The sequence below is a fragment of the Berghia stephanieae genome, chromosome 1 (assembly GCF_034508935.2).
Source record: "Berghia stephanieae isolate SIO BIC M18660-M18661 chromosome 1, UCSD_Bste_1.3, whole genome shotgun sequence".
NCBI classification, from domain to species: Eukaryota; Metazoa; Mollusca; class Gastropoda; order Nudibranchia; family Aeolidiidae; genus Berghia; species Berghia stephanieae.
The window spans coordinates 26,737,798-26,809,886 of record NC_088360.1 but is presented as its reverse complement, the minus strand read 5'-3'; the positions used below and the strand labels follow the sequence as shown (position 1 = coordinate 26,809,886).

General features: G+C 36.6%; 4 protein-coding genes across 7 annotated transcripts in view; 1 reads left to right on the top strand and 3 right to left on the bottom strand.

Annotated features, from left to right (window-relative positions):
• Window positions 1–18,679: 18,679 nt before the first annotated feature.
• On the bottom strand, window positions 18,680–39,986 carry LOC144971089 (cilia- and flagella-associated protein 36-like). The gene is made up of 8 exons (XM_078911460.1): window positions 39,833–39,986; window positions 38,869–38,933; window positions 37,485–37,592; window positions 31,164–31,387; window positions 29,257–29,398; window positions 26,389–26,499; window positions 24,775–24,930; window positions 18,680–20,582 (listed from the first exon to the last, which is right to left on the bottom strand). The coding sequence occupies exons 1-8, from the start codon at window positions 39,942–39,944 to the stop codon at window positions 20,298–20,300; spliced, it is 1,203 nt and encodes a 400-aa protein (XP_078767586.1). The 5' UTR covers window positions 39,945–39,986; the 3' UTR covers window positions 18,680–20,297.
• Window positions 39,987–43,458: 3,472 nt separating this feature from the next.
• Window positions 43,459–53,285, top strand: LOC144971087 (uncharacterized). The gene is made up of 5 exons (XM_078911444.1): window positions 43,459–44,034; window positions 44,460–44,546; window positions 45,709–45,770; window positions 46,588–46,804; window positions 48,726–53,285. Exons 1-5 carry the CDS (start codon window positions 43,971–43,973, stop codon window positions 50,738–50,740), a joined length of 2,445 nt encoding a protein of 814 aa, XP_078767570.1. The 5' UTR covers window positions 43,459–43,970; the 3' UTR covers window positions 50,741–53,285.
• A 183-nt stretch (window positions 53,286–53,468) lies between these two features.
• Window positions 53,469–60,127, bottom strand: LOC144965518 (zinc transporter ZIP6-like). Its single transcript, XM_078900960.1, has 5 exons — window positions 59,277–60,127; window positions 57,244–57,442; window positions 56,114–56,283; window positions 54,887–55,126; window positions 53,469–53,789 (listed from the first exon to the last, which is right to left on the bottom strand). The coding sequence occupies exons 1-5, from the start codon at window positions 59,751–59,753 to the stop codon at window positions 53,469–53,471; spliced, it is 1,407 nt and encodes a 468-aa protein (XP_078757086.1). The 5' UTR covers window positions 59,754–60,127.
• A 9,708-nt stretch (window positions 60,128–69,835) lies between these two features.
• LOC144971065 (uncharacterized) overlaps window positions 69,836–72,089 on the bottom strand; it is a 21,827-nt gene continuing 19,573 nt past the window's right edge. For all 4 annotated transcript variants that reach the window (XM_078911431.1, XM_078911414.1, XM_078911410.1 and 1 more), the window contains one exon: window positions 69,836–70,149. In XM_078911431.1, the coding sequence (XP_078767557.1) occupies window positions 69,982–70,149 (168 nt within the window). In that variant the 3' untranslated portion in view covers window positions 69,836–69,981. The remainder of the gene's footprint in view (window positions 70,150–72,089) is intronic.

The following is a 72,089-nucleotide window of genomic DNA, read 5'->3' as shown; positions in this document are numbered from 1 at the left end:
TATGTCTCTCTTCCTCGCTTCCGCGAGGACGAGAGACGCATGCGCACAAATCAACATGACGTTCTCTCTCTAATAACTTTTCCGCCGGTGACGTCACAGACTATGGGTGACGTCCAATCAAGGGACGCTACTCTTCCGCTAATCTCATTCCCTATATTTAGGATATATATTATAATATATACACACACACACACACACACACATATATATATATATATATATATATATATATATATATATATATATAAATTATAAAAACAAAAACCATGAAATAATAGTGCTCAACTTTAGTATAAAAGGAGCTATTTATAAATATTTGAAAGATAATTAAGATAGTTTGACTTCTACAACGTTGTTGTCGAGCGTTGCTCTCATCAGGAAGTGAACCTATCTATAGATAGTATGCGCTTGGCTAAGAAGCTCATAACATTGCCATCCGGAAGTATAAATGACCAACACACAAAACTGTGTGTATCCATGAACGTTTAAAGTCGGGTTAATACAGTTCAGTGAGCTTTACTCATAAACGCGGATGGTAAAAAACAATAGCAAAGACCTGGGTGACGTCATATTCGAACTATCTATACATAAAACCGTTTTGAGGCGTTGGGTCGTAGATATTTTATTTTATTTATGGATGCAAACATCATCATACTTGTGTTTATTTATAGATTGGCACGTTTGTTTATCACTGAGTTTCCCTGTCATATAATCCGTCTGAGAACAACCTATTTATTTATACAACAGGAATAAAACATACTATCACATCTATTCATCTCACTTCTTACTTACTTACTTATCCGAACCAGCGACCACCTGAGCTCTAGCCCTTCGGTCTTGTGCCATGACATTGAAGTAAGACGGCTTTTGTAGTTGTTCCAGGTGACTATAAAGTGTGTTGGTACTGATGCTTGGATTTGGTGGGAGGAATGTGCATCTCAGGTCTTCAAGAGGTTGACATTCAAGCAAGTGGTGTGTTACTGTTTCATTGGGGTGTTATTCATCTCACTTCAAAAATCTATTTATTTATACTTAATATTCACCTGTGTCTTCATCACTCCAAAATAATACCATTTTGGGATGATGGTCACAAATTTGTAACTAACCGCGTCAAACTGGTAAAAACCAGCAGCCAAATGTGAAATAATTTTACATGAGGCCTTTTACTTTCTAATCAGGTGCGGTTGGTCACATTGTATCTAAGGCGGCACAAATCCGAAATACAGATTCAAATTTTATTGGTCTAGTTAATTTAACTTAATTTGACCTACTTTGTATGTGTGTGTGTGTGTGTGTATGTGTGTGTGTGTGTGGAGGGCGGTATTGCAATTGTTTGCATATGTGCGTGTATTTGTGTGTGCGTGTGTGTGTGTGTGTGTGTGTTAGAATATTAACGAGACGTACTCACAAAAGAGCATCAATTATCTTGGACAAAACTGGTCTGTTAACTTTCACCTGCTCATTATAACGACTCACAGACGCAGCATGTCCTGTTTCCAACTGATTTCTTATATCTACAACGTTGAAAAGTTTATATTTAACAGCATCTGTGACATGGCTATTTGATTCAGAATGTTTCTTCAGTGCCTGAGAGATGTGCGCAATATCACTGAATCCTCCTGTTGTCCGTTATAGCATACATCACCAAAAATCAAGCAATAAAAACAATGAAGCGTTTTACGGCTTTCACTGGCAGTAAGCCATTCAACATTTTAAAAATAATCATTATTAAATCGGCGCTGTCTCCTCGGAGTGTTAGAAACTAAGTTAAAATTCACTGGTTTGTTTTGACCTAAATCTTTCACCACTATTTTCTCTTGAGGGGATAAGTGTCGGAATTGATTATCAATTAAAAAATCAACATGATTCATGATTGGTTACAAATTACAGAAATAACTTTTTAAAATAAAATGATTCAAGATAAAAACAGGTAGGTTTCATAAACAATGACAACAGCGATAATACATTTTCTCTGAATACTAACGGTATGACACACAACTTTAGAATAATAGAATTTAAAAATCCACATTTAATTCCAAACGCAAAGCAATTGTTAACTTCACACACAATCAGCGACATCTTTATAATTATACCTATTATTAGACAATGCACACAATATAAGTTGAGTCGGGATCGTTGGGAGTGTGCGGGGATGAAGGACTCCGTGGGGTCAGGGATTTTTATTTATAGTACCATAGGGCTCTTCTCGGTGCATACTTTGTTTACTGTTCTTTTTGATATTTAATATATATTTAAGCAAAACCAATAATGATAAAATATATATTTATTGCCATTCCCTTCATCCGTATATCTAAGTGAAGCAAAGCCTCTTCTTTCAGTGATAAAACTGATATGGTTTTAATTTATCCCAAATAGGACCTCAGGGCGTGCATCGCTAGATTGGCCGTCTTGGCCTAATTATTTTAGCAGTGAAAGACAATAGTTAGTTGGGGAGGGAGGGTGGAGGGAGATTGGGGAGTGGTAACTGAACTGGTAACTAACTTTCTTTAAGGTACAACGGAGTATAGGATAAGGACAGGACGGCCAAACGAAGATTGGCTCATATAAACAAAAAAAAAAAAAACTTCCCCACCACACCACACCCTCCGCTTATTGTCACCCCGCGCAGGCAACGGGGGAAAGATGAAACGTGCCGATTTGACGCCACCTTCGCGGAGCGACGCACGAGTCATCAAATATTAAATTCAAAACAAAAAGCCGTATGTGCTAAATCTTTAATTTTATCAAAATCTTAAAATTGAAGTTTTTTGTTTGGTTGACATGCTAATCTACGGAAAATATAGGGCGGCACAAAACAACTTCGCTCTATTGACCGACCGCCAGTGTTTCTAATCATCCGACAGGGACGCATCGGCTGCCTCTTTTTAACTAAAAACGGTAGGGGCTGCCTGAAGCCGGTGATCGTAAAATAATAACGAAAGAGTGAAAATGGAAAAGTTTCGTACGGGAACAAAACAGACATTGGACGTTTCGGGTACAAACCCTTCGTCTGCACAACAATACACAAATTAACGTAGAAAACAAATAAAATAAAATGCAAAATAACTTGTATCGTCTGTACTCAACGGTGGTTGTAGTACATTTAGTAAGAAATTAAGGAGCAGGCACCGGTGTAAGATAAAGAACTGAACAAGTGTGTATGAAAGGTGCCAGACAAAGCAAAACAGGAAAATACAAGAAAAAAAATCATCCAATATAATATTCATTGCAAGTTCTCGAGGGATTTACAAACTAATAGCAACATTGAACATACAGGACGAGAAATGAAGTCCCTCCCCCCCCCCCCCCCCCCCCACCTCCTCTCACAGAGACAAAACTGTTAGACTAGGTGTGGCTATGTAGTCTTAAGTCTTGTGGTATGTCACTCGCTTTCGGATCGGAAGGACCTGGGTTCGATCTTCGCTCGGTGCATTGTGGGTCCCTTGAAAAGACTCTTTACCCACAATCTCTCACCGTACATGAGAACCTGGTCGGTGGCTGTAGGTCAGGAAAACTTAGTAAAGAGCTTTGAGCATATTTAGTTGATATTGCGCTATATAAAAACTCAAGTTTTTTCTTAAATTAATGTTTCCAATGGTGTGTAGATTATAAATATAAAAAGTTGAATATGAAATAGTTCCAGACAACTTACTTACTTACTTAGGCCGCACCTTGGGGCGCCCAACATGAGCCACAAGTCTTTGCCATTCTGTCCTGTCTTCCATAAGCGTACACAGCTCCCGGGTGTTGTCCATTCCTGTGCCATCTAGCAGACAGTCAATGTATGTTTTATTCTGCCTGCCTCTGTTTCTGGTTCTCTCAGGTGGTTCCCATAGCACAAAGTAGAATGGAAAAGTAAAGAAAGAATCATCCCTAAAAAATCAACTTAACTCGACTATAGGGAATGGGATTAGCGGAAGAGTAGCGTCCCTTGATTGGACGTCACCCATAGTCTGTGACGTCATCGGCGGAAAAGTTATTTGACAGAGAACTTCATGTTGGTTGTGCGCATGCGTCTCTTGTCCTCGCTGCATGCGCACAACCAACATGACGCTCTCTCTCTAATAACTTTTCCGCCGGTGACGTCACAGACTATGGGTGACGTCCAATCAAGGGACGCTACTCTTCCGCGAATCTCATTCCCTATCGGATCTATCGACTATGCGGTGTAATGGTGGCACGTCTGACATGTAACCGGAAGTTTCAGGCTCAATCCCCGTCGAGGCAGGCTGATTTTTGGTGTGTTATTTTTCATGTAATTTTCTTTCTATGTTGCCGGCATCCATTATACCTTTTCATATTTTATTTTTATCTTGCTAACTTTTTCAGAGCGATAAAGCCCATGAAGCCGAAGTTCATCCCGGTTTCTATAGCGTGAAAAAGACAATAGTAATTAATTGCTTACTACCCTTTACATAGCACGCTAGTAATAGCAGAGTACTTTCCGCCATATCTAACAGATCCAGCTACCCAATCACTACTATGTAGACAGGGAGGCCAGAAAATATATTATCGACTTTACTTAGGATCGAACTCGGGCCCCTTTTGCAAATGAATCGAGCGCTTTACCATCTGGGCCATTGGGATTTCTGTCTCTTAGGTCAATGACTACTCCCTGATTTGTCAAATGACGTCAAAGGTAAATAGTCTTCAAAAGTCGTGACGTCATCCCGCGCAGCAACGCATGGTAACGAACCGGCTGGCTCTAAACAATCGAGAAAAATGACGACACTAACTTTATTTCCATCTCCGCCCTTATGAAATACTCCTCCAATGAGCATAAAAGTGTCTCGCGAGGTGAAAATCATCATCAGTCAGGTCATGTTTTGACTTTCACTTACTCAGAGGGCATGATGTTCGGCAAAGTTCAAGCCAGCACGAAGAATAAAGAGTATTCTGTGAAGGTAAGTCATTTCGTCTTCTGACTCTCACTCTCAAAATCTCACATCCCCGTAAAACTACTGTTGGACAATAATCAGTTTACTTTGAGTTTAAGTTGATTTAGTATATCCAATGGAAAGATTTTACTGTTTACGTTCGATTTTAGTTAGAGAGAGAGAGTCATTGAACCATTGTGTTTTTATCTTATGGACCACGGACTTTGTTGAGTCTTTGACTTTGAGGTCTTGCTTCGCTAATTTTCGTTGCTATCGACTATAGTCTACTACATACTATTTAGTATCGTATTGTAACCTTTATTATAATACTCATATGACATCACAATCACCAATCACGCTAGACATTTTATTATACTTCATGTGGTAGGCATAGGGGCAGCGTGGATCAGCGGTACGGTCTTTGCTTCGTACCCGAAAGGTACCGAGTTCGTTCATCCGCCGCTGCGCTGTGTGGTCTTGAGCAAGTCACCTCGCCCTAGCTCAATTTGCGGCGCTGCACCGCGGTTATTCCCTGGGAATAGACCCTAGAGACAAATTTCCTCTATGGGATGAATAAAGGGAATTTTATTTATTTATTTAGACCAGTGTTAGTCACGGTAAACTAAACTTCCTATTGGGTTAAGATGTTGCTGCTTGAAACTCGAAGAGATCAATAACATTGTGGAATTGAATGTGAACTTCAATTTAATATACGAAAACAGATAAAATGGACGTTTCGGATTTCCCCTTTATCAACAAAGCAAGATGAATGAAAGAGCCACTTAATTTTTCTTTTAATTGAGTTTTTATATAGCGTAATATCCACTAAATGTGCTCAAAGTGCTTTACAAGGGGTCCCTGGCCAACAGCAACATTTAACATGTAAGACGGGACATGATGCCTGTTAGGCGATATTACATTTTTTTTTCGAACAGAGACAACGCTGTTAATGACCAGGTACTCATTTGACACCTGAGTACGGTGAGAGATTGTGAGTAAAGAGCCTTCTCCAAGGACTCAACTATGCGCCGAGCGAGGCCCAAACCCAGGACTTTCTGATATAAAAGCGAGTGTCATACCACAAGACCACAACAGACGTTTTATTAGTTTGTTTGTTTTTTGCCTATTGAGCATGGTCGCAGCTCTAAATTTGAATCTTTTATTCTTTTACTTCCACAGATCTATCTTGATGATGCCTTGGGTTGATTCAGTCCAAAACTAATTTGTCATATTTTATTTAACAATGTTAATGACATTGAACATACATTGATACAACAATGCCATAATTTGTCATGTTTATCATGTAAAATCATGTATGGGTGACCTACAAACCATTATTTTGAATGGTGATTTGATGATCATGAACAAAATATGTGTGTTGTACAAAATAAATGGCAAAGCTAAAAATGCAGTCTCCTTAATAAAGGAGACTGGAGATTGACAAGTGCTGCAACTAATTGAAAAATATCAGATGTTTCTTAACATGGTTGAATAATGAGAGGATGTTAACATTTTCGTCTTCTATAGCCTCTCAAATGAATTCTACATGAAGCAATTTCTTGTTATAAAATCTCATTTTCATAAATTTATATGTAAAAAGGGAGGGATATTTACAGTTACTCCTTGAGGTAAAATATCTTGAATCAGGAAACCTTTATCTGCTAAAATTAAATCTCCAGGGCTTAAAATTAAAAGTTTTAGTAATCCACAATTTTGTACAATGACCTTATCGATGACGACCCTGGATAAAGTTTAGAAACAAAATTTATCACACCATTTGGACTCACACCAACAAGAGCTTTAACAGAATTCATGGACCTAAAAGAGGAATATAACCGTTGTTTATCCATTTCTTTAGGAATAGCAATTTGGTCATCTGTACAATCAATGATCATTCTGCAATAAAGAAATCTTAAAAATGATGATGGAGCTGATAGTTTATTTTTATGTCTAGAAGGGCATGTAACCTTCATAACATTTTCAAAGAGAAGCTTATGCCTTATGTAAAACATGAATAAAAGTTTGTATAATATTTGTTATAGTACTTTCACTAACGCTAAACAATTGTGAAATATGAAGGTTAGTGTAGTTCTGTCTAAGTCTAAGTTTCATAAGTGTAAGGAACATTTTGTCTTTTAATGCAACTGTCTCTTCCTGAACTTCCCATCCACTATAATAAATAATGTTACCTCTAAAACACTCAACTTATTGAACAATAATATTAAATATTTTAAAAGAATGTACACCTGTCTCCATTCGAAGAACTTTTTCTGTAAGGCTTGAAACAGTGTAAGTGCATTGAATCTAACTAAGTTGTTTTTTTAAAGCTAGCTATTCCCTTATGTTTGTCTGTAATTTCTTGTTCTTGAATTAAATTTATTGTTCTATTTAAAATATCCTCACTTGTTCTACAATCTGTTTTTTTTAAAAGATGGAATCCTGTGATCATGGTGACGAGAGTTGAGATGATGATGAGGGAGAAGATAATGATGATGAGGAATCTGGTTTTTTTAAAGGTGGGACTTTGTGATGATGATGAAGAGAGTTGAGCTGATGATGATGATGATGATGATGATGATGATGATGATGATGATGATGATGATAATGATGATGATGATGATGATGATGATGATGGTGATGATGATGATGATCATGATGATGATGATGATGATGGTGGTGGTTGTGGTGGTGGTGGTGGTGGTGGTGGTGGTCTTCTTGATGTTGGTGCCAATTGAGATGGGGTGGGAATTCCTTGTGTCACTTTTCTTTTCTTTCTTTCTGGCTCTGATGGAAATAATTTATTTTTATTTCTGTCTCCTGAAAAGAAAAGATAAAAAAAAAAAACAATAATTCTGTTGGGCATATTGATATTATTTAATTTGATAAGTACTTTGTTTTAGACTATCTTGTTTGACCCCAGCTCAATGCATGATAAATCAAAGGTGTGCAAGAGACTAGGTTACTGGTGGGTCTCTCGCCTGTCTTTTATGAAATCGCACATTCAGCAAAATGTCGCCCTCCTCATTACTTCTTTTGATGATTTTGATTAGGAATATAAAAATATGAATTCTTAAATTTACACATTTAAAGTTGATCTTGGGGTTGAGTGGGGCAAGACTGGCGTTTTCTATTTATTTCAGTCAGTACTGTACTGGCCAGTGCGGTGATGAAAACGTTGGAGTGTCAACAATCGGGCACTGGTAAAGGAGAGAGATCCCTGCCGCCATCTTGCTTTGTTCATACAGAGTAGCCACCTCGGCTGTCGGGGAGGGGAGGCATGGCAGAGAATCAGAGAAACTTTCCAAAAAAGAGGAAAGTGTGTGTGTGTGTGTGTGTGTGTGTGTGTGTGTGAGAGAGAGAGAGAGAGAGAGAGAGAGAGAGAGAGAGAGAGAGAGAGAGAGATATCTGCGTGAGGGGGGGGGGGGGGGTTCCGTTATTTTATTTATTTATTTTCATTTTGCCATAAAGGTATCGAGTTTAAAGTAAGATTTTAACAAATATTTTCTTCTCTTTCTTCTATTTTTCTCCTTTTAAAAAAATTATCACTTATCAGTAGAACTGAACTCTCATTCAGTTTATAGTTTATCTATCAGCCTCATCATCAAAACATGTAGATTGAGATATCATTTTTGCCTCAACTTCAATAAAAACCTAGTTTGGAATGTATTTTTATTTATAATTTCGTGCAATTGTACACTTGATTCATAAAATATAGGTCTACGTAAGCTAGAACTTGACCTAGATCTAGACTACGAACTCTATCAAAATGTTCGACGAGGCGTGCGTGCTTACCTGACTAAAGTGATCCACTTTTTCCTCAATTTTTTTGTCTGCCTCTCCATTTGGAAATCTGTAAAACTTGCAGGAGTGACTCTCTGACTGGTGCAGACAATCTGGTAAAAACGCTGGACCATATTTAAGATAAAAATTGTTTTTTGAGCGATTTTCCAATTATTCCTTTCCCGGACCAAGCACGGATTTTTTTGTTTAGAGCCAGCCGGTTCGTTGCTAGGCGGACGTGACGTCAGACTGTGGACTGGAAATCTCATTGTGTATATTATGCTATTTCCGTCTCTCAGCGTTTGTCCAATTTCAACCCATGAATGAAACGCCGCATTGCGTAGATATTTACTTGTATACTTTACCGTAGCCTACAATTTGTGACCCTTCGTCTCAAAACGGTATTAAGTCTGGTTGGTTAAGATGTTGAAAATTGAATTTATAGCTAGAAATATCAGACTTGTGTTGAGTTTGTATGTTTTATTGAGGAGAATGGATACCATATTTTAGGGTGCTAATGCCAACGATCTATATTTCTGACCAGTTTAACATTTAATTCGGCTTTGAAGCATCTGGTTCGTTCCGACATAATATCGTTTTGAGGCGATGGGTCACATTTAAGAACGTCTCCCGCCCACCGTGTCAGTTTGTAAAAGAAAATGAGTTTAGAGTGAAGATGATCCGAATTAAAAAACAAACAAACTATTTTTCAAAAAGTTAACAAACATGACTCAAATACTAACGAAAGAGTGAAAATGGAGAGGCTTCGTCTGGGAACAAAACAGACAATGGACGTTTCGGGTACAAACCCTTCGTCAGCTCAACAATACACAAATTAACGTGGAAAACAAATAAAATATAATGCAAAACATGACTTACTATCTTAAAATGTCCTTCAGAGCCATTAGGCCCATGGAGCCGGAGGTTACCCCGGTTTCTATGGCGCGAAGCGAACAATAGCGATTGCTTACTATCCTTTGGATAGGACGCAGTGTATAGAAAAGTCCGCCAGATATAACAGACCCAGCTAACCAATCACTGACAGGGGGGGGGGGTGTCAGAAAAATAATAATCTCGAAAGCACCTGGGATTGATCTCGGTCACTTTGATAGTGAAGCGAGTGCTCTACAACTGAACTACCGAGACCCCCCTCCCCATATCTTAAATTGTAATTTTTTTAAAACTCAAATTTTATCAGTTTAGTTTAAATTTAATATGAAATATAACTCTAAATTCAATATCAAAATTAGCTCAAAATTTTCAATTTTTATATAGCTTCAAATTCTATTTTAAATTTGGCTTAAAAGTTGACTTTAAGCATCGTATTAATTCCGACACTTTGCCGTTATTAGACGACTAGTCACATAACATAGTTCTAAATAAAGTCTTTCCTGTGACCATCTAACAATGTCACTGATCTTCTCAAAATATATTGTGGTGGACATGACATTCAAAATTGAATTTCGTATAAGTATAAGTTTAATTCATTCCATCCTCTCCATGAATTAAAATAAATCTGACTTGCATCAGTGGCAGTCAATAAAATTGTCTGAAAAGTTTTTACGAATTATTTTTTAAAGTGACGAAAAGAGTTAAAAGAACGTAGCGATAATGTCGGAAGTCCGACAATTGTCGGATCTTTTACGGGTCTGTTACATGTTTTTCAGGGTTTGATGACACTTGCAGCACATTTAGAGCATATCAGCGTCAGTAAAATGGAAGAGAATAAGAAATATTTAAATTTGCAATTAGAAACGCCCAAGAAAATGTAAGACAAAGGGAACTGGTTTATTCTTTACGACTTCCAAAAACCTCCTCTTTCGTTATTCTGGACATTTTAACTTTAAATCCTTTTTTTTTCAATGAGTTGGAGGTGTGGATTCAGGAGAAGGAAAAACCTTGTCTGGACGCCGGTTTGGATCATTATTGGTCTGGCTACTCATCTTCAGCTGTTCCAGCAGGATTGGATCTAGGCTGGTATCACCTTCAGGGTCATGGCAGCGCACATGCTCCTGTACGAAGGCAACGTGATGATCCTTCGCAGGATCGTCCCTTAACAGGACATGGCAGAACTGCATCAAATATGTGCAGATGGAAACTTGAGAACAGTGATGCCTGCCAGAAATGCCAGGCAGCTCCAGAGACCAGCGATCACATCGTCCTCCACTGTCCAGTCACTAAACTTGAAGGTAGCTACGAACCCATCGTTAGGGCGGAGAGGACTTTCGAAGCTGGGTTGACGAAATAAATTTGGAGGTGTAGCCATAAGCTACTACTACCAGTACTACTACTAGCACTACTACTACTACTACTACTACTACTACTACTACCACTACTCCTACTACTACTACTACTACTACTACTACTACTACTACTACTATTATTACTACTACTACCACTACTCCTACTATTACTACTACTACTACTACTACTACTACTACTACTACTACTACTACTACTACTACTACTACTACTACTACTACTACTACTACTACTACTACTACTACTACTACAACAACTACTACTACTACTACTACTACTACTACTACTACTACTACTACTACTACTACTACTACTTTAAATCAAATTTCTTTAATCTGCTCATTCCGGTTGATCAGGCGGGCTACATGGCTACTTTAAATAGCCTCATCTACAGTACACAATCACAGGCTACAGCTGTGTTATTTCATTCAGAAAAACCACATTATTGAAAAAATGACGACGAAAACTCTACGTAAGAAATGGGTTTTGTTTTTTTATTGCGTATTCAATATGAATATTCATGAATAATGATAAAGACAGAAACATAATATTCAAGCATCAAACAGCACTGGTGCATTGATAAAACTTTTATCAGTTCCATACAGACATGCATAACATGAATAATTATCACAACAAATTGAAATATGGGAAATATGATTTTTATTTGTTAAAAATAAATATATTGAAGTGACTAAATTGAAATCGCTTTGTAGCAATATCGATATCAATAATCAAACTCTGCCTTGTCTAAACATGTCCAGTGGTAGCCAAAGTAATTAACTATCAATAATCAAGTTCTATCTTGTCTAGACCTAAATCACTTTGTAGCCAAATTACCTCACATTCAATAATCAAGTTCTATTTTGTCTAGACCTAAATCATTTTGTAGCCAAATTACCTCACATTCAATAATCAAATTCTATCCTGTCTAGACCTAAATCACTTTGTAGCCAAATTACCTCACATTCAATAATCAAGTTTTATCTTGTCTTAACTTAAATAGCTATGAAGACAAATTAACTCACTAAAAGTTGTCAATTTATATCTTGCTCAAATTGTTTTATAGCCAAATCACTATCAACAATCCAGTGCTATCTCACGAATAAGGAGAAGCAAAGATACAACTATATTTAAGTTTTGATCAGAAACTTTTAATAATAAAATGATTAAGATGACTTCTCTCCCATCTCCTCAAATTTGTTGAAAATACTATAACCCAAAGAAGTCTGTGGATGGGTTCGTTAATAAAGTTTATATTGAAAATATTAACGATAATAATAATAATAATAATAATAATAATAATAATAATAATAATAATAATAATAATAATAATAATAATAATAATAATAATAATAATAATAATAATAAAACAACGACAAGATAAATAACAATAATAAAAGTGCTAACAACGATAATAATAAAGTCTACAAAAACATATAAATATCAAAATACAATTGCACGAAATAGAATTAAAGTGCAACACATCTATTACTATTAACCATTTCAACTAAGTGTGTTATTTACAAAGTATACTTTAACAAAATACACGAAGAACACAGTAAAAGAAAATTCATTTGAATGCTGTGATGGAATGTTTTATAGTTAACTTAAACATGAAATAGAATAAACTTACACTATAGGGAATGAGATTAGCGGAAGAGTAGCGTCCCGTGATTGGACGTCACCCATCGTCTGTGACGTCACCGGCGGAAAAGTTATTAGAGAGAGAACGTCATGTTGGTTGTGCGCATGCGTCTCTCGTCCTCGGACGTCCGAGGACTAGAGACGCATGCGCACAACCAACATGACGTTCTCTCTCTAATAACTTTTCCGCCGGTGACGTCACAATGGGTGACGTCCAATCAAGGGACGCTCCTCTTCCGCTAATCTCATTCCCTATAGTTAGAATGCGCTTGGCCAAGGAGTTCACAACATTGCCATCCGGAAGTATAACGGACCAACACACAAACTCTGTGTAACCATGAACTTTTATAGTCTGGTTAATACAGTTTAGTGAGAACAACTCACAAACGCGGATGGCAAAAACAATAACAAAGGCCTGAGTGACGTCATCTTCGAACTATCTATATATAATTTAACTTACATCACTTACAAAGTCAATAACGTTAAATTACAGACCAAAACAATTTATAAATATCCTAATTAATTATCCTATTCTTAATCATGTCACTTAAATTAAAATTCAAAAGGTGCCGGGATGTGGGACCTCTACAATATGTAATTCGAGACCTCAAACTGTTAAAATTATGTTAGAATAAAAATAAAAGCCCGAAATATTCATTTAAAATTATCATTATCAAAAATATGTAATTTATTAGCTCTCTGCTTAGTTTTTAGCTTAATATTTATAAAATTTAAGTCAAAGCAAATGCTTCCATTGAGAGAATTACATTTTTTCTTAAACTTAAAATGAGCGCTTAAATGACTTAAATAGTGTTGGAAGCGCCTTTAAACACCTAGAGACTTTGAAAAAAAAATGTAATTTCCCAATTCTGATCATTTTCACTTTACAGTCAATTTGTCAATTTTCTTCAACGCGTCCACTCCAACATAACACCAGTTTGATGCAACAGTTACATATGGTCAATATATATATATATATATATATATATATATATATATATATATATATATATATATATATGTGTGTGTGTGTGTGTGTGTGTGTGTGTGTGTGTAATTGGATGCGTGTGAGCTTCTGTTCGTATGCCCGAATCTGTAATGTGTAATGTTTTTTTTTACTAATGGTCAATGTGAAGCCCTTCGAAGCTTCGGCATAGGCGCTATATAAATGTACATTTATTTATTATTATAATATCAAAGGTCAGTAAGAAAATATTTGAAACAGGACAATTCAGGCTACAAAACACTTCTTCAGCCAACAAAATAAAAAAGAAAACAATTAAAGCGATGATACTTCATGTAAAATCTGAATAGGGGGGGGGGGGGGGGGGGGGGGGGGGGGACTTTCTCCCTTCTATTCAGATTTTACGTGAAGTATTTTCATATTAATTGTTTTTGTATCAGGCTGAATAAGGGTATTGAGCCCGAAATGGTCCAAGTTAAATATTTAGTTTTTTTTTTCTTTTTTTAAGCTGTTTTATTCAAGCTTGTCCAATGCCTTTTACAATCCACAGAATACATTTTAACATGTGCTGAAATAGAAAGTAGTGCATAGCAATACACAACACTCAAAAACACGTTTAAAGACTAGGAGAAAACATACGAGTATGTTCTAAAACATGAAAACGAATAAATCCATATTTTAATAAATCTGTCAAAAATACGCGAATGCTTCATTAATGCATAAGAGACAAAATGAATTTAAAAAATAAATGGTTTCAAAATCAAAGATAATATTTTTGGAGGGATTTAATGGAATGTGTTAAAGGGGAATGATATATGAATAACGTATTAGTCGCAAAGCTGTTACTGCTCTCTTGGTCCAAACAGTAAGAAATATGATGTAGAATTTAAACAAATGTTGGCAATCAAAGCCTCTAGACAGTATAATGTTGAGGTAAATTAGATGCTAAAGATAAATTTTAAGGTTAAATTGACAAGAAAAGTCAAATTTTAGTTTTTGTCAGTTTTTGACAAATTCATTCCCGCCTTCTTTTGGATTCACAACATAGACAGTATGCCTTAGTCTGATTAAATGAGTTGGTTTATATAAGAATAATAATGTTGTGACATGGTAAAAAGATGGTATACTGATCTGTAATTATTCTAATTCATTTGTGACCCAATGTCCTGAGCCAGTATCACATCATATGCCAAAGTAGAATTTTAATGTTAAAATTACAAGTTTTTTTGTCAATTTAAGAAATTCTCCTCTGCAAAACATAAAATGAAAACTTGAACGAAGTCTTATAATACAAACTACAAATAAACTTTTTACCATTTCGATAATCTCCACATTACACCATTTTGAGGCGATGGGTTTTTGTTTGTAATCAGAGCAAATACAGATGTCAACAACAGAAACTGTCATTTCAATGACGACACCACAGGAAACAGGAGGCAAATCTACTGATGATAAAATATTTAAAAGAGATATAAAGCTATGACAGGTGACAGAAGTGAAGAATGTATCAATAAAGATGAGAGAATATATAGATTGAAATGGTTTGGATATGTAAAGAGACGAGAGAGGGAGTACGTGGGAAGGAAAGTATTGGACTTACAATTAGCGGGAAAGAGGAAAAAGGGACGCCCAAAGACTAGATGGTGGGATAAGGTAAAGGATGATATGAAAGAACTGGGCCTGAAGGAAGATGATGTGCTGAGCTGAGATGCATGGAGATGTGGCATTCATTGTTTTGTCATACCAATGATGGTAATAAATCATGAAATCATAACGGTGTGTAAGTGTAATGATATACCATAATATACAATGTTATGTATTTTCACTGCAAAATGCGGGATAAGCTGAAAGAAGAAGACAAAGCTATGACAATGATATCACACTCATGTTTTCAAAAAGAAAAAGAAAAAATATAAAAAGAATGTCAAGAACACAAGGTTGTGTGATAAACAAAACCATATGATAATCCCACATTTAATGATTGTCAAAATTTGAACAAAAGATTGTTTGTTTGTATGTTTGTAAAGGTTTTACGGCGCTTGCAACACATTTAGGTCATATCAGCGCCAGTAAAAAGGATGAAAATTGGATAGTAAAAAGATTCTAGGTGTACAATTAAAAAGTAAGACAAAGGGGAATGGTTCAAATAGGGAACAGATGTAGATTCCAAGAGCACACCATCAATGTACTTAGTTTGAGATTACCTAAATGTCTCACCCAGACACCAGCACAAGATCCCACTAAGAGGAATACACTCAAATGCTTACGTTATAAATTCAAAATAATAAATGTAACAATACATAACAGAGAGATGATTTACAAGGAAAAAAATATCATCTCCCAAAACAATAACTATGCATTTGACTGTTTCCCTCCCAGCTAGGACTCGGTCAGGGTAAGGACTAAACCAAGTAATCTCATTCCAAGACAAAGACAGAATGCAAATTGGTAAACGGATACAAGGGGATAGAAGACAGTTAGTGCCACCCTGCCCACTATGGGAGGTCAGTAACCCCACCCAGTGAACAAAATATTAATAGACAGAAGAAAGAAAATATATTGTAATTGTGTCTCTGATTGGTGGACGAAAACAATATTATATGGATGGATGGATGGATGGATGGATGGATGGATGGATAGATGGATGGATGGATAGATGGATGGATGGATGGATGGATGGATGGATGGATGGATGGATGGATGGATAGATGGATGGATGGATGGATGAAGGAATGTGTGGATGCATGGATAAATTCATTGATGAATGGAATGCGATCACTCGCTTTAAAGCATTTCATTGTTTGACTTAACAGGTTTTGAAAATTGAAGTTCTTATTGAGATATGCAAATGAAACCAATTCAGAGAATAAGAGAGATAACTCAATTAAAAAAATATGAGAATCTAATTCAGTTGGTTAAACTCTTCATATAATTTATGGAATCGATGGTCTCAAGACGTTTTTATGTCAGTGTGAACATGACATCTAAAATTAATTTTAAAGGTCAACTTCGAAAATTTTAGTTAAAAATAAAACACACCCAATGAGTAGACTGAGTTCTATTTCTTAAAATTCAAAACACCTTAAATTTACTAGTTTTGAACATTCTGCCTTTCAACTTGATGTTCGTCGTCTTGTTCATTCTGACATAACACCAGATTGATGCTGTAGATGACATGTATGAAGAAACCGTCGTGGTGATGAAAGGTAACACACGAAACACTTGCATCGGAGTGATAGCTTAAGTCAGACTCCAGTCATATTGCTTTGTAGGCATCTTATTACCATTTTGATTTAATCATAGCTTTGTTTCACAAGTTTTAACCATTTCAACAAATATGTGTTATTAGTTTAAAAAGTTCCAGTGTTTTTTTTTTTGGTAATTTGCTTTTATTTGCAGATTGATATTATCAATGTAAATTCAAAGTCACGTGAAGTACCAAATATATTTTATACTAATTTATGTAAAAAATGAAGAAAAGTATTGAATTGTAAGCTTCAATTAATTAGACAAAGGCAGATCATAAATTGAAGCTTACAGTTCAATACTTATCTATATTTTATTTCTTCGAGCTTCAAGCAGCAACATTTAGATTTCTATTTATGTAGATAATTGTTATTTTTCATAGCTTCTCAATTGGTTTTCTAGATAATATAATTGTGCCTGGAGCTGATTGTTTCGAAAACAGGCGCTTTAGAAATAAACTATAATATGATTTATTACATACGTACAAATAGGCATCATTCAATTTCATAAAACGTGGGGGAATTCACAACACCCAAACAAGAATGTCATCATCCAATCTAGAGAATGACACAGATCTTACACAATGAAAGTAATCGATCGGTTTACATAAATAAATAAATAATGTTAATACGAGTGGAATGGAATGGCCAACATTTGATATCTAGATAGGGCATGAGGAAATGGGTTAGCATAATCTTCTTGGAAGTGACCTATCACCTTAAAATGGTATTATGTCCAGGTGGATTTTATGCTAAAAATTTGTTTTAAAGTCCAAAGAATGAGACTCGGGTTGAGGTTTTATGTTTTATTCAGGATAATTTAATATAAAATCTTAAATTGACAAAAACTAAATTTTCAGATTTCCTGTCATTTTAACATTAAAATCCCTTTTTTGTCATCTGGTTCACCCTGACCTAATACTGTTTTGAAGGGATGGGTCACAACGTTCTTATATGGCTACTGTATGTATCGTAGTGGACTCAAATACTTGTAAATAAGCAGTAAGGAGCTGTCCTATTGCTGTTTTGTTTGCTCATCTTGACAGCGCCATCCTCTCATCTCTCATTCATCTTCATCTTGAGCATCTCATTCATCGAGTCATGTTGATAAAGGAAGAAACCCAGAACATCCGAAAACTCCAAAAAACGACCACATCATCTATCTTTGCAAATTGAATTAAAGCTTCCATTCCATTTTATGGTTGATGTTTATTTCTTTAGGATTCAAACAGTAACATTTTGGATTACAGCCGTGGAGTATTTTGTAAAAGATAGCATTTCTCGAGTGGACTTCATATTACATAGATATTAACATTTTGATCGGTCGAGTGGTTAAAGCATTGCACTGTGACCCGGAAAGTCCCATGTTCGATTCCCGTTTCAGGCACTTTCATTTTTTTTCTTTGGGCAAGATTATTAACCGCCAATTTGCTCATTTGGACAACATGCGTGATTCCTGTTGACATCAGACATCTTGTTTGATGAATTATCTATAATATTCCTTAGTGGAATGCCTAGGCGACAATGTCTTATGATGCCGAGTCGGAAAAAGAAATAAAGAGTGAAATAAATCGAAGCTGGTTTGAATTAGTCACTCGTCAATTTCATATAATTTCATATAATTATGTGTATTGACAACAACATCATCAATATGTCTGTATTAAAAAAAAAATGTACTATTAAGTATGTCACTGTGGTGTAGTTAGTGGTGGTGTTCCCACGTCTCTTTGATTTTCAGTCAATGGTCCTAGGTTCGAATCCTTTCCTTGTCACCGGGGGGGTGAGCTCTTGAGTAAAAAGGGCATAATTTAACGTGTATTTTTCCTGCCCAGTCACATCCTGGTGTCCAAAAAAATAAAAATAAAAAAGACTGCCTTTGTCCAAAAATAGCTAATTTGTTCTTAAAAAAATATAAGCCAAAGCTCTTCGCTTATATGTGCATCGACCTCAAAAAAGATACTACATGGTAAAAAATAAACAGAATCCCGACGGTTAATGCAAACGTACAGAGCAATTTTTCCTGAGTAAAATACAATCAACATTTTAAAAATATCTTAATCAGGGACAAAGTTGCAGGTATCACAGTAACTGTTGCTGAAGAAATAGTGAACTTTTTAAAAGACTTTTTTTTTTTTTTTGGATCATATCAAAACAGTCAGCATGACATCTGACACTTTTTATCTGACAAGTACACAGGCCAAGTAAAATATATATTTGAAAACGCCTAGAGCATGGTATTAAAAGCCTTTAAAAAATGCTATATAAACAAGATATTAATTTCAATATTCAAGACACACAAAGGCACCACTGATAATAGACTGTAGTTATAAATATGAAAGAGAACTAATCACTCACAACTGACAAAAAAAACTCCCAAAAGCTTAAACAGTAGCTAAGACGGAAAGTCATTGTATGTTGTAAGTCACAAAAAGACACACATATATAGTAGTTTTCAAGAAATTTGGAAATGATGACAAATTATAAACACGTTCTATAGAATAATGATCACAGTAAAATAAATTAAAGTATTGGTCATTTTGTAAACATAAAACTCTTTAAAATATAATTTAAAACTCAATTCTTCGCTGAAGTCGTTTGATTAAAACATATGAAGGAAATGAATAAATATAATATCTTTGATTTAAAATGAGGTATGGTTAGTAAAAATGTAAATGATTTTTTTGTTTTTGTTTCAGACACATTAAGTTACCTAGTGACTGTATCAAGTCAAAGGAAATGTTGAAAAAATATTTTTAAAATTATAAATTAAAAAAGACAAGTTAACATAAAGTTAATTTTTCAAAAAAACTACATTGTAGACCCAACTCAACAAAGCAACGATAAGTTATCATGGATTTTGTGTAGATAATTAAATAATTTGTGACAAATCGTCTCAAAACCGTATCACGAAGGGGTGAAATCGATTATCAAAATTCAATATTAAGCTTAAATTTTAAAACTCGAGTGACAATAATTGTCCTTTACGAACGGAGAGAGTTTTGTTTCTTTAACTTCAAATAAATAGATTTTAAAAATTCTGATCACGATGAATTTAAAATTAAATCCTGTCATTCAGTATCCTCCAACACTATACCAGGTTAACACGGTTGTTCACATTCTAGTTACGCTTAGATCTTTCAAAAAAACATCTAGTGCAGGTGATTTTAGTTGTAAAAACACATTGAGGACATGCCAAAAGCATCTTCAAATTTGGAACATTTTGAATGTTCCTAGTAATAATTCACCAAAAAAAAATCATACGCAGATGAATAACGCCAAGCAACATTCCCAGACATTGAAATAAAACATTCTTTTTTCAAAATTTGGCCAAAAAACTTTTAATTCTGATTTTGATAAATAATAGTCAGACTTTATATTATTTTGAAAAGTTGGGTCATAAAAGTCGATAAAGTCTTTAATACATTTGTTTCACCAGTGTCATTCTTATACAATTATAACTTACAAATAAATTAGATAACCAGTCAAATTACAACGTCTTTCATTAAATATAACATAAATACTTTCTTACTTCTTATTAATAAGTTCTGATTTGAGCCTATCGGCAATTGCTCTACGCATGGCCAGTTTCTTTTCATCCTCAGCACTAGAACCGTTCCCCTCCCCAATGTTTTGTTTTAAGGCAGCTCGAGCAGCCCGGGCTGATGCTGGCCTTTGAGGCTGAGATTTTTCCACGGACAGAAGCTGTTTTTCCCTTTCCCTCTTCTTCATCTCCATCAACTTGTCTCGCTGTTGGCGTAGAAATTCAGCCCTCTTGTTGTATTCCTCTTCAGACATACCAGCCATGTTGGCCTGAAAGAAAAGTCATAATAATAAATAATAATAATAATAAATGTACATTTATATAGCGCTTATGCCGAAGCTTCAAAGCGCTTCACATTTACCATCTATTGGGAAAATAAGAATACAAAAGCCAAAAGTTCTTTAAGTGTTATAATATGATATGAGCCTGCTTCGAACTTTTATTACCTATTTGAAGAGCTCGACAACTAGACCAGCAGGCACTCTAGCCTACTACATGGGCTGGATTCTATGCCCATTGACGAAATTGTGACTCTAGCCAGGAACAGACGTGCTTGGTCCCAATATGTGAATTCCCTGTGACCGTGACACTTTTATGCTGATGTAGCATAGCACCTTATATATGCCGTACTAATGTACAATGTAACTCATACATACATGATATGAGCCACTCTAAGGAAACTGTCCACATGTCGTATTTTATGGAAAATTATTTATTTATTCTTAAAATTCAGATTTTTTTTTTTCGTAAATTATATAAAAATTTAGTCTGTTACTTGTATCAGGTATGTGTATAAGATGAGGACAAATTTATATGTCAATTTTACACTTCGACAAATGGATGATGCCAAGTCTGCAAAGATAGATCATCATCAAGCCCTACTGCAACCTCCTCGTGGTGTCGAACGGTAACAGGTCAAGCTGGCCAACTGCAGAGGGCGACAAGAATAGGCAATGGCAAACCATTCTTGTAACTTTGCCGAGTTAACTGCATAAATAAGTCCAAAAAGTTAAACGGTGACAGCGTAAAGGGGAGCATGTTTTCACGGAAGACTGCTGCCTCGCTTGGTTGGGAGCGTGATGTTCGTCAGGTCACACCGAACCGTCAGCCAGTTACTAGGCGAAATAAATTTAACAAACGTGACAAAACCAAAATTGGGACATGGAATGTCAGGACCTGTGCCCAAAAAGGAAAACTAAACAACATTCTAAAAGAAATGAAACGGCTCCAAATAAATATTCTTGGCCTGGCAGAGATGAGATGGAAAGAGCAGGGAACCATGTCAAAACAAGAAAACAACACGACATATAAGATCATATGGAGTGGTGGAACCTCTTTCCAAAAAGGAGCAGGGATGATCTTAGACCAACAATCAACCAAATTTTACAAAGGGCACGTAGCAATCTCAGACAGAGTTTTGCTGGTTAAGCTAAGAGGACCTGTAGTTGACACCAATATTATTCAAGTTTATGCACCAACAGAAGAGGCGACAGATGCAGATATGACAGAGTTTTATCATTCACTAGACAAAGCAAAACGAATGTGTAAATCACAAGAAGTCCTTATGGTAATGGGGACCTAAATGCTAAGATTGGCAGAGGCAGAGATGGTGACATAATCGGACCACATGGACTCGGAGACAGAAATGAACGAGGAAACATCTGGGCAGATTGGTGTAGAACAAATAAATTAATGATTTCAAACACCTGGTTTCAACAACACCCAAGAAGAACCTGGACATGGCAATCACCAGGGGACAGAGCAAGGAACCAGATAGACTTTATAGCAGTATCATCAAGATTCAGAAATGGCATATTAAATTGCAAAACCTACCCAGGCGCCGATGTAGACAGTGACCATGTCCCAGTTGTTTGTACAGTAAGGATAAAGTTTAAAGCTATTCAGAGAACAGCTGGTAGAATAAAGAGGGATTACAGGTTATGCAAAGACAATGGCATACAAACAAAAATGAGAGAAGAATTTGAAAATGCACTCATGATACAAAGCCAAAGTGAACCTGATAACGAAAAATGTGAAAAACAATTTGATATATTCCAAAAGTGTGTCAAAGCAACTGCAGAAAAGCATTTACCAATAGCTCAAATAAACAGCAAAAAGGAATGGATGACAAATGAAATTCTAAACCTATTTGAAGAAAGACGAAAATGCAACAGAGGGTCTGCAGAATACCAAACATTGAACAACCACATTAAATCCAAATGCATCGAGGCACACGAGAACTATCTAGACTGGAAATGCTGCGAAATCGAAAGAGAATACAAACCCAACCCCCAACAAGCTCACCAAAGAATAAAAGAACTATCAGGGAAAAGGAAAAGCAAAGCAGCAGGAAGTTGTATCCAAAACAAACAAGGGGAACTGCTATTTGAAGAACAACATATAGAAAGCCGATGGGTAGAATACATAGGCGAACTGTACAATGATCCAAATAGAAATGAACCACCACTGAAATTCAAAGAACCATTAAGCGGACCAAACATCACCAAAAGTGAAATTGAACATGCCATGGAACGAATGAGGGATGGTAAAGCAACAGGCCCTGATGGAATATCTGTAGAGGTATTAAAAAGCCTAGGAGATCTAGCAATTGATGAACTTCACATATTATTCAACAATATATACAACACTGGGAAAATTCCAGAAGATCTCTGTAACTCTATTTTCATAGCAATACCAAAGAAAGCAGGTGCAGTCAGATGCGAAAATTTTAGAACTATAAGTTTAATAAGCCAAATCAACAAAATACTGTTGCGTATAATTATCAACAGGCTAAGGAATAAGATTAACCCCGAAATCGCAGAAGAACAATATGGATTCCAACCTGACAGAGGGACAAGAAACGCAATATACCTCCTCCGTGTTTTAAGTGAAAGAGCTATACAGGTTCAGACCCCACTATACCTCTGTTTTGTCGACTACAAAAAAGCTTTTGATAGAGTACGCCACGAAGAAATACTAAAACAACTGCACTCCATTGGCGCTGATGAGAAAGACCTCAGACTCATGCAAACATTATACTACACCCAGCAGGCATCAATCAAAATCGGAAACTCTACAGGAAATTCCATTCCTATTAAGAAAGGAGTCCGTCAAGGGTGTGTTGCCTCACCAGATCTGTTTAATCTATACCAAGAAACAATCATGAGGGGCATAACTAATATGGAGGGAATAAAAGTAGGAGGTCACAACATAAATAATATAAGATACGCAGACGATACGGTACTCATTGCAACATCAGAAATCCAACTTCAAAAGATTGTTGACAAAGTGGTAGTAGATAGTGAAGCCAAGGGAATGGAAGCGAATATCACCAAAACGGAATGCATGGTAATACAGAAAAACCCCAAAAACAACAACACCTGCAATATAACGATTCACGGCGAGCAACTTACCAACGTAGAAAGTTTTAAATACCTAGGTTCAATAGTGACAACAGATGGAAGATGTAACCGAGACATACAAGCAAGAATAACTCAAGCCAAACAGGCCTTCATGGACCTAGGAAACATTTTGAAAAACAAACAGATGTCGTTCGGGATTAGATTCCGAGTCTTGAAGTGCTACGTGTGGCCAATCTTGTTATACGGATGCGAAAGCTGGACTAAAAATGCAGAAACACAAAAGAACATTGAAGCTTTTGAAATGTGGTGCTTGAGAAGGATGCAGAGAATATCGTATACTGCACACAAAACGAACAAAGAAGTGCTAAAACAAACATACCAACAAAGCGGATCGACAACTATCCTTTTTCGGACACATAGTAAGGAAAGATAAGAATGAATACCTGGCAAGTTGTGGAAAAATACCTGGTAAACGCGCCCGGGGGAGACAAAGAAAAACACTCATAGACCAACTGAAGGCTTCACCAACCTAACAATCCAAGAGCTGTTTGAAAAAGCAAGAGACAGGGAGGAATGGAGAGAGATAATTCATGCAGTATCCGAAGCCTGGACCAGGCATGGAACCTAGAAGAAGAAGAAGAAGAAAAGAGAAAATTAAAACGAACCACTTTTGTACATAAATTGATTGAGCAGAATTTCAATAATGATATAAATATAAAAATGATTGGATTTATATGGCGTTGATAAATGGATGGTAACTACTGTGGTTTTAAGTTGAAAAGGAAAGGAATGTATTTGGCGGATGGTTTAGATGATGGTGTCAGACAAAGGAATATAGATAACTCATCAAACAAGATGTCTGATGTCAACAGGAATCACCCATGTTGTCCAAGTGAGCAAATTGGGGGTTAATATAATCTTGCTCAAGGAAAAAAATGAAAGTGCCTGCAGCGGGGCTCGAACCCGGGTCCTTCCAGGTCACAGTGCAATGCCTTAACGACTCGGCCACATCAACCCCCCCCCCCTCCCCCATTTATTTATATTGATAATATATCATTAGTTATAAAAACAGACAAGATTAAACAGTCGAGTTACATACAGCAGCTTTTTGTACAGCCCTAGTGTGAGCATCAGAAGAATTGAACTCCGACTCTGCAGACTTCAGCCAGGCTGCTGCGGCATCGGCACTGCTGGCACCTTGACCTTTGACCCCTGGTAGATTGTGCTGGGCTACCATAGGCTTGGGTCCTGAAGACTGTGTGATAAAACGAACAAAAAACAAACATACAGTTACAATATTATGGGGGTCCTGATAACTCAGTTGGTAGAGCACTCGCTTCACACACAAAGGGACTGAGATCAATCCCGGGTGCAATCGAGATTTTTTTCTGATTGCCCTGTCTTCTCAGTAGTGAATGGGTTTCTGGGTCTGTTAGATCTGGTGGAAAGTACTTTGTGATAGAATAATGTTCTATCCAAAGGATAGCAATCAATTGCTATTGTCCATTTCATAGAAACCGGGATAGACTCCGGTTCCATGGGCCTAATGGTTCTGAAGGACTACTATTACTATACTACATTGGTGAATAAAAAATAGTCTTAAAGTGAGTCCAAAAACCTGAGAAAATGAGAGAATGCATGAGTAAATGTTATGTAGAGTTGTTATTAGTGTTGATAGATTGTTTTGTTTACCTATATATTTAAATGTAGTAGAAAGATCATAAAGACCTGATATCTATTTGTTGATTAAATTAATAAGATTTCTCAACTAATTAGTTCTTGCATTGTATATATTCAATTCTCTTCGACATATCCTCAAGTTGGTTTGACAAAGTGCCAAATGCTGACCTTTGGACAAGAACAAACCAAGAGCAAATGGATGTCCAGGTCAGACGCAGAAAGTGGCGATGGGTTGGTTGGCCATACCCTGCGAAAAGAGCCCTGTAATATAACCAAACAGGCTCTCAAATGGAACCCACAGGGCAAGAGGAAACGGGTCGTTCATAACAGACTTGGAGGAGAAGCCTCCACCAAGATTTGTGCGTTTCCAATCTTACCTGGAGTGAGGCAAAGGTCTGTGTCAAGGACAGAAGAATATGGAAGAGTGCTGTTGAGGCCCTATGCTCTGCCAGGAGCCAAGAGGCATAAGTTAAGTAAGTCATATTTTCAATTCACATTAATAACAGCATAAATCAAGTTCAATCACAGAATATAGAATTTGCAATCCAACATTTGACTTGACCGCTGGTAGTGATATGATTTAACTCTCTCCTTACCAGCCATTTTCAGGATTTTTCCCAAAACTTCACACCCAACTAACACAAAAATAGACTTTTTATCACTCAAACACAATAGCAGTAAAGTTCTTGCAATGCATAATTTCTTTTAGCAAAACATGCTATACAACACACTATTCATTTTCTTTAAATTTTATCATCAGTAACACACTTTATAGTCACCTGGAACAACTACAAAAGACGTCTAACTTCTACGTCATGGTACAAGACCGAAGGGCTAGAGCTCAGGTGGTTGCTGGTTCGGATAAGTAAGTAAGTCTTTAAATTTTATGATGTACAAAAGAAATTTGAATAAGAAAAATGTTAGTTGTATCGTAACGAATGTGACAATTTTCCTATAGTTGGTAAGGAGAGGGTTAAAAGTGTAGCAAGAGCTGCTGATCTCTGAAAAATAGATCAAAATAAAATTGACTTACCCCCTGAGATCGTTTTGGTTGGTACGAGGCAGGGGGTGGGACACCTGATGATTTTGGAGACGTTTTCCGTCCACCGCTGGGATCGCTTATGGCTAGGGATTTGTGCATTGCCTGGATGGTGGGGTCAAGGAAGAGAACTGATAAGTTGGTCAGGCAGAATAATCAAATATGTGACCACCCATCCCCAAAATGGTGTTATGGATGCATGTTTTAATTATATAACCACTACTACAGGGTAGGTGGACTAGTGATATGACACTCGCTTTCGGATCGGAAGGTCCAGGGTGCGAGCCTCTGGCTCGGCGCATAGTTGAATCCTTGGAAAAGGCTCTTTACTCACATTCTCTCACGGTACTGAGGTGTAAAATGAGTACCCGGCCATTGCCAGCGTTGCCTCTGTCACAAAAAAAAATTGTAATATCGCCTGAAAGGTGTCATGTTTCGTTCTGGTGTTGCTGTTGGTCAGGGACCCCTTGTAAAGTGCTTTGAGCACAGTGGATATTGCAGTATATAAAAGCTCATTTTAAAAAAAAAAATGTTATCAATGATTTTGATGGAGTGAAGCGATGAAGAGAGTTATACAAATATACTGTCATTATTATTGTAAACAAGTTGTCCGGATAGCTCAGTTGGTAGAGCATTCACTTCACAATCAAAGGAAACGAAATTGATCATGGGTGCAGTCAACATTTTTTCCTGACCCCCCTTGTCTACCCAGCAGTGATTTGGTAGCTGGATCCTTGAGATCTGGTGGAAAGTACTTTGCGATAGACTAGCATCCTATCCAAAGGGTAGCGAGCAGTTGCTATTGTCCATTTCATGCTATAGAAACCGGGATAAACTCCCGCTCCATGGACCTAAAGGAGGACTACATTACTGTTAACATGACATTACTGTAAAAAATGAATAAAATAATGAACATTGAATGAGATAAATATGCCTCAATAAAAAGAATGAGTCTCATATTACGAACTGCAAATGGGGCTAAAAATTAGTGACCTACTGTAGTGATTTTGTATTAAAATGGAATTTTCAGGGTCAAGGTCACTCTGACATAATACTGTTCTGAGACGTTTGGTCATAAAAATTGAGAATAAAAATTAACAATGATGGCCTTTAAACGACAGGAAAACAGTTGGATATTAAACAAATAAAAAACCCCACCAAAATCTGAGCTTTTATATAGCGTAATATCCACTAAACGTGCTCAAAGTGCTTTACAAGGGGTCCCTAGCCAATAGCTGTAAGATGAGACATGACGCCTGTTGGGAGATGTTACAATTTTTTCTAAAAGAGACAAAGCTGTTAATGAAGAGACAAAGTTGGGAATAGCCAGGAAGTAATTTTAGATCTGAGTATGGTGAGATAATTAATGTGAGTAAAGAACCTTTTCCAAGGACTCAACTATGCCCGCTCGGATATCGGGACTCGACCTCAGGACTTTCCAATCAAAAGGCGAGAGCCATACCACAAGACCACATGGCCGCACACCGATACAATGATAAAACACAACACTAATCAATACAGTGCAAGCCGCTTAATTAATCTTACCATCCTTAAAATTAAAATACCCATCAATTAAAATGACTCTCATCTTGTCAAAAATTCTCAAACCTGGGACTTTAACAAAATTTTGAGTTTCTTATTTTGATAAGATGGGTGTCATTTTAATCGATCAATATTCTGAGAATGAGTATAATTTGATTAGCTGACTAAGTCCCATTCTCATCTTTAAAAGAAAACTGCAATTTTTTGTCCCGTATTTATTGTCTTAAATATTGAGCTTTTTATATAGCGCAATATTCACTAAATGTGCTCAAAGTGCTTTACAAGGGGTCCCTGGTCAACAGCAACAAATAACATGTAGAACGGGACATAACGTCTGTTAGGTGATAATATGACAATTATCGGACAAAGACAACGCTGTTAACGGCCAGATACTCAGTTTACACCTGAGTACGGTGAGAGAATGTGAGTAAAGTGTTCTTTCCAAGGACTCAGCTATGCGTTGAGCAAGGCTCGAACCTAGGGACCTTCCAATCCGAAAGCGAGTGTCATACCACTAGACCACATAGCCGCACAAAATACTAGTCTTGTTTGCCTCGTGAAGCAAAATCCACCATGTCTTGAGACTCCAGATTGTCTCTGGTGATTCTATGGAGTCCAAAAGAATTGGACTCAAGCTGTCTCCTTGAGGGGATCCAATTGAAGTTGATATTGTTGTTAATTCTCTGCCAGATTCAAATTGTAATGTAGTATTTGATAATAGGTATCTTATGAGCTTCATGTGATCTTCGTCCAAGAATGAGTCAAGGATTGATAACAACTTGGTTCTACACATTATGGTGCTTGAGATTGTAACCTCATTTTCTATCAGGATGTGACTTAGGACGTGTTGAAAGTCAATACTCATATGCAGTTTTAATTTTATTAAGATCTGTAATAATAGGGACAAAGATACAGATGTTCCAGTACACAGTAGCTAAAATGAAAGTGTTGAAGAAGGTGGGGAAGGAAAGAATATTGATCGATAACATCAGAAAGAGGAAGTTACGGTTTCTGAGACATGTGTGGAGAAGATATGGAATAGAAAAGTTGGTAACATCTGGGATGATCGAAGGAAAGAGAGCTTGAGGAAGACAAAGAATGACTTATCTAAATAACCTAAGAATGGCCAAATGTGACTTAAAAAGCAACACAGATTTCATGTGCACCGCAGAGGATCGTGATTCGTGGAGACAGCTGACCGGCAATGTGCTCAAGAGCGCAAGCCACGATGGATGATGATGAGCTAAAGAAAAAGATCTTTCTGACCATCACGTAAAATTCAAATTCCACCAGGATATTTCAAACAAGACATCAAATTACCTCTGCTAGTTTCTCCTGCTCGTCCTTCATTGTCTTCTCTAGTTTGGCACCTTCGACCTTTGACATGGCAATAATGATATGCAAATCACTCTCTTCTTTCTTTTTCTTCTTTTGCTCCCTTTCATATTCTACTTTAGATTGCCTTGGGATTGAAAAAAAGAAAATAACCCTCATAAAAACTCTTTGAATAATGATTAAACAAGCTTTTGAAAAAAGTGATATCCACTAAATGAGCTCAAAGCATTTTTTAAGGGATCACAAGCTAACAACAATACTTATGAATGCCAAGATATACATGCCCTTACAGAGAGAATGTCAACATTGCATTGCACATACGTCTCTCTTATCAACTGAGGAAATCGTTTGGTTAATGAGATATCACTCCTAATTATATTTGAGAAATCACTTTAAAAATGTTACTATATACATACTTACTTAACTCTCTCCTTACCAGCTATTTTTAGAATTTCCCCCAAAAAATTCCCCCCCCCCCCCCCCCCGCACAAAAATAGACTTTTCTTACTCAAACAAAAAAGTACAAATTAAATGAGCTCTACAAAACAGTGTTTAGTATTTATAGCTGTAATTGTAATCAAAGCATTTCTTTAAATTTTATGATGTACAAGAGAAATCAGAATGAGAAAATTGTCTGTTACATCGTAACGAATGTGACAATTTTCCTGTGGGTGGTTAGGAGAGGGTTAAAATAAAAATATAACCAATAAACTTATTTTGATGAAAAGTTCACAGTGATTCACCAATTAAATCTTTTCTCAGCCATCTTTTAGTCTAAGTTACCAAACCGTGAAGTCAGTGATTTCAGGGAGGGTCAATCCTAATCTTAGGTGCATTCCTTATTTTTAAAAAACAAAACTTAAGCTTTTATATAGCGCAATATCCACTAAACGTGCTCAAAGCGCTTTACAAGGGGTCCCTGGCCAACAGCAACACATAACATGTAGGACGAGACATGACGCCTGTCAGGCGATAATATTACAAATTTTTGGGACAGAGACAACGCTGTTAACGGCCAGGTACTCATTTTACACCTGAGTAAGTTGAGAGAATGTGAGTAAATAGCCTTTTCCAAGGACTCAACTATGAGCAGAGCGAGGCTTGAACCCAGGACCTTCCAATCCAAAAGCGAGTGTCATACCACAAGGCCACATAGCCGCAATAAAAAAAAAAAGTTGAATCTAATTTAATGTGATATTGCTGGGAATAACTTTATAGTCTCTTAACTTGCAGAAAACTAAAATTTCATTCACTAAAAATAATTCCCTTTATTCATCCCCAAAGGGAAAATTTGCCTTTAGGGTTTATTCCACTAGAAGACTGGAATCATCCAGGAATCAGCTACAGTGCACAGACACAAAGTAAGTTAGGACGAGGTGACGTGCTCAAGACCCTTTAGCACGGCGCTGCTCCTTAAACATTTTATCATTATAATATAAATAATAATATAATATAATATACTTATATAGCGCCCATTAATCCACTGACAAGTGCTCTATGGCGCTTTCCAATCACTCAAGAATATATAAACTAGCATTCACGGGACAGCGTGGCTCAGCGGTACGGTCTTTGCTTCGTACCCGAAAGGTACCGAGTTCGACTACCTGCCGCGTTGTGTGGCCTTGAGCAAGTCACCTAGCCTTAGCTCACTTAGCGGAGCTGCACTGTGGCTGATGCCAGGGTTATTCCAGTTTTCCCTTGGAATAGACCCTAGAGAAAAACTTTGGCGTGTTTCATCTAGTTTGAATTCATTTTTTGCCGTGTTTCATCCAGTTTGAATTCATTTTTTGCTGTGTTTCATCCAGAAATATAATAGAGTTGAGGCTTTTGGTCACAATAAATGCAGTTTTTTTAAATTTTAGTTTTTCAAATAGTTATAAAGAAGAACTTACTCAATAACAGCTAGCAAGACCTTGTCTTCATCATCCGACACACCAGTAGGGGCCACTGGCCTGGCTGGTTGGTGTCCCTCCTGGACGAGACTCTGGGGCAGTGACCCTCCCATCACCTGAGCGATCATCAACAGGGCTTGTTGCTGGAGCTCCAAGTTCTTTTGGATCATGATGCGAACAAAGATGGGGTAGTCTTCACAGGCAAGGATCAGGTCTGTCATGCCCTGGAAAAATAGTTGGTATAAAATGATGATGATGATAATGATGATGATGATAATGATTATGTTAATATAATGATGATAATAATAATAATATTAATAATAATAATAATAATAATAATAATAATAATAATAATAATAATAATAATAATAATAATAATAATAATAATAATAATAAATAATAATAATAATAATAATAATAATAAAATAAGAAGAGAAGAAGAAGAAGAAGAAGAAGAAGAAGAAGAAGAAGAAGAAGAAGAAGAAGAAGAAGAAGAAGAAGAAGAAGAAGAAGAAAGAAGAAGAAGAAGAAGAAGAAGAAAGAAGAAGAAGAAGAAGAAGAAGAAGAAGAAGAAGAAGAAGAAGAAGAAGGCGAAGAAGAAGAAGAAGAAGAAGAAGAAGAAGAAGAAGAAGAAGAAGAAGAAGAAGAAGAAGAAGAAGAAGAAGAAGAAGAAGAAGAAGAAGAAAAGGAGGAGGAGGAATAAAAAGAAAAAGAGGATGAAAAAGAAGAACAAAATCAATAATAATATCTAAATCACAACAAGCCAATGACAATTATTTTTTGTCATCGGCAGTTATAAAACCAATTAAAGCTGAATTAAAGGAGGATTCCTAATGACTTCTTGATATCCTGAGATTTGACAAAATTTACAAATGTATTGAAGAGCTTAGAAGAAGTAAAAAGATTGCTCAACCGTCTCAAAGCGGTTTTATGTCAGAATGAGCTAGGCAATGGAAAGTGAATTCATAGCAACAAATACGAAATTTGGGGGAAAGTTTCTATTCGTACCGTCCTACATGTTAATTGTTGCTGTTGGTCAGGGATCCCTTGTAAAGCGCTTTGAGCACGTTTAGTGGATTTTGTTTACATTTCTTATCGTTCTTATTCCAATTTCACTTTTCATCCAAACATAATACCGTTTTCAGATGATAGGTCACATGTTTTGTAATGTAGGCTTGAATAAATGATAGGATTGTTTTATTAAATGACTTGAGGATTAATTTCAATTCATCATATTATTACAAAATCAAATTCTAATGGATGGATCAAAGGTAATAAATGATATAATAGTAATAACGCGCAATGTATAGTAGTGGTGAAAAAATCTATATGCATGGATACAAATAGCTCCCCCTCATAAAATAAATACAAACAACAAATGTAAAAAAAAGCGGTGTAAGCTTCAGTATCAGAATAACTTGATTCCATTATTTAAATTATATCAATTTAACGAGTTTTTATACAACAAGCTTTCACAGTCATTCATTAGAAAACGGTAAGGGCTGCCTGAAGCCGGTGATCGTAAAATACTAACGAAAGAGTGAAAATGGAAAGGCTTCGTATGGGATCAAAACAGACAATGGACGTTTCGGGTACAAACCCTTCCTCAGCACAACAATACACAAATAAACGTGGAAAACAAATAAAATATTTGTGTATTGTTGTGCTGACGAAGGGTTTGTACCCGAAACGTCCATTGTCTGTTTTGTTCCCACCAGAAGCCTTTCCATTTTCACTCTTTCGTTAGTATTTTACAGCTATTCATTATTCACAGTGCTCATTGGTTATTGTAAAAAATCGAATAGATAGAAACTTGAATTTAATTTATGATGGCAGATAATGTGGGTGTTTTGGGTTTCCCCTTTGTCAACAAAGCAAGATGGATGATACACGAAAGATGAATGAGAGATGAGAGGATGGTGTTATTAAGGCATTCTCAACCATCTTAAGTGTACCTGTCACCATTAAAAAAAAATTTACAATAAAATAAAAATAGAATAAATAAAATTCCCTTTATTCATCCCCAAGGAGAAATTTGTCTTTAGGGTTATTCCAAGGGAAGACTGGAATAACCCAGGCGTCAGCCGCAGAGCAGCGCTGCAAAGTGAGCTAGGCCAAGGTGACTTGCTCAAGACCACACAACGCGGCAGTGGGGCAGTGGGTGATTGAACTCGGTACCTTTTGGGTATGAAGCAAAGACCGTACCACTGAGCCACGCTGCCCCTACAATGGGTAAACCTCATGTATGCACATAATCTGTCTTCATAAATGAATTGAAACTTTTATCCATTTCAAATGTTGTTATCTATTTATTTCTTCGAGTTTCAAGCACCAACATGTGCATTACATCATGATTACTCTGACTACTGGCAAATAATGCTGCCATAAGATTGTACCCATTTCAAGCTAAAACCATGAAGATGTGTATTATTTTTATGACCCGCCACATCAAATCGGTCTCATGTCGGGGTGATTTAGATGCTGAAAATTTGAATAAACAACCAAAATATGAAGCTTGAGCTTGACCATTTTTTTTTATACAAAGCAATATCCAAAGCGCTTTACAAGGGGTCCCTGACCAACAGCAACATGTAACATGTAGAACGAGACATGATACATGTTAGGCGATATTACAGTTTTTCCGACAGAGACAACACTGTCAATGGCCAGGTACTCATTTTACATCTGAGTACAGTGAGAGAATGTGAGTAAAGAGCCTTTTCCAAGGACTCAACTATGCCCCGGCGAGGCTCGAACTCGGGGCCTTCCGATCTGAAAGCGAGTGTCATACCATTAGACCACATAGCTTGGGTTAAGTTTGTTAGTTTTATTGAGGCCTTCGACTCCCCCTGTCCACTCAGCAGGGATTGGATAGCTGGATCTGTTAGATATGGAAAGTACTTTGCGATTAATAAGTGTCCTATCCAAAAGGGAGCAAGTAATTGCTTTTGTCCATTTCAAGCTATGGAAACCAGGATAAACTCTGACTCCATGGGTTGTATGTAATGGCCCTGAAGGGCTACTGTCTACATCATTATAAAAGTGACCAACAAAAAAATTTTTTAAAATCACACTTCTGGTGTCTTTATAACTTATAAATGTAACTATAGGGAATGAGATTAGCGGAAGAGTAGCGTCCCTTGATTGGGAGCGGAAAAGTTATTAGAGAGAGAACGTCGTGTTGGTTGTGCGGCATGAGACACTTCACCGAAAGCGAGGACGAGAGAGAGACGCATGCGCAAAACCATTTTGAAGTTCTCTCTGTAGGGTGATGTCCAATCAAGGGACGCTACTCTTCTGCTAATCTCATTCCCTATAAATCACCTTTTGGAATTGAGCTCCCCCAACCTATGATGTGGCCACTGTCTTAAAACGTTATTAAGTCAGAATGAATCAGATCATGAAACGTGAATATAGGATTGAAGTGACAGATAATAAGAGCTGTGATATTTGTGCAATGTAATAAAACTATGTTTATTCTCAATCATAACAAATAAAAATTAACCTCAAGTTTTATATTTGAGCTTTTTTAAAATATATAGCTCAATATCCACTAAACATGCTCAAAGCGCTTTACGAGGGGTCCCTGGCCAACAGCAACAATTAACATTTAGGATAGGGCATGACTTCTGTTAGGCGATATTACAATTTTTCGGACACAGACAATTCTGTTAACGACCAGGTACTCATTATACACCTGAGTATGGTGAGAAAATGCGCATAGTGAATCTAGAACCCAGGACCTTCTGATCTGAAAGCGAGTGTCATACAACTAGACCACATAGCCGCTATAAATTCAATTCCCAGCACTAAGTTCATCCTGACATAAAATACCGTTTTGAGATTGATGGTGGGTCGTGTATTGTTTAGGGTGGGACGATATTTCGCAGTTGATTAACAAGCACAGCTTTGATATGTGCTGTAATATTTGTATAATATTATGAACAACCGTGCTCCCTATTCTCAAAACAATGAAGGTATCACTGAATAGGATGGAAAGCTTTGATGTCATCTACCTTAAGATATTCTAATTTTGAAGATAAATAAATAAATAAATAAATATATAAATAAATAAATAAATAAATAAATGAATAAATAAATAAATAAATAAATAAATAAATAAAGTATAAACTCAAAAAAATATATATAAATTCCAAAGCACCAAAGTATACTCCCCAATCAACAGAGTTCAAGTTGAACAAAATACAAATGGTGAATATGACAGCATAAATAGAGAAAGAAAAAAGAAAAAAAACCCAAACAAAATCAAATCGCTGATAATAATAGTGATCTGTGATGCATTTCTATAAATATATTTATATATAAGATTACAGTGGTTTCTGCCTAGTAGCATGTTATTTCCGTGTGATGCAATATTTACTTTATAAATCTCCCCTCTTGAATTTCAGTACCCTTAGGTGAACTCTTGCCTTAATATTCATTCACATTAATACAATACTCAATTAAACTGCTTTAGACAAAACAAAACAATAAAAAAAAAAACAAAAAAAAACACAAAATGACACCAAAAAAAAAAAAAAAAATAAAAAGAAACACAACCGACTGAAGCTAGCACTTTTAATAGGAAAAATAAATTAAAATTTCTGCCCCAAACTCACTATTAATGAATCTCAATCTACTCATTGATTCAAACTGTCGAAATCTGCCAAACCGTCAATTACAATTAAAGAATTTGAAAACTAATCCTTTTTCAAGATAGGTCAAATTCAATACGTTCTGAAATCAATTTCAACCAAAATAAAAATATTTTAATAAAAACAATGTCTGAATTTTTAAAAAAAGAAGATAAAACATTACAAAAAAAACCACCCAAAAAACCCCAATAAAAAACCCAACAAAAAACATAAAAGCGACACATGCATTTCCAAGCATGTTTGATAATTAATTCATAAGAGATTGTTTTTTCCCCTGCTCTTAATTTCAGAACAACTTAGACTAGACACACGTATTGAAACCTGACTGAAATCCTGGACCGCTAAGTGCGTAGTTTTCTTCCCATTGATGCCCATAAACGAAAAAACCACTGTAATAGCAGTACGCACACAAAATTGAAACTGGCAACCTGAAATTGCCTTTGGAATCTATCATATGAATTCCCACAATCCTCTTCTGAGCATAAGTCATCTGAAAACAAATCAAATCTATTTTTAAAACTTGATTGGGGCTCTGAAATGCATTTATAAAATTTGAGCTTTCTTCAGTTTAAGAACGGATATTCAGTCTTCTCAATAAAATCACGCTGGTTCAACTCGAATTGCATAAATTAGACAACCAACAAAGTTTTCTGGGTCTGATTTCGCTTTGGGAACAAGCTGGAAAATCATAATTTTATGGACAAAATATGGACAAAATTTGGACTACCTCTAACAAGAAATTAAAAAAAAAAAAATTCAAATTTTTTTAAAGGTAAAAAAAAGTAGTTCATCTGAGCCATCAAATCCCTGAGGCCTGATCGAGTTTATTTACATTTTTGTTGCATCAAAAAGATAGTAACAACAATGAAATTAATTGCCACCTTTTGGATAAGGCATTAGAATATTGCAAAGTATTTTGCCCAAGATCTAACAGACCCAGTAATCCAATCACTTTGGTGGACAGAGTGGTCAGAAATCATCATAATCCACACAGATTTCTAACAAATCTTCTTGTTTTTGATCCCAGTTCTCTACTAAATAAGTTATTGGAACTGCCTGCATCATAAGCAAAACTTTCTAAACATTCACAAAATATAAACTATTGCCTCAATCTAGTAACATGTCGGCGTGAATCCAGTGACAAAAAATTGAATATAAAGTTTTAAAATGATTGGAAATATGAAATTTGAAATGTTCACAATGTAAGTGCGGCTATGTGGTCTTGTGGTATGACACTCGCTTTCGGATTGGAAGGTCCTGGGTTCGAGCCTCGCGCTCGGTGCATAGTTGAGTCCTTGGAAAAGGCTCTTTACTCGCTTTCTCTCACCGTACTCAGGTGTAAAATGAGTACCTGGCCGTTAACAGCGTTGTCTTTGTCCGAAAAATTGTAATATCGCCTAACAGGCGGCAAGTCCCGTCCTACATGTTAAATGTTGCTGTTGACCAGGGACCCCTTGTAAAGCGCTTTGAGCACATTTAGTGGATATTGCGCTATATAAAGCTCAATCTATTATTATAAGAAGCTTCACTTATTCTTCTCAATCATGCAATCGTATTTAGCCTAAGTCACATATTTTTAATCCATAAATTCATTTTTCAGCACCTAAATCATCATCTCGGCAAAACACCATTTTGAGACAATGTTTGTAATAAGAGACAAATTTACCCTGAAATCCTTGAAATAAGACTTTGAATTCATGTCTTTCATGGCCTTGTAGATATCCTCATCGGACAAGCCAGTGTCTTTGCGAAACCCTTTGAGTAAACTGTCGATCTTTGAAGAAAAACGTTAAAAACATTTTAACCATTATGAACAAATGACAGGTCAATTAGCAAATGTATTCTTATGAAACAATGGCAGACTAAATTATGTCAAAACAAATTCACAACTTTGGATAAATAAGTGGTGTCTCACCTTGTCACAAAAAGCAAGAATTAATAGGCATGGTCAGTGAGCCAAGGGTGATAAAATTCTGACATTTTGTCCGAAAGTATGACACTTTATGCGTATAGTAAAATCCACTAAATTCAAGAGTTAAATAAAATCTGGTGATAGGAAATACGGATTAGGTAAGTATGTGTAAGTACAATAATAATGCCTGACTGGAGATTTATACATCACGAGTGAGGTCTGCTAAGGGAATAAATGAATCATTGTGAGGCACATTGAGCGTGGTAAATATGTGGTGGTGATCTAAAAAAACAACTCATTACCTAAGCAGCGCATTGATCAATTATTGTGCTTAAACAAGGAGCACCTGGAATTCCCATCACCAGAGCGGCTAACCACGTGGTTGGTAGATGGTGCAGTGTTCACAAATGACCATAGAAAATGTGAATTGTTTTAACAGATAAGAAGGCCAGGTGATTTGAAATTAAAAAAAAAAAAATTTAAAAATATGGAGCTGTCTTTTTGATTATTAAAGTGAGGAAAGGAAAATAATAATTTCTTGTAACCCTTTGAGTAGAATGCCAAGTCTAACATTAATCCATCTATCTGCTGGTTTGGCAGTGGCCCTGGAAAAAAAATTATGACTGACAACAAATTCAAACCAGGATTATAAGCACACAGCAGTGTCTACGTACACGGTAACTGGGCACCTAGCCTCAGGATCTACGTACATGATAAGTCCGGTAGCTGGTTTGCCGCTACAATACAAGCAATGGATGGACCTCGCTCTGTATGTGTGTGTGTGTGTATGTGGCACAATACAATATAATCCATGAAAGGCGAGATTCAAGGTTACCATGTATGTTACTGTTACCGTGTACGTAGATCCTGAGGCTAGGTGCCCGGTTGGTAACGAAAATAATGATACCCTGATATCTGCGATATTCCTCTTTATAACGAAGTTATGCATCTTTAATTGAACCCCCTTAAAACTGCTGCTGCTCACTAGACTGCCTAAAGTTACTGTGTACGTAGATACTCCGTAAGCACATATATATGTCGTCAAGTACTGGCCAGTTAATCAACTAGATCTAAACTTTGATTCTTGACATAATTGCCCTTTGAAATGTTACAAATTTTATATGTTGTTGTTACTTACCAGATTTTTGTATGTCTTGTGAATTTCTCTGTACATGGGTGAATCCTCAGTGCTAGGATCAAAGACTGAAATATGAAGAGAGAAAATTAATCTTTTGATTTGGATGGTTTTGAGTTTTGGTTCTTGACAAGATAATGACATGGTACTTATATTGTATGAGAGCAAAAGGATAAATAATTTTGTATTTTATTCTATTTCGAGAGGGTTCCAACTCTGACATGCAGAAAAAAGCATTTTAGTACTACCGAAAACTCGGGGACCTAAATAATTTTGGGGGTTTGGGAGGGGGGAAACTTTTTTTTTTTTTTTTTAAAGTCTCTCCCCTCCCAAACCCCCTACTAAAGACTTTTTTTTAAAAAAAAGTTTCTCCCCTCCCAAACCCCCAAAATTATTTGGGTCCCCGAGTTTGCGGTAGTACCAATATTTTTGTCATATCAGAAACTGTGGGGCCAGCAAATAAATGTCTATGTTGATGTTGGTTGGCTTGAAGGCTTGAACTAACCTGATTTTTAAATCAGCAACCCAAGCGTGAGGCCATAAATGGTATGACTTGGAGTAAAATATATATGCGCAGGTGAAGAAATAAGTGCTGGGTCAATATTTATACCGGTGTAGGGGCTATACGCTAAGGCTAAGGTGAGGAGGATTCTTGATTTCGTGCTTGGACTTGGACTTACACTCATGGGCTGTGATATATTCCTCAAAACTGCCTAGTCTTACGAACAAAGTTATTGCCATGCATCTTTGAACCCATCTAACCGTGAACGGCAATTTCCAGTCTCAACTTTTTAATGGGCGAGGTGGGTCGCAATTTGACTGCCACTGTTGCTGCACACTAAACAGCCGACTTTGATTTTGATGAGATTGAGTGAAGTGATTAAAAAATGTAAAGTAATGAGGCAGAGAAAAAGTATAAATAATGTATTAAGAAAAAAAACAAACAAATCCAGCTAAAACAACTCACTCAAACAATGTTCCTCGACAAAAGACAACACTGGTAGCTGAAAGAGCGGATTGCTCAAATAGAAAATCAACTCGTCAACAACAAAATCTGATCCTTTGCCTTTGGTCGCCATCTTGAATCTATACGACGCTTTCCCCGTCGATACGACAAGCGAAAGAACGTGACGCCACTGCCGGAACTCGATACATTCGCTTTTAATTAACTATTTCATTTTTGGATTTCATTTTTAACGTAGCTCGTATCCTGCTGAATGAATCTTTTTTCAATGCTTATGAGTAGAGGAGAAGTGGCCGTATGCAGGCTCTCTCTCTCTCTCTCTCTCTCTCTCTCTCTCTCTCTCTCTCTCTCTCTCTCTCTCTCTCCTTTTCTCTCTCTCTCTCTCTCTCTCTCTCTCTCTCTCTCTCTCTCTCTCTCTCTCTCTCTCTCTCTCTCTCTCTCTCTCTCTCTCTCTCTCTCTCTCTCTGTGTGTGTGTATTGCAAGCCATGTTGCGTTAGTCTTATCTGCTATGCACTTCTAATGAAGCGTCTACAAAAACAACTAATCTCGGAGTCATTCCCCAATCACATTAAAATTTATTAATTCTTTTAAGGGGATGGGCGGGTCCTGAAGGCGAAATTCTAAAATGTAATAAGTAGCTGACTTTTAGTGGTAATTTTAGGTTATGTACATCCTAATTAGAGGAAAAAAAATTGAAAACCTAAATTTCAGTTTTTCGTTACCATGGTAACGCCGCCATTTTGAAATTTGATACCCTATAATGAAGTAGTTTTCAAAATGCTAAGGCTTCGCCAAATGACAAGTTATTGACATGAAAATAGGTATATAAGTAGTATTTGAGCCATTCATTTGGGCTAAGCATCGATTTTCTAATATCTACAATAGTATTATTTTTATTGATTTTCAAAGTTCATCAATTTTGAAACATCAAAAATTGACCCATTTTTGGACTTTTGACCCACATTTACGCAAAATTTATAAAATAAATCTGAAATACAAATGCTCAGTGTTATGAAGCTAGTAATACTGTATGCACATGCGAAAAATCATGCAAAAATGTTTACAAATAAAGGAAAAGTAGCAAAATATATGTAGAAAAAGCACAAACAGAGAAAAACGCATTCAAAGTTTCAAGCACAGGAAACTCAGACAAGATCATGCTTCATGCGTCAAAATGACCCTGCTTGATGTGCAGGCCCTCCCTCTTCAGCCTCCTGTTCCTGCCTTGCCTTTTCTCGGCTTCACACACACACACACACACGTACGTACACACACACACACACACACACACACACACACTCTCTCTCTATTTATCTATTTATCTATCTATCTATCTATCTATCTATCTATCTATCTATCTATCTATCTATCTAAGCTATCTATCTATCTATCTATCTAAGCTATGAGCGGCTATATGGTCTTGTGGTATGACACTCGCTTTCGGATCGGAAAGTCCTGGGTTCGAGCCTGGTTCAGCGCATAGTTGAGTCCTTGGAAAAGACTATTTACTCCCGTTCTCTCACCGTATTCGGGTGTAAAATGAGTACTTAGCCGTCAACAGTGCTGTCTCTGTCGGAAAAATTGTAATATCGCCTAACAGGCGTCATGTCTTGTTCTACATTTTATGTGTTGCTGTCGGTCAGGGACCCTTTGTAAAGCGTTTTGAGCACAGTTAGTGGATTTTGCGCTCTCTCTCTCTCTCTCTCTCTCTCTCTCTCTCTCTCTCTCTCTCTCGTTCTCAAGTGCATAACAAACCTCTCGCTCATTCGTTTACAACCAATACTCAGTCTAGCTCGACGGTAACTCCATTCATTTCATTTAGAGACCTCAGCGCTTTTTCATTTTGTTTCATGTTACGAAGGAGGTGACAAATTCTAACTATAAAAATTCACAATAATATTACTGTTCCCATCTTGTTCGAGCTGCTGATTTTGCAAGTCGTACAATTCGAGTCTTTCTATGCATACTTGTTGCGTACGTGTCGGTACTTTTCACAAGTGAAGAAAAATGCAGTTGAAAACAAAACTTTTATGTCCCCGGGAAGAAGAAAAATCACACACAGAATAACAATGTTTACATGCGACGCATGCGAAGTTGAGGTCAAAGCATGAACTTTGACTCGCCCGCTAACCACTCAGAAAGCAGTATCAGGTCATGTTATCATCGACTATTTTGAACAGCCAATGAGAACAGCGCTAGCAAGGCAAAGGTCACAACAATTACTCACGATTTTACTACAATCGAGGCAACCCTCACAGGGTCAGAGAAGGGGTTTTTGGAAAGGCTCTTGACTAAATATAGATAGACCGAAGACCTTGACAGTGGGCATTTCATATAGACCAAAAATAGACGAAACTATCGATACCAAATTTCCCTATTATTATCGATGTTTTATGCTCATATTGGCCTAATGTTTATATGGCTTTTTCGCTGTCAAGCCAGGCTGTAACATTATATTTACTGACCCCCTGGACTTCAAGAGGTCAGTTTGGACCTAAACTGACCCATCTGAGAGTCAACAAACACATTTTCATGTAGCAAAGGTTTCAAACTTTTCAAAAATAAAAAAATCTCAAAATCGATATTTTACTCGATTTTTGACAATCGAGGACCCGCCCATCCCCTTAAAAAGATTAGTCAAATGGCATTCCCTTAATTTTGAATGAATCTATATGAATAACTGCCCTAGGCACGCGCCGCTCCCTACAATTCAATTTGAGTAAATTATGATTTTATAACCGCACAGACCACTTATTTCTGTAAAATATTAATAACTAATCATTTCTTTTGAAATTCCGTTCTATTCCGAGCAATTGTATGTTTAAAAAAAATGAGCTTTTATATAGAGCAATATCTACTAAAAGTGCTCAAAGCGCTTTACAAGGGGTCCCTGGCTAACAGCAAAACATAAAACTTTGTGTAACCTTGAACGTTAATATCTAGTTTGATTGAGAGAGTTTAGTGAGAACTACTCATAAAAATATCTAGCTAAAAACAATAATCTCTCTCTCTCTCTCTCTCTCTATATATATATATATATATATATATATATATATATATATATATATATATATATATATATATGTATTAATACCGGATAGGGAGACTTTTGGTACCCCTATTAGTTCATTTTACAGTACTTTACCAATAGGGAGACCAAAATCCGGTCCCCCTATTGATTTGACCTCTAGCACATTCACTTTTCTATTTTTAGTTTAAAGTTGTCAACCCAACCGTCAAGGATATATAATTGTAAATCATAGTATTGAAGTTATTTGTTAAACACCACAGTAAGAAGAGTTATGCCTAAATTTTCACGTTGGTCAATAAGGTGACCGCCTGAAAAAAGTACAATAGGGGTACCAGTGTTTTCATCGATATATTTCAATAGTGAGGCAATATATCTTTCCGAAATTTTCTCTAAAATTCTAGAGCATTATATGGATTTTTATAGTAATGAAAACCTAATATAAAATTGTGTGAAAGTTGATGAACTGAGGAATGAACAAGATATACGAATTATAATCTATTTTTAGAAACAGATTTATCGAATCTTGGTCCGGATTCTTATCTTGGTGACAAGAGACAAGCAAACATAGTAACTCTTTTTTTCGTGAAACGTATGTTTAGTCAATTTCGCGCATAAAGAGGCACTCGGCACTCACTCACTCCGCAAGTCAGTAGTAGGTAGGTGGTTATCAGTTATCAGCTTTAATTCTTAGTCAAACGCTTCATCAAACCCATTATTGAGTAGCATGTTGATGCCTGATGCCAGTTGAAGCCATCTCGACGTCGTGAAATGGAGCATCTTCTGTCATAGCAGTAGAATCGTCAGATGCCGCATTTAAATCCTCCATTCCAGGCGTTGCTGTTGCCATATCGATCTTCGAAATGATTTGGTCTAGACGTCAAGTTGACCCGTTCTATGTCTGAAGAGATTTTAAAGTGCAATACCTAACATTATATCTTGATCTACAAAAGAGTCTTTTTAAATGAACCGCTGTGTTTCTATATTTTTCAAGAACCAATGATTATCTGATAACCACTGACAATTGACTTGCGGAGAGAGTGGCCGACGGACGTCCTCTCTATAGCCGCAAGTATTTTTTCGTCACTTGCTGAGTTCCAAACTAGACGTCTATGGCATCGTGGGGTAAATTGATGCTGGAGGCATCATTGAAGAGACACCGAGATAATTTAAATGGTAAGTTATTGGCCATTCTTATTACATCACTGTTGATTTAAGATTTTCAATAGGGTAGACATCACAATCACACACACACCGATTGATGATTGTCACTTGTCAGTCAGTCATTTGGAAGTGGAGTCAGATAATTCGGGAACTTCTGTAGACTGTAGATTCACACTAGTGAGTAAGATCTGTCGTTTACTACTACTACTACTACTACTACTACCACTACTACTTTTAGTTTTAGCTTTATCCAACTCAACACTTCTCGTGTTTATTTTATTTTGGCAAAACTAGAATGGATTTTTGAAAAGAATATAAAATAATTTAAACTTAAACCTGTCTTTGCATCTTGCTTTATGCATACAGTATGCCATATCACAGCCATCACAAAATCATAGTTTAATGTTGAGAATATGCTATTTCTTTTGTAACTTCAGATCAGAGAGATTTGAGCTTTAAAAATCCTGAAAAATGTCTTGCTGTCAATCCAGACAACCCTTTTGATGTGATCTATGATGTTAATGGTAAGAATGTAATTTGATGAGGAAATGAATAACATTTAGGTAACATAGTTTGCTTTTTTTTTTTTTTTTTTTTTGAGTCATGATGTGTAATACTATTACAGTCCACTCCGGATAATTGCAACTCGTTTAATCGCAACTTTCGGTTAATCACAATATTTCCTAAGCAATGGAAATAATTCTATATAAAAGTCACTGGTTAATTGCAACAAACTTCGGTTTTTTAAAAAGTGGTAAATTCAAGAAATCAAACAGTATATCATGATTAAATTTCATCATGGATGAAATCGTGACAGGTTGAAGAATCGAGAGTGAGCAGGATTTAATGCTACAGTAGTGTGTCACCACTCTGTTAGAGTCGAAAGAGGGCGGGGCTCTGCAGTATGGGTTTGTGACGTCATCGGTGGCCATTAAATAGAAGAGGGGTGGGGCTGGTCATAATCTTGACAACAGGTTATAAATGACAGTTATAAAGAGAGACTGAGCGATATCCTTTGTTTTAGGATTAACAACTGTGCATTGTGACCAACGAGTTTGGTGAGAGCTTATTGTCTCTCATTAAGGCTAATCTCTTTAACTCTGACAAATGTTGAATTGTTGAGAAAAAAGATTGAAACTTCTTCCAATCTGAATAAGATATCGGCTTGCTTCATAGCTGCTTTTGGTTGACAAATCTACACGGGGCTGCCATATGGTTTTTGTTTCAATCAAATTGCTCTGTATGTGGTGGACTAAGAATATTATTTACTGGTTTGAGTTGACAATAAATGTGTAAAATGTTGAAATAGTGGACAGGAAACTGAATTTCGGTTAATCCCAACATTTTCGATGATCCCAAGGTATTGCGATTATCCTAAGTGGACTGTACCTGAATCTTGAACGAAAAACTATCATATGGATATGATTATAGACAGATTGGTTTCTGGAATTATATTTCCGTCCTCCCTTGCCAACTCTGACGTTCTTGAAATTTAAAAGAAAATAGCCAGAAGGTTTCGGACTTAATTTTCTTTTTTTTTCCAAAGGACAATAGTCATAAGGTAAATAATTTTTAAAAAATCCTTTTACAGCACAAGATGGCATGATTTTTTGTTTAAGAGTTTAGAGAAAAACTTGCACATGATAGTCTTCAGCTTTTTTTTTGTTGTTTTTATTTTCTATATAGACTCCAACTCAGAGCCTGAAAGTGATGCAGAACAAAGTTCCATATCACATGATTCATTTGTGGTAAGTATGTACATTAAAATAAAATCATAACATTTGTATAGCGTTTATCCACAGTTGGCACCATGCTCAAAATGCTTCACATCAACATATTTTGTGGTGGACAAAACACATTTGCCACAAAAGATGAGACCTGCAGTCTGTTAGGCGCAATACAATATTTCAGGACAAGGACAACACTGTTTTACACCAGTGAGATCTCCTAGTTTTTTGTTGTTAAAAATTTTTCTTTGCAGTGGACTTCGCCAACAATAACACTATTTTAAACCTTCCTCGTTATATTTTGAAGTGATATTCATTGATGAGCCATTCACATTTGAAGTCGTTTGTTTTTTTATTTGACAAAATGTGAAAATGATGCGTTTCCAGGAAAAATTAAAATAGCTTCTGTTGGGATTATACTTTTGATCTCGCATTTTGTCCAAATTCTCTTGCATCGTAATGTTTATCAACTTTTTTTGTTAACTATATTGCAGTTGCAAGGTTAGGAAGTTCATATTGTTGCAATGACAACCGTTTATATGTCCAGAATCGTAGTGATATAAAAAATTGTTTTGTAGTTGTTGGTCCTGGTGTAGGATTTAAAGAGTTGGTTAAAAACGGTTTACTGAAACCCTGGTTGGTGTATCTATATTTATCCAAGCACAGTTGAACATATTAAATACTTAGACAATATGTCTGCCTTTCTCAACTCTTTTTTATTATACTTGCATTATTAACCAGCTAATTGTTTAGTTGGATTATTAAACAATGGCTCTTCATGTTTATTGTCAACATGAATAAATTGATTGATCTGTCATCTTTTCCACAAAATATACAGGGTCCCGATTTTGTTGCTGACTCCGAGTCTGATTCCTCTACGTACTCTGTGAGGTACCCAATGCTGAGTACATCATTGTCTTTGGAACCTAGTGCTCATTCCCCAACTCAGTCAGAGCCTCATCCACAACTATCACAGACTGAACCTCGTTGCCAGTCTGGGACCCAGGTTCAACCCGAATGCTATACACTTGCAAACCAACGTGTTACGTGCAATGGTGAGTCATTTTTTTGTCATTCTTCTCCTTTGATATTTGTGGGATCAATTTTAATTTACCCATTCCTTTTAAAAGAAAACTTCCACCCCTCCATGGTGCTGCATTTGTGTTATTGCATTTTTTTTCTGTTTTGGCAGTGCTGCGTCGCAAAATACGCTACCATTTACATAACAAGCACAAATCCAAATTTGATAGGGTGGACATCTTAGAATCTGAAACCCCAATGTGTGAGTGATATCAGTGAAACCAGCCATAAAAATGTTCATGTTTATTTTATTGGGGTTTTTTTTTGTCTGTAATAGACTTAAATTGCTTGTATTGTAAGTGTTAAAATGGTTTTTTTGTTACAACCCATCTATATATTAAAACTGTTTCTTTGTATTTCTATGATGCTTAAGGCTTTTTTTCACAGACCAGCTGGAAACTTAACGAGAATCAGAGTAGATAACATTTTTATTAATCTTGCAACCTAAACAGTATATGATGATTGGGAGCATTTAAAGAAAAGCACATTTTCTTTTTAATTTGTCGGTACTAAAATTATACTTTGATAATGCCTGCTGTGCTACAAACCCTTTTGACTTCCAGGTTCAATATTTTTCTTTATTCTAAAATTCTTGGGTTTCCTTTCAATGACAACTGAGATCATTAAAATTCAGCTCACAACATGATGTGTGTAGATTTGATGAAAACATATGTTCGAGTTGAGAAGCAGTGTTCACGAACTTGCTGATCGTTTTTACTAGCATTTATTTTCCTAACTTACCTGTATCAATTAACAAAGGCAAGACTCAAATATTTTCTATCTGAACAGTGTGTTTGTTATTGAAATATTTCCGGCATATACATGTCATATTTCATTCCCACAAAATATAAATCAGGATTAAGTTGTCTGGGCATCAGCATCGTTCAGGCAGTTGGGGGGAAGTCTTTAAGGAATTAATGAAGCCGATGCTCAACCGGTCTGGAGGACGTTTGATTGATGTCGGCTGTTTGTTCTGCCAGCCGGTGATGTTTTCTCACTCCCTCAATGACAAAGAAAGTCATTGTTATGACTATGAACTATAGTCTATTATTACTTTTGTTACTATATTAATTGTTACTTATAGCCGCTACTGTTATTATTATTATTATTATTATTATTATTATTATTATTATTATTATTATTATTATTATTATTATTATTATTATTATTATTATTATTATGATATTGCCTTCATTGCATTCTATTACTATTATTGATATAATTAATTTCTGATTGTTGTAAATAATTTATGTGAATTGAATTTTGTCGATTGGCCAAGGGCCTACAATAAACTTAAATGAAATGTTAGTCTTTGGATAGGACTTGGGTCTATTCTTGATTGCTTTTCCGCCTGGGTCGAGTGAAGCATTTGGAGTAAATTTTGTTGCTCAACGTAAAAAACATGACGCTTACCATTCCGCTGATACTGATACCTCCAAGGGGTGGTTGGGGAAAAACCTAAAATTCTTTTGACATTCTGTCTGATTTTTCGCTGAAACAACAAAGGACAATCTATGTATTCAGATGAGACTTCAATGTGTTACTATTCCGATTTATGTTCATATTTTGATTATAATGAAGAGGGAACCCTGAACCCAGTGAAGTGGGTGGATTGATCTATTTATTTCTATTTCAAAACAAAAATATGGCGTCTTTTCACTGGATTTGTTATGTGGCAGAGGTCTCCACAAATCTAACATACCTCTTCCAAAGGAATAGATGGTAGAAAAGTATATAACAAGAAGGAATTATGACAGTTACTTGTCCAGGCCTTAAATATTTGGAATGCTATTCCTCTCTATCGCTGTCATGTAGCTGATGTGCATATGATCTGTCTATTGATTTATTTTCATAGTTCATAGCATGATGTGCTTTATTTTCTTCTTTTTTTTCCAGAGAAATACAAAAAGCCAAGGAGACCCTGTCCATACTGTGGACAGTTGCAAACAAAACTCTCAAGGCATTTGATGAGGAAACACAAAGATGAGACAGAAGTTACAGAGGCCATGAAACAGCCTGTAAAGGAAAGGGATAGAACAATGGATTATCTCAAGAAAAAGGGCATTTTTTATTCAAACACTAGAAACAATTCAATAGTTATGCGTGAGAGAGCACAAGGGTCACATGAAGTTGTTATGTGTGCTGGCTGTAAGGGGTTTTACTCTGGACGAAGGGTTTATGAACACAAAAAGAAATGTAGTACTGAGCATGCTCTGTGTACTGGGGTTGTAAAATTTTATCCCGTGGCTCCCAATGCAAGTAAAGAAATAAAGGAGAATATTCTTGACAAATTTCGGAATGATGAAGTGGGAAATTTGTGTCGATCAGACAAAGCTATAGTATTGTTAGGAACAAAATTGTGGAGTAAAAGTTCAAAGAAGGAGAGAAAAGTTATAATGAGTGATTTACGCATCTTAGGAAATTTGATTTTAAAAACTAGGAAGAGAACGAATCAACCTTCTTTCTCTGGAGAGGACGTGGTGAAGCGTTGTAACTTTAATGAAATATCGCAAACCATTTCTGAAATGACTTTGAAAGAGGATGGGACATTGAAAGCAGGCTTGAAGCTTTCAATTGGATTTATATTGAAAAAGTTAATTAATTTCTTAAAAGGGGAATATATAATGCAAAACAAAATGGAAGAATCCGCAGAGATAGATTTGTTCAAAGCTGTCCTGGATTATAATTGGGATAGTATTTTTTTTACAGCCAGAGTTCAATGTGAAGCAAAGAGAACAAATTTGAGAAAACCCAAAGAGATGCCATTAGAGAATGATATAAAGAAGCTACGGCAATTTATTACTGAAGAGATGGTCCGTATTTGTGAGGATGATTATCAATTATTTGATTCACATATGTTTGTTAGGCTTCGCAATGTCATCGTAGCTAGGCTTACAATGTTTAATGCGAGGAGAGGCGGAGAACCCGCAAGGATGTTGTTAAAAGACTGGAATGATGCAGATTCAGGTGTATGGGTTGATCCCCAGCTTGTACAACATGTCACTGATCCTCTGGAAAAAGCGTTACTTGAGAAGTATAAGCTGGCCTATCAGTCTGGAAAGGGAAGCAAGATGTTGGTCCCTGTGTTGATACCCAATGACACAATTCAGCCTTTAAGGAAACTTGCACAGGAGCGTAAAGCTGTTGATATTTCAGACAACCCATTTCTTTTTCCAAATACAGGAATATCCAAAGATCATGTAAGTGGTTACATTGCCATCAAATATGTCACTTCCTTAGTAAAGGATTTAGAGAAACCCCAGTTGTTAATAGCTGATAAATTCAGGCACCGAGCTTCGACATTATTTGCCTTACTTGATGTCCCACAACACGAGAGAGATGTCTTCTATCGACATATGGGACACAGTGAATCAATCAATCAAAACATTTATCAGTGTCCACTTGCAATACGAGAAATAACAGAAGTTGGTCATTTTTTGGGTCAAATTGATAACTCAGCATCGGTCACTGGGGAAGGAAATTGTAACATTGAAACAAATGACTCTGTAGTGAATAGAGACTCAAATGCAAATTTTGGAACATCCATAGTAACAGCTGCAAATCAAGAAGAAATATTTGATGGTGAAGCAGGAGTGCCAAATCAGCTTACGTGTTCTTCAAAACAAACTGAACCCAAGAGGAATTCAAGCAAAAATCGGAGATACATGTCATGGTCAGATGAGGATACAGATAGAGTCAAGTCATATTTTAAAAACTTTGTCGAAGATGTTTCAGCACATGGTTCAAGGGGATCATTACCTAGAAAGTCTGAAATTATTCTGTTCTTAAAACACCACAGGGTATTTTCACAAAAAGGAATCCCTGAAGGTACACTAATTAGTTTGGTGAAGACAAAGATTTTTAATGAAAGAAATAAATATAGAAGGGAAAGAGCGTTTCAATCGGTGTAATGACAATCATGAATTTGATTTGTATTACATTCATTGTATTGTATAGTGTTATTGACATATTTTGGGGGTTTACAAAAACGTTTTATCTTTATATAGTACAATCTGTTCATCATTGCAATATCCTTTTTTATATTATATGAACATTCATTTGCTCAGCTTGAGAGACAAATGCTTTGTAGAACCATAGCTGCCAACCGTTCTGTTAAAAACGGATTTGTTCCGTATTTGACTTCCTGAGTCCGTAAGTGCTTATTTTTAGTTCAAAATCCGTATTTTGTAATTTTTGACTAATTTGTGGTAAAAAAGCCATGTGAGCCTAATGAATTATTATTATTGATCCATTATTATTACTATTACTACTACTACTATTGTTGTTATTATTATTATCATTATTATTGGTGTCCAGTGAGAGCATAATCTCCATTTGTGTAGCTCTTTAATTTGAATTATGCCTCTAACATAAATGATTTTCAACAATTAAAAAAGTTCCATTCGTTTATATGACGCCTGTATTTTACTCAAACCTTTCATAATGTATTGGAGATTTGCATAGGATATGGATGTTAGCCTCGATATACTTTGAATATTCTAAGACAGTATTGATACTTTCACTATTTGTTACAAATATTATTTTAATTAAGAATAAAATTAAATCCACCTTTTTGATTGGAAGGTATTCAATAAGAAAATCAATTGCTTATATTGATTAAAGATGACAATGATTATTTCCCTTTATTAATTTATGAAATATATAAATTTAATCCCTTTAAAAACATCTTCATCTGATTTTAATTTTTTTTTTTTCAAGCAAGCTTTTGTAACGGTTTAGGTTCAAGAAAAATAAGTATACTCCATTTTTAGGTGTGTTTATCTTGTCAAAGTAAAGAAGTAGGAATTCTCTAATATTTAGAGGTGCATTTTACTATAACTACTATTATAGTATACTACTTAAAGACCATTATGTTGCATGAAAGAAAACATATATGCAATCGTCTACTTTTTATCTGAACTCACCTAATTTTTACCCCAAAACGCCCTCTCAAGTGATGTACCAGGTTGGTAGTTATGCATTTCTAACCATCTTAAGTTATTTCATTTATTTTACAATCGTGCTTCTTGTGTATTGGTCCTTATCAAAGTTGAGGCAGTTGAATTCTTTCTTTATATTGTCCGTTCTGAATTTTGATCTCATTGTGGAAAGCTCCCATAGCGGGCAGGGAGGTACACACTGTGTCTTCTATCCCCTTATATCTGTTTTCCAACATGCTTTCAGTCTTTGTCTTGGAATGAGATTACTTGTTTTTTTCCTGGCCCTCGCCGGAGTCCTAGCTGGGAGGGAAGCAGTCAAATGCATATTTATTGTTTTGGGAGATGATATTTTTTTCCTTGTAAATCATCTCTCTGTTATGTATTATTACTATATTTGTTATTTTTTAATGTATAATGTAAGCATTTGAGTGTGTTCCTCTTTGTTGGATTTTGTTCTTGTGTCCGGATAAGACTTATAGGTGATCTCAAACTTAGTACATTGGTGATACGCTCTTGGAATCTACATCTGATCCCTATTTGTTCCCAGTTCCCCTATGTCTTACTTTCTCTTGGATGCTTCAACTGTAATTCTAGAACTTTTTACTATCCAATTTTCTTCCTTTTTACTGGCGCTGATATAACCTAAATGTGTTGCAAGCGCCGTAAAACCCTTAAAAACAAAACAACAATCATTGTGGAAAGTGTCATTTTAACGATTCAAATGTGCTGGTACTAAACCCGATAATTGAGCAACATTTGGACTAGCCTCTGTCATCTCAAACTTGTTAGTGTTAGTAATAGTAATTAAAAAGGCTGACTTTTATATGTTGCGATTCGATGAAGGGGGGGGGGGGGGGGGGCTTCGGCACACATCGCCCCTCATCCCGGGCAAAATGAGCGTTCCTTATTTTATTTTTGAAAAGTTGGCAGCTATGTAGAACTATCTGAAAGAATCAGATATGGCAGAATAAAAAGTCTTTCTACTAACCCTAACTTAATTGGCCAATGTAGCTTTATGTTCAGCATTTTCTAGATACCTAATGTAAAATTTCACTATTCTTTTTATGATAGTTTTAAGAGTTGCAATCTTTAGAGGTGACTGTCAAGAAATGACACCTCTGTGCATTTAATTTCATTCTTTCTTTATCCCCTCATCCTTAATCAGAATAATAATAATTAATAATGAAAAAAAATGCAGCAACGACAGCTTAGAACGGCATAAAGTGCTTAAGAATTATTTTTTTTGCATTAAACTTTATTCAAACGATTTTCAACACTTTTGCTTCACAGTTTATGCTTTTTAACAAATGCAATTAAGCAACTTACCAGCAACAACATATTGGTTTGTTATCATTTGAGGGTTTTATCAGTAAAACTGTTTCTATCCTTTTATGTTGCACTGTACACATAGCAAACTTCATGCTTTTATTTGGTGACCAAAGACTTATGTGATACAGTGGATGAATGTTTGTGATGGCTTTTGGAACTGAAATAAACCTGCAATATGATTTGTAGACTTCTATCGTTATGTATCATTTTTCGGTCAAATGTAAATGTAATTTTACACGAGCTTGATGTATCATAAAACCCACAATGAGCTCAACGTGCAGCTGGTAGTAGATTTATATGGACACGAACAACGTTGTTACAATTCAGTAACGTACTCCAATTAACACAAGTGAGACTGTAAATGAGACTTTTACAATGACTCTGCATCGCCACAAATATGGATTCGAACCCTGGCAACTCGGGCGTCAGACGAACTGTCTACCACGAAACCAAAGCAAGCATTGTGCAAGTTAAAGTGAATGAGATGTTGATTGAAGCCGTTCATTGTGTCCATCAGATCTGCTGTCCTATCCATCCAACTCCATTCACTCACTGGGTGGGGTTCCCGACTTCCCATAATGGGCAGGGACGTACTCGTTGCGTCTTCTATCCCCCTATGTCTGTTTTCCAACTTGTTTTCTGTCTTTGTCTCGGGATGGGATGGGATTACTTGGTTTTGTCCAGGACCTGGCTGGGAGGGAAACAGTCAAATGTATAGTTCGAGTTTTGGGAGATTATATTTTTCCCTTGTAAATCATCTGTCTGTTATGCTCTTTATTGTTTTGTTTACATATTATTTATGCTTTGTAAACATTTGAGTGTATCCCTCTTTGTTGGGACCTGTGCTTGTGTCTGAATGAGACGTTTAGGTGATCTCAAACTAAGTACTTTGATAGTGGGCTCTTGGAATCTACTGTTTCCTATTTGAAACAAATCCCCTTTGCCTTACTTTTTCTTGGGTGCTCTAATTGTAGTTCCAGAACTTTTTACTATCCCATTTTCTTCCTTTTTACTGGCGCTGATATGACCTTAATGTGTTGCAAGCGCCGTAAAACCCTTACAAACAAAACAAAACAAACCAAGTCCATTCAGTGGTATACAACAACAACAAATAAACTCCTCTGCCTGGTCCCTTCTATCTCTGATCTTAACCTGGGTCGTCAGGTTTCTAAAGGGGTCGGGGACTGCAAAAACAATGGCGCACGGAGCAACTGGGAATATTTTTTGCCGTGTTTGAGTCCCAGGTTATTTCCCTGAGCGCCCCTTCTGAGGGATGGACCTTCCCAGGAGTTAGTAAATGCGTTGCTCGGCCACTTCACTCTACGCACACTGGGATAAGCTTCGACACTATGGCCATGAAGCTCTTAATCTTAAGGACTTACTTTATTTTAGACAATTTGGTGGTAGCTCACTTGAAAATGCACTCTTAGGTATACACATATATAAACATATACTGGGCTCCCTAAAAGGGTTTTTTAATGTGGTCTCCCTAAAAACATGTTTTTACCAAATGTCTCCTTAAAGCTACAGAAACACTTAGTAAAACATTAGGGGACCGAGTAATTTTCTATATACCATTGTGATCATCAAGCATCAGAATTGTGTTCATAAATCATTGTAGGGAATCAAACTATACTCATTTGAACAAAGATTGAACAGTTTAATCAATTTGAACAAGACATATGCTTGGTCCTCCAATTGGTGCATTTCACAGTGGTCACCTTAATAGTGGATTGATACTTATATATATATATATAACCAAAAACAAAACAAACAAAAAAAACATACACCGTTTCCATCTCTTTTTGAAGCTGATCTTGACAACAAGATTGCAAATGCCCTTTCAAGGGCAAAGAATCCGTAAAGACCAATGAGAGCCACAAGTCCTTTCATAAGTGCATCCATATGTTCATCAGCATGATCACCATGTTCCTCATTGTGATCACCATGACTGCCATGATCATGCCCACCATGATCATGCCCATCATGTCCATGCCCATGTGCGTGGTCATGAGGTGGCATTAAAGCCTAGAAATTGAAAAACAGTTTTATATATCTATCATCAGTTTCTTGTGTAAAAAATGATTGCACATGCAACAAAAGAATCAGTATATAAATATAAACAGCTCTGACGCTTAGAGAAGGTCACTAATCTAGCCGCATTATTTTTAACTTTCCTCATTCTATCGATTATACAACTTGGAGCGCCTAAGAGCATAGCATTGCGGAAATCAAGTCAGCTCATTAGGAGTGAATTTACTAAAACATTTTGTAGAATCAGTATTGATCAACTTTTTTTATTTTGCCAATGTTTCTTAAACGAAAATGAACAGATTGGCAGGCTTTTGTGACATGTGTCATGAAAATGAACAGATTGGCAGGCTTTTGTGACATGTGTCATGAAAATGAACAGATTGGCAGGCTTTTGTGACATGTGTTTTCATGGAAATATCAGAATCCAAATAAATCCTAAATTTCAGACAGAGACAGTATTACTAAAATGTAAGTGAGCTTTTCCGATATCTCAACATGTTACTACATTTATGTTGTGTCTTTGATTCATATACCTTCACTTCAAGTTTTGAAAAAAAAAAACAAAAAAACAAAACAAAACACATTGATACCATACCCAAAAAGACAATTTGAGCTCTTAAACTAAAGTTGTTATGACTTTGTCATTTCATGTGGCTTTTGTCAAGAATCTTCTGAATAAAAATTCTGCATTTACTAATCACGAAAATGATCTTTAAAAAGTCTGAAAACATTGTTTAAATGTGTAATTTATGCACTCTGCTGAGGCAAGCCAAGATAAATTTATTCTTTAGATATTTACACTTAATATGTGAATTTTTAATCTCAAAAAAGTAAATAAATCTCAAAAACTGAAAAGTAATATCAGGTTCATTAGCCAGCAGTGTTTCAAAGTTAAAGAAATCATTGTTCAATATTCAAAGATAATTACAATGAGAATTTCAAAGATATTTAAGCATGAAATGAAAATATTTTGTCACTTACATGAGGCAAAAGGTGTAATAGAGCATCACCAGCCATTGACCCAGCTCCCAAAGCCATCAAAAACTGAATGACCTGTTCATAAACCGACCTGGATCTCTTGGGAATACATAAAATACCCCAAACTGCACACAGACTAATAACAGTTACAGAAAGCATCAAGTAGAACCACACTGTGAAAATATAATGAAGAATAGAGGGTGAGGGTGGGAGAGGGAAGGGTAAAAGTGTGAATGCGTATCAAGCTATAAAAAAGGAAAATAACTACTAAAAGACTGTATTAACCATGATGTAAATCCTTAAACAAGTATATATGTTAATATATATATATAAGTATTGATATGAAAAGTCTGTACAGGGATTCATAACTTTATCCCTTTAATTATATTTTAATTACAGACGACTTCAAACTTTGATGCCCCGATTCAACAATGAAATTGATGATTAAAGAAGGGGGAGTGTGGGGAAGGTGCTTTTAAAAACTCTTGTCATTTTCCCATCCATTACAATCTGTGTCTGTTACTGACACTATCATGGTCCAAATCAGAGTTTGTTTTTTGTTTTTAAATAGTCTGTCATACCTGCCTACTTGAAAATTTCAAATTCAGTAAGAAATACAAAATTCATCAGTAATTAATGGTCAAATTTCAGTAATACTAAAGCAAACAAAAATAATGATAGATACACCCTATTTTATATGTAAAATAAACTTACCATGTTATATAGGCCTACTACTTATGCAGGTCAAGCCTCAATCAAAGTCCATTTTCCACAGCATGGCAAAATATTCAAAAGAAATCAAGTCCAGTGAATAAGTAAAAACTACATCTGCTACAAATTCTACACATTATATATAGATTTTTTTTATTGTAGCATGCGGTAAATAATGAAAAAAAATAATTATTTCTTAATTTAACGTTGCGACTATTTGTATCAGTTATATTTCTTCTATTTCCGTAAGTCCGTAATTGTCCTAACACTTCCCTAACAATTACGGGCGGTCCGTAATAATAGGCAGGTATGGTCTGTGCATGATGTCAAACGGTAAAAGTGGCAGGTCTGTCTATGGTACTATGACATGTAAAATGCAAACACTGCCTTTAAAATGAGAGTATAAGCTTATTAATCCTTACCGAGACCCATGTTGCGGTCTTCATCCTTTTCTTCCCCATGGTCATGTAAATGGTCATGTGAATGATCATGACCTATCTCACATGCTCCACTCATCAAGTTATTGATCAAGGCTGGGCATAAGTACAAAAACTCAGTTAATGTCAAATACTCTAGTCCGCTCAAACTAAAGTCTGACAGCAAAACATCCATGGAAGAACACTGAAATTGTACACAAAATGAAGGCAATATTTATATGTGATTGGTGTAGACAGCACTCATTGATTGAGAATCCTATTGGTATTTTTCAGCCAACTGGTCTACTAAGTAGTGAGTGAGCAGCTTGGTTTGCTAAATTCCGTGGACATATTTTCCATCAGTCAAGCATGAAAAAAATGTCTTTCAGGCAGTGTAGCTTTGTTAGGGTTTTTTTTTTTTTTTGTTTTTTTTTTTAGCCTAGACATATAAGAAACAAAGATTATCAAGTTCCATTCATTGACTAAAAATAGTTTTCTCTCTACAACACTTTTATAACTGAAAGTATGAATTCATACTTTTGTTGTGGCTATAGTGGATATGTAAATTAAAATATTTACCCTTCATGCTATATGCATCAAATATTCTAAGACAGCTTGTCTACATTCAATTATCCCCAACACTGATTTAAAATTCTACCTCTCAAATTATTTTAATAACTTTGTCCTACATTACCTCAAAACTTAGGTTGGCTTAGAATCCATCAATCTGTCAGTGATATAGTGGTTTTCACCCATTATTTCAACAGATTACCTATGTAATAGACAATTGAGCTATATAGTACAGCTATGTGGCCTATTGGTATAACAAACCGTCTTCAGATCGGAAGGTCCAGGGTTCAAGTCCAGCTCTAAGCGACACATAGTTGAGTCCTTGGAAAAGGTTCTTTACTCATTCTCTCATCGTACTATGGTGTAAAATTAATCCTGGCCGTTAATAACGTTGTCTGTCAGAAAAAATTGTAACATCTCCTAACAGGCATGAATGAGACCATGCTTATAAGCAGTGATGGACATTGTGAGTGCCATAAATTTAAGATACAGTCCAAGGCGGTTTATTGAGACTGCTCAGTACCCAGCAAATCGTCCCAATTAAGTGAGATCCCAATTAAACGGTGCCCATGAAAATGAGCATCACTCTGCCTTTATCCAGATTTGTGATTGGCATTAAATTTTTTTAAAATAATTTTTTTTATGTTTAGTTTCTTCCCGTTTTTTCTTCTTTTTTTTCAATTTTTTAAACCATATTTATCATTGAGACTAATTTGACGTCTATTTGGTGTAACTTCAGCGGCCACTTGGCTGCTTTTCTGATCTGCAAACTTTGTCAGAGGGGTCAGAGTTCACCCATGACGATGAACATGATGGTAGTTGATGACACGTGACAAGGGATACAGGTAAATTTTATTGTTCATATCTCTGTGGTGACAATGATGAAAGGTTTGACCACACACCCGATTGGTTGTCTCGATAGACTAATTTGCATTTTATGAACCATTTTTTTAAATGATTGAAGAAAATGAAAAAGCTCTTTTATGGGGATGGTCATTGTCAAATTTTGTCCCCATTAAGCGACAGGCCGTTCCAATTAAGCAGCTGGGAATTGGAAAGGATGCGACTTTCTATATAGAAAAAAATTTGGTTCCCGTGGAATTATCCCATAAAGCAGCACCCAAAAGACTAGCTTGGACTGTACTACAAACGTGATAGATATGAGAGGGTGGGGAAACCTCAGAGTGGAAGTGGAACTGGGACTCCCTGCCCTGTATTCTGTTTATGTGGGTACTTAAGTCGTGGATGGCTGTTGCAACAGTCTTCAACCTGTTTATTTCTGGAATCATTTGTCATGGTAGAATTTAAGTAGCCTATAAAATAAAATAAAAATATATTTATCATTGTGTAAGTTAGACTAATGTATGTGAGCAAAGTGCCTAACCCTAGAACTCGATAAATAGTAAATCAGTTGAAATAAAATTTAATCATAAGAGAAGAGGGCAAGATAGGCGTTTACAATTTCTTACCTGACTGGTATTATTGGCAACTTGCCTCCTATGCCGATGGTCGTGGTTGTGGTCATGGCCATCATGATCTCCATGGTTGTGTCCATCATGATCACTATGATGATGGCCGTGTCCATCATGATCCCCATGATCATGTCCATCATGATCCCCATGATCGTGTCCATCATGATCCCCATGATCGTGTCCATCATGATCCCCATGATCGTGTCCGTTATGATCCCCATGGTCGTGATACATCTCTCCAAGACCCATTTTGACAACAATTGTCTTTAAATCGTCTAACTGAATGGTTTCCTCATCCCCGAATCTCTCGAATAACTGCTGCGTATGGTAAAATGACTCGGATCTTAAAATATCGACGTGATCATCCCTCTTTGATCGAACATTTCCATCTTTCCGCATGGCATGGTTTAAATTCATGCAACACACAAACATTAAGATTCCTGTCACAATGTACATCTTAACAGGTTGTGTCATTCAAGATTGTAAATGAAAATGATTAAAAACTTTACTCAACTGTCAGACTTCTATTGAGAGTGAATAAATGAAATCTGAATGTATCGTCTGCTAGGTATTGACATTGACCAAGATGTCTGCACAATCCAACGTCGTTTAACTTTGAGAATTTGAGTTTAAAATATAGATTTGTTTTTCTCCTCAATTGGCATATAGACGTCTAACTGCGTTCAATTTGATGTTGAATATATTTTTTCACGTGTTTTTAACAATGTTTTGATAAAATTCAAATTCTCACGTGGAAAAATCTATGATTAGAAGCAAGTCACTCTGGTGTCGTGTGCAGTGCAAGTCACGTCTGCAAAACTTCACATCAAAATGGCCTCCTACTTCATTTGCCACGCCGCTTTTATGCCGTATGCCAGATCGAGGCTCTCTAATAGGATTGTCCCTGTCTAAAAAAATAATGGCGTAGGATTGTCGTTATTTGTTTATGGCAGTGTCTAGGTCGAAGTGCCCTTAATGCAGGTTGCATAACCCAATATAGTATGGGCTCATTGTTATACACTGTAATAGAAATATCATGGGCAATGTGTTAGAGCGGCGGTCAAATCCTAGCGAAGAAAGAAAAAAAACACGAACGGTCGGGTGTATCGATGTGAGAGGAACACACACACACACACACACACACAGACACACACACATATATATATATATATATATATATATATATATATATATATATATATATATATATATATATAGTATGCGCTTGGCTAAGAAGCTCATAACATTGCCATCCGGAAGTATAACGGACCGACACACAAAGCTGTGTGTATCCATGAACGTTTATAGTTGGGTTAATACAGTTCAGTGAGCATTACTCATAAACGCGGATGGCAAAAAACAATAACAAAGACCTGAGTGACGTCATCTTCGAACTATCTATAGAACGAAGATGACGTCTATCTGATCTTTGTTATTGTTTTTTGCCATCCGCGTTTATGAGTAATTCTCACTAAATCGTATTAACAAGACTATTTATAAACATTCAATGTTACACATAGTTTTGTGTGTTGGTCCGTTATACTTCCGGATGGCAATGTTGTGAGCTTCTTAGCCAAGCGCATACTATCTATAGACAGTTCAAGAAGAACGTAACGGTGTGATGTAAAGCTCGTTTTGCTGAACAAAATAATGTAACCTATAGATAGAATGCGCTTGGCCAAGGAGTTCACAACATTGCCATCCGGAAGTATAACGGACCAACACACAAACTCTGTGTAACCATGAACTTTTATAGTTTGGTTAATACAGTTTAGTGAGAACAACTCACAAACGCGGATGGCAAAAACAATAACAAAGGCCTGAGTGACGTCATCTGCATACTATCTATAGATAAAACGAAGTCGACGTCACTCGGGTCTTTGTTATTGTTTTTTTGCCATCCACGTTTTTGAGTAATTCTCACTTAACTGTCTTATTCAGACTATAAAAGTTCATAGTTACACATAGTTTTGTGTGTTGGTCCGTTATATTTCCGGATGGCAATGTTGTGAGCTTCGTAGCCAAGCGCATACTGTCTATTCCTTCCGAGTTTGAGTTTTAATAATCAATGGGCATGATCCAAATTCCCTTTCCATGTGCTCGGGTTTTGTTGTCACATTGCAAAATGTGCTCAAAGTGACCTACATGGTGAAAAATGTTCACAGTTTTTGGAATATCAAACATCACAATACGCTTCAATGGTCGTAACGTCACTTCCCCCGTAATGACACATGGTAACTTAGTAACTGGCTCTTAACTATCGGAACAATAGCGGATGCCCTTATGAAATATTTCTCCGACGAGCATAAAAGTGTATCCTCCAGAGGAATAAAACATTATAAATCTGATCATGTTTTGACTTTTACACATTCTGATTACAAGGCATATGAAAAGTTCTAGCCAGCATGAAGAATAAAAAGTAATGATTTTCTTTTTTAGAACCAAGATGGCCGCCGTTGCCGGGCGTCGTAACATCAGACTATTAATCCAATTGGTCATTTTGTTCAGCTTGACACATGGATATGTTTACAACTTTCATAAACAAAGCAGCGTATTTAGATAAATTTGTTAACAAATATCCAATCGTTGGACAGCATCAAATCACGTGATTGGTGACTTGATTGGACGAAAATACGAATATAGATAGTATGCGCTTGACTAAGAGGCTCACAACATTGCCATCCGGAAGTATAACGGACCAACACACAAAACTGTGTGTAACCTTAAATGTTTATAGTCTGATTAATATAGTTTAATGTGCATTACTCGTAAACGCGGATGTCAAAAAACAACAACAAAGACATAAGTGACGTTAACTTCATTCTATTTATAGATCCCCCCACCCCCCATTCTTATGTTGGGTGAGTGTGATGTTTCCAAGGAAATCCTTAAATAAATGGCCGGTAAAGAGAGAGTTAAGTGACGTATTGTTTTCACTGTTTTAATTATTGAATGAAGAAGAGTTATAGCCTAAACATTCTGCGTTTGGTATTTTGTTCTTCTTTAAAAAAAAAAAAAGAATTTTAAATTCACTTTTATATCATTACTTTTTACTAACGAAAGAGGGATAATGGAGAGGCTTCGGATGGGAACAATATTGTATTGTTGAATTTGATTCAATAGTCTGATGTCACGTCGCCCAGCAACGGCGGCCATCGTGGTTCTAAACAAAGAAAATCGGTACTTTTTATTCTTCATGCTGGCTAGAACTTTTCATATGTCTTCTGATCAGAATTTATAAAAATCAAAACATGATCATGTTTATAATGTTTTTCTCCTCTGGATAAACTTTTATGCTCGTCGGAGAAATATTTCATTGTTCCGATAGTTTAGAGCCAATTACTAAGTTACTGTGCGTCATTACGAGGGAAGTAACGACATGACTGTTGAAGCGTATTGTATTGTTTTGTTCCCACCGGAAGCCTCTACATTATCACTCTTGCGTTAGTATTTTCACGATCCCAGGCTTCAGGCAGCCCCCACCATAGAAGATCAAGGGGAAGGCCACGAGGAACATGGAGAAGAATTAAAGAAGCTGATATACAGAGAAGTGGTAAGACCTGGAATGAGATTAAAAAGTTAGCTCAGGATAGAGAAGGATGGGAACTGTTTGTCTGTGGCCTATACCCTGACCCAGGGTGAAAAAGGCAATGATGATGATGATGATTATTATTATTAAATCTTATGTTCCCTACAAATAACGTTATACAGATTGGTTTAACTGTCACTGTCATGGCCCTAACCCTAACCCTAACCAATCCGCTGGTAAAACGATCACTCAGACATTGGTCAACTACTGCCTTATGGACGGAATGAAGTTGACGTCACTCAGCTCTTTGTTATTGTTTTATTTTTTTGCCATCCATGTTTATGAGTTATTCTCACTAAACTGTATTTACCAGACTATAAACGTTTAACCCTCTCCTTACCACCCATAGGAAAATCGTCACATTCGTTACAATCAACCGACAATTTTCTTATTCTAATTTCTCTTATACATCACAAAATGTAAAGAAATGCTTTCATTACAGATATAAATACTAAACACTGTGTTGTAGAATCAGCGACATTCGTATATATTGCTGACTCACTACATCCATCGTTGTGAGTTGTCTTCTTATGCTATAGATAAATGTCATACTCCGGTGGCAATGTTGTGAACTCCTTGCCCATTTATAGATAGTATGCGCTTGCAAGAAGCTCATGACATTGCCATCCGGAAGTATAACGGACCAACACACAAAGCTGTGTGTATCCATGAACGTTTATAGTCGGGTTAATACAGTTCAGTGAGCATTACTCATAAACGCGGATGGCAAAAAACAATAACAAAGACCTGAGTGACGTCATCTTCGAACTATCTATAGAAGCATGCGCTTTGGAGTTCACAACATTGCCATCCGGAAGTATAACGGACCAACACACAAACTCTGTGTAACCATGAACTTTTATAGTCTTGTTTATACAGTTTAGTGAGAACAACTCATAGACGCGGATGGCAAAAAACAATAACAAAGACCTGAGTGACGTCATCTTCGAACTATCTATAGAATGCACTGTTACTTTTTTGTTTGAGTAAGACAATTCTATTCTTGTGTTGGGTGGGTGTGAAATTTCGGGGGAAATTCTAAAAATGGCTGGTAAGGAGAGAGTTAAGGTTACACAGAGTTTTGTGGGAGGATATTACCCGTTGTGGTTTTGCCTTAGCACAGTGAGAGACAGTCAAATGCGGGATTCCATTTTTTAAGGGGGGGGGGGGGGGGGGGGATATGATATTCTTAGCGTTATGATTCAACACTTTCGTCTGTTCTTCTGTTGGTTTACTGATATGTGTTAATTTGAGCATGGGGGTCTTGGTGGAGAGCTAACGTATGACAGAAATTTTATCTTATTACCAGATTCACCAAAGGTTTTCTCTGATATCAACGTTTAACTATAAATAGAACGAAGATGACGCCACTCAAGCCTTTGTTATTGTATTTTGCCATCCGCGTTTGTGAGCGATTCTCACTAAACTGTATTACCAGACTATAGATAGTTCGAAGATGACGTCACTCAGGTCTTTGTTATTGTATTTTACCATCCACGTTTATGAGTAATGCTCACTGAACTGTATTAACCCGACTATAAACGTTCATGGATACACACAGTTTTGTGTGTTGGTTCGTTATACTTCCGGATGGCAATGTTATGAGCTTCTTAGCCAAGCGCATACTATCTATAGATAGAACAAAGATGACGTCACTCAAGCCTTTGTTATTGTATTTTGTCATCCACGTTTATGAGTAATGCTCACTGAACTATATTAACCCGACTATAAACGTTCAATGGATACACACAGTTTTGTGTGTTCGTCCGTCATACTTCCGGATGGCAATGTTATGAGTTTCTTAGCCAAGCGCATACTATCTATAAACATGTCTGATAATCCGTATTGTCATGGTCTCAGCATTGTTGTGATAGAAACATTCGTAGACCAACACAAAGTATATTCCATATCAACAATATTAAATCAATCTCGTAGTTATCATACCAGCAAATAATATTAATATCTGCACACAGTTTAACCCTCTCCTCACCAACTGTAGGAAAATCGTCACATTCGTTACGATACAACCAACATTTTTCTTATTCAAATTTCTCTTGTAAATCATAAAATTTAAAGAAAATGAACAGTGTGTTGTAGAGCATGTTTTGCGTAAGAAATTATTTATCGCAAGAACTTGCTGCTCATGTGTTTGAGTGTTAAAAAATCTATTTTTGTGTTAGTTGAGTGTGAAGTTTTAGGGAAAATCCTGAAAATGGCTGGTAAGTAGAGAGTTAAGATCATGTCTTTTCTTCCTCTGGATTCGTCGTCTTGATTTATTGTTATCCTGTCGCTCAACCGCAGGTTATTATAGACAACACCTTCGCCACGTTCGGATAAAATTTCAATTTTGAAAAAAATATCACAAGATTTTCCTTTAAATTTGAAGGCGTCGTATCAATTGGATTCCGAGTTTGGCTCTCTGGTACAGTGATATTTGTATTCTAAGTTTTCATCCGATAATATTTTATAGGAGGCATGCCAGCTTCTCACGGGCCCAGATTGTGACAGGTACATTTTGTCACAGGCCCAGTTTGTCACAGGTCCAGTTTGTCACAGACCCAGTTTGTCACAGGCCCAGTTTGTAGGCGCCTAGGCATGCCAGTTTGTCACAGCCCCAGTTTGTCACAGGCCCAGTTTGTCACAGACACAGTTTGTAGGCATGCCAGTTTGTCATAGACCCAGTTTGTAGGCATGCCAGTTTGTCACAGGCCCAGTTTGTCACAGACACAGTTTGTAGGCATGCCAGTTTGTCACAGCCCCAGTTTGTCACAGGCCCAGTTTGTCACAGACACAGTTTGTAGGCATGCCAGTTTGTCATAGGCCCAGTTTGTCACAGACACAGTTTGTAGGCATGCCAGTTTGTCACAGGCCCAGTTTGTAGGCATGCCAGTTTGTCACAGCCCCAGTTTGTCACAGGCCCAGTTTGTCACAGACACAGTTTGTAGGCATGCCAGTTTGTCACAGGCCCAGTTTGTAGGCATGCCAGTTTGTCACAGGCCAAGTTTGTCACAGGACCAGTTTGTCACAGACACAGTTTGTAGGCATGCCAGTTTGTCATAGACCCAGTTTGTAGGCATGCCAGTTTGTCACAGGCCCAGTTTGTCACAGACACAGTTTGTAGGCATGCCAGTTTGTCACAGCCCCAGTTTGTCACAGGCCCAGTTTGTCACAGACACAGTTTGTAGGCATGCCAGTTTGTCACAGCCCCAGTTTGTCACAGGCCCAGTTTGTCACAGACACAGTTTGTAGGCATGCCAGTTTGTCATAGGCCCAGTTTGTCACAGACACAGTTTGTAGGCATGCCAGTTTGTCACAGCCCCAGTTTGTCACAGGCCCAGTTTGTCACAGACACAGTTTGAAGGCATGCCAGTTTGTCACAGGCCCAGTTTGTAGGCATGCCAGTTTGTCACAGGCCAAGTTTGTCACAGGACCAGTTTGTCACAGACACAGTTTGTAGGCATGCCAGTTTGTCACAGGCCCAGTTTGTAGGCATGCCAGTTTGTCACAGGCCAAGTTTGTCACAGGACCAGTTTGTCACAGACACAGTTTGTAGGCATGCCAGTTTGTCACAGCCCCAGTTTGTCACAGACACAGTTTGTAGGCATGCCAGTTTGTCACAGGCCCAGTTTGTAGGCATGCCAGTTTGTCACAGGCCCAGTTTGTCACAGACACAGTTTGTAGGCATGCCAGTTTGTCACAGACACAGTTTGTAGGCATGCCAGTTTGTCACATCCCCAGTTTGTCACAGACACAGTGTGTAGGCATGCCAGTTTGACACATACCCAGTTTGTCTCAGGCCCAGTTTGTCACAGACCCAGTTTGTCACAGACCCGGTTTGTCACAGACCCGGTTTGTCACAGACCCATTTAGTCATAGACCCAGTTAGTCACAGACCCAGTGTGTAGGCATGCCAGTTTGTCACAGGCCCAGTTTGTCACAGACCCAGTGTGTCACAGATACAGTGTGTAGGCATGCCAGTTTGTCACAGACCCAGTGTGTAGGCATGCCAGTTTGTCACAGACCCACCCCGCCTGGACTGTGTCATTATGATGGAAGTTATCACTGATACTCTCAAAAAGAATAATAAATGAATGATGGCATGGATTGAATTTTAATTTTCAATAGCTTTTCGTGAACGAACATTCATTGATGAAATTTAACAGCGTAATAATATTGTTAAAATTAAAGAGAGCGATTTCTTTGATTTGCATACAAAAAGGAAGACATTTTGAACAGCATAAGCTGAATTGACATTTTAGAGGACCTATCTCTACATCACCAATATGAAGGTGGATAATAAAAACAAAAACAAATAACTTAATTTTCCAAATACAGTCTTAATGTCACAAATACTCAAATACTTTAATGAAATAATAAATCGGTATCAAAGGTGACACAAAACTACACGCAATGTAAAGTATCTACGACTATTTTAACTCTTCAAAAGACAAACGAGGACGACAAAGAAATAGATGGTTCGACAATATCAAAGAATGGCCGATCATGACCCTATCCTCTTGGTGCAGGCAAACTGGGTCTGTGACGAACTGGGTCTGTGACAAATGGGTCTGTGACGAACTGGGTCTGTGACAAACTGGGTCTATGACAAACTGGGTCTGTGACAAACTGGGTCTGTGACGAACTGGGCGGCCCTCCTTCTGTATACCCCGTTTTTCTCTAATTTTAAATTTATTTATTTATGAAAACAACTGTCCTCTTTCAACGAAAATAATTTGACGCAAATATGGGCTGAGACAATCCTTTCGTTACCTGACAAGGGATGTCTTTTACAGGTTCTAGTTCTAAATAATACTAAAACCTTTGGCTTAAAAACATTTACCATAAATTATGTCGATTGATTCCAAGGCGCAACAACTTTACCCTCATCCCCGTCATGTCAGAATTTCTGAAACCTGAGTAATAAGTAGAAGTCTTCTGTTTGAAGTGAAAACAAGCGGATTCATTCTGATTTTAGTAGGTTTTTTTTTTATAAAGTGGACCAGTAATAATAGCATCGACGTGTACTTATTTCAGGTCTGATAACCCAATTGGTTATGGTCTCATTGTTCTAATGGAAATACTCTCAAACCAATGCAAAATATTGTCTATCACAATAAACAAGCCCATAATTGCGTTCGGCTAGCAGACCTCATAATATATGTGCACCTAAGGGTAACCCTTTTCTGCCGCCTCTCTCTCACTACCTACGGTATGAAAAGTCACACCTATAGTAGAATATTATAGATAGTGTGCCCTTGGCTAAGAAGCTCACACCATTGCCATTCGGAAGTATAACGGACCATCACATAAATCTATGTGTAACCTTAAACATTTATAGATAGTTCGAAGATGACGTCATGCAGGTCTTTTTTATTGTATTTTGCCATCCGCGTTTATGAGTTATGCTCACTGAACTGTATTAACCCGACTATAAACGTTCATGGATACACACAGTTTTGTGTGTTGGTTCATTATACTTCCGGATGGCAATGTTATGAGCTTCTTAGCCAAGCGCATATTATCTATAGTCTGGTTGATACAGTTTAGTGAGAATTACTCATAAACCGCGGATAGCAAAAAACAATAACAAAGACCCGAGTGACGTCAACTTCATACTATCTATAGAAACATTTGTCGACTCAAGTGTGATATTCAGTAAATATCCAATCCTACAGGAACACCTAAAGATGGGAGGCCTGACCAAGAACGATCCAAGCTGCAGTCTTGGCAAGTGTTCCCAGTCTCCTAGGCCCACACCCACTTTTAACTCACTCAACCCTAACACCGAATATATCCGTAGTATACCCGGGGTTACTTTTACCCCGTGTCTATTTATTACATTTTTCTGAGACAAATTATAGGTGTAGTATCAAAGCTACTGTTTTTAGATTTTACATATTAATGGTAGGTTGAATAAAACCATCTATGTACATGCTGATTTCTAATACATTTTTTTACAATTTTGAAAAGTAGCAAAAATCTCTAGGATTGAGTGAGTTAATGACTCCAGCTGAGTGAGCAGTGTGCAGTGTGAGTAAACTATAAACAGTGGGGTAGGGTTAGGAGGGATGGCAGAGGGGATAAGGCAGAGCACTTCCACTCAGGGGACCCGGGTTCGACGACAGCTCTCTGTATCTCTAGTTTTCCCTTTAGCAAAGGAACTTAACCCCTGCTGTTGAACTTTGAGGCGCTGTGCTGAGGCTGACGTCTGGCTATCTCGGTTTTTTCTTGATTGATATAGACACTAACGACAAATTATCCCTAAGTGTGAATAAAATAATTTAATCTATTCATATTTTATTTAATAGCATTGATAAGCAGTGACAGATACTGTAAAAAAACCCCAAACAAACCAACCCCGAAGGGCTCCCAACAGTCAAAATGTACTGTATCACATTGAGATTAAGTTAAATCTTCCATGCTCGGTGAATAAAAGACGTATCCTGAAGTGAATGAGTATGATAAACCTGTGAGATGTGTTGTATAAATAGACACATCTATTTTACTAATTAATAGTAAGTAAAAAAAACACACAATACAGTTTATTTGCTTACTATGAAATTTTATATAAATATCAAATGATAAAAATATGGTGTAGGTACATCCTTTTCCGATCAAATGTTCATATCGCAGCTTTCAATTTCAACAATGAACAACAAAATCAGTCTTGAACGGTCACATTATAGCAAACAAAAGATGCTATTCGACCTTTCCGAATAATATTATGTTGGATCAAAACAACAATAACAACAACAACAATAACAATAATAATAATAATAATAATAATAATAATAATAATAATAATAATAATAATAATAATAATAATAATAATAATAATAAAATCGATAGAGAGAAAGGCGGTTTTTCGCTCTGAATCCCAAAGAAACATTGTTTCACAATGAAGATATGTTATAAAATCAAAGATTGTTCTTGATAACTGTCTTTTTGAATGCACAATAAGATTGAATTTGACTGCACAATGCTGGATTCGAACTCTACGTATGGTATACATCTTATCTGGAAAAAGTTATTTAAATAATAATAATAATGGACGGATGAAAAAGACAAACAAATGAATTTAAATGACAATAAATCTAAGAACCATAATCCAAATCAAACGATGTAAATGTTGAAGTTATCGTCCTTGAAACACATCTGACTTTCCTGAAGTATTCGAGTACGAGGCCCCATGGGAATTCCGATACTCTTCAACTGGTCGTCTGTCATGTACGGTAACTCCATCATCCCGATGTGCTCCTGGTGGAAATTCTTCACGTATTGCTGGGATGGACAGGAAAGTATTGACAGAAGATCAATGAATGAACAAATCAAAACGACATCTCTAGATATATACATTCATAATATCTTTAAAAAATATACCAAAAAAAATCATAAAAACAAACACAAGATGAAAAAAGAAAAAAAAAACCCCAAAAAACTTTGACCTTTTATACAGTGCAATATCCACTAAACGTGCTCAAAGCTCTTTACAAAGGGTCCCTGACCAACAGCAACACATAACATGTATAACGAGACATTACGATTACAAAAATATTATTGGTTTGTGATATCAGTTATCGTTCACCAGATTTTTTTTACTTATGCCCGTCAATCCTAGTGGAGCATAGGCCGTCGACAACAGTCCTCCATCTTCCTCTGTCCTGGGCCATCTTCTCCAACTCTCCCCAGGTGTGTCCCATCCTCTTCATGTCCGCCTCCAGGTCTCGCCGCCAGGTGTTTCTAGGCCGCCCTCTCTTCCGTTTTCCCTGGGGGTTCCATCTCAGCGCCTGCCTAGCGGTGTTATTGGTTGGCTTCCTCAGGGTGTGCCCAATCCATCTCCATCGGCGGCGTCTGATTTCATCTTCTGCTGGCATTTGAGATGTTCTCTGCCACAGGTCTGCGTTGTTGATCCTTTTTTTTTTGGTCTTAATATAATTTTTTGTTCTTCTTGTTGCAGGTGCTTAACATCGCCACCAACACTATTAGGTTATATATGGTACCAATTTCTAGCTTTAATTACAATTCATCGGCCCAAAGAGGCCAATGCTTTTCCAGGTCTGTGTGTTTCCTAATATCTTTGCTTTAAAATCTATAAAATTATGATATTCAAAGTTGTCATTTTTAAATGCAAATATCTAAAAATTGTCAGCGGATCAACAGAGTGAAACGAGGACTTCATGTCCATGTTATTATAGTATAGTGAAAGAGCATCAACAAAGGGTCTTTAGTTCCCTGTCAAGAAGAAAACGGCGAGTGAGGGCAGTAACTTCAATCCGGAGTCGAATTTTCCTGCCTTCATCTTTTCATTTAAGCCCCGAGTAGGTTCTAGGGCGGAGGTCAGTTTCAATACTCTTCAACAGTCGTAACGTCACTTCCTTCCTAATGACGCATGGTAACTTAGTAACACTGGCTCTAAACTATCGGAACAATGGCGGACGCCGTATGAAATATTTCCCCGGCGAGCATAAAAGCGTATCCAGAAGAAAAAAGCTCATAAATTTGATCATGTTTTGACTTTTACACATTCTGATCACAAGGCATATGAAATGTTCTAGCTGCATGAAGAATAAAAAGTAATGATTTTCTTTGTTTAGAACCAAGATGGCCGCCGTTGCCGGGCGGCGTGACATCAGACTACTGAATCCAATTCGTTTCAGTTTATTTTGTTTATCTCGACCTCAGAATCGTCACTATTCATTTCAGATATGCTTTTTTATTTTCATTTTATATCTAAAGGAGAGGTTTATTGCTACCAAATTCGCATTTTAAATTGAATTGAGCTTTTATATAGCGCAATATCCACTTAACGTGCTCAAAGCGCTTTACAAGGGGTCCCTGGTCAACAGCAACATTTAACATGTAGGACGAGACATGACGCCTGTTAGGCAATATTACAATTTTTCGGACAAAGACAACGCTGTTAACGGCCAGGTACTCATTTTACACCTGAGTACGGTGAGAGAATGTGAGTAAAGAGCCTTTCTAAAGATCAATCATTCAGAGGAACTTTGGTGAAAATGATAGAATCATAAGATAAGCCAGAATTTGGTATAAGGCCAAATTTGACTTCACTTTACTTCATCAACAGATCAACAGGATTCGAACTCAAGATATTAGATATTTGCATTTAAAAATAACAATTTTGAATATTATGATTTTATAAAATTTAAAGCAAAGATGCGATAATTTCCATTCAGGATCAATAAAGTATATCTTATCTT

What these genes read in the sequence shown, in the direction of transcription:
- LOC144965518 (XM_078900960.1), bottom strand. Translation starts at nt 59,753, where the DNA reads ATGACACAACCTGTTAAGATGTACATTGTGACAGGAATCTTAATGTTT. An exon ending in TTGCCAATAATACCAGTCAG is followed by an intron (nt 57,443 to 59,276) that starts GTAAGAAATTGT and finishes GTACAATTTCAG; the next exon opens with TGTTCTTCCATGGATGTTTT. An exon ending in TATTACACCTTTTGCCTCAT is followed by an intron (nt 55,127 to 56,113) that starts GTAAGTGACAAA and finishes TTCAATTTCTAG; the next exon opens with GCTTTAATGCCACCTCATGA.
- LOC144971087 (XM_078911444.1), top strand. Translation starts at nt 43,971, where the DNA reads ATGGCATCGTGGGGTAAATTGATGCTGGAGGCATCATTGAAGAGACAC. An exon ending in ACACCGAGATAATTTAAATG is followed by an intron (nt 44,035 to 44,459) that starts GTAAGTTATTGG and finishes TTGTAACTTCAG; the next exon opens with ATCAGAGAGATTTGAGCTTT. An exon ending in TATCACATGATTCATTTGTG is followed by an intron (nt 45,771 to 46,587) that starts GTAAGTATGTAC and finishes CAAAATATACAG; the next exon opens with GGTCCCGATTTTGTTGCTGA.
- LOC144971089 (XM_078911460.1), bottom strand. Translation starts at nt 39,944, where the DNA reads ATGGCGACCAAAGGCAAAGGATCAGATTTTGTTGTTGACGAGTTGATT. An exon ending in GTCTTGCTAGCTGTTATTGA is followed by an intron (nt 29,399 to 31,163) that starts GTAAGTTCTTCT and finishes TTCAATCCCAAG; the next exon opens with GCAATCTAAAGTAGAATATG. An exon ending in AACCAAAACGATCTCAGGGG is followed by an intron (nt 24,931 to 26,388) that starts GTAAGTCAATTT and finishes TTTATCACACAG; the next exon opens with TCTTCAGGACCCAAGCCTAT.